The sequence below is a fragment of the Zingiber officinale genome, chromosome 5B (assembly GCF_018446385.1).
Source record: "Zingiber officinale cultivar Zhangliang chromosome 5B, Zo_v1.1, whole genome shotgun sequence".
Lineage (NCBI taxonomy): Eukaryota > Viridiplantae > Streptophyta > Magnoliopsida > Zingiberales > Zingiberaceae > Zingiber > Zingiber officinale.
In genome coordinates, this window is record NC_055995.1 from 12954972 (window position 1) to 13027060 (window position 72089).

At 41.5% G+C, this 72089-nt stretch overlaps 3 protein-coding genes across 5 annotated transcripts; 2 read left to right on the forward strand and 1 right to left on the reverse strand.

The window, feature by feature from the left end:
• The first annotated feature begins 8733 nt into the window (after positions 1–8733).
• Positions 8734–9644, forward strand: LOC121987250 (fasciclin-like arabinogalactan protein 12). The gene has a single exon (XM_042541137.1). It carries the CDS (start codon positions 8754–8756, stop codon positions 9522–9524), a length of 771 nt encoding a protein of 256 aa, XP_042397071.1. The 5' UTR covers positions 8734–8753; the 3' UTR covers positions 9525–9644.
• Positions 9645–10812: 1168 nt separating this feature from the next.
• Positions 10813–20835, reverse strand: LOC121984133 (peroxisomal membrane protein PEX14-like). Of its 3 annotated transcripts, none has more exons than XM_042536940.1 (12): positions 20653–20835; positions 19770–20014; positions 19614–19674; positions 17504–17682; positions 17194–17377; positions 16963–17118; positions 16424–16491; positions 16296–16338; positions 16127–16197; positions 13199–13243; positions 13044–13112; positions 10813–11412 (listed from the first exon to the last, which is right to left on the reverse strand). In XM_042536940.1, exons 1-12 carry the CDS (start codon positions 20675–20677, stop codon positions 10969–10971), a joined length of 1590 nt encoding a protein of 529 aa, XP_042392874.1. In that variant the 5' UTR covers positions 20678–20835; the 3' UTR covers positions 10813–10968. The 3 variants fall into 3 exon arrangements, with proteins under 3 accessions (XP_042392874.1, XP_042392873.1, XP_042392875.1); XM_042536939.1 differs by having other exon boundaries at positions 17194–17380; positions 20653–20833; XM_042536941.1 differs by lacking the exon at positions 16963–17118 and having other exon boundaries at positions 17194–17380; positions 20653–20834.
• Positions 20836–27219: 6384 nt separating this feature from the next.
• On the forward strand, positions 27220–27953 carry LOC121987251. The gene is made up of 3 exons (XM_042541138.1): positions 27220–27480; positions 27551–27597; positions 27680–27953. The coding sequence occupies exons 1-3, from the start codon at positions 27288–27290 to the stop codon at positions 27815–27817; spliced, it is 378 nt and encodes a 125-aa protein (XP_042397072.1). The 5' UTR covers positions 27220–27287; the 3' UTR covers positions 27818–27953.
• The last annotated feature ends 44136 nt before the right edge of the window (positions 27954–72089 follow it).

Sequence of the window (72089 nt, forward strand, 5' to 3'; positions counted from 1 at the left end):
TTACGTATCTTCACTTGAGGATTAAGGAGCTCATCACCAGACTATCGAATCTCGGAGAAAAGGTGTCACGCCCCGGAGGAGTCTCTGTCCGAAGAAATTTCGGCAGCATCTCCCCTGTACGGCGAACAATCTGAAACTTTACTACATCACCATATACCTCAGCCACATGCGGCTGGAATAATAACAATAATAATAAGCAAACAATAACACAGACATCCACGCAGTTTATATCAATTTCAGCCTTTAGCTGACACAACCACGCAATTTAATAGTAATAATAAGAAGATTCAAAATCCACCATACTCAACTACACCCATAAAGCTCAAAACATATTCCTACTCCACTACACTCGTAAAGCTCAAATCCGATGATAAGATCAACTTACCTCTTCTGCCGTCTAGGCAGGTATATAGTAAAACATATCGAATAAAAATCCATCGACAAGTACAATTCATACAAGCTCCAAATATCAAAACAAAACAAGTCTAAACATGGTCCAATAAAGAAGAAAAACCAAAAGATCAATAATGCCCTCGTGGTCTGCAGGGGACTAGCGATTGGAACTCTCTCCTGATAGCATCAACCTAAAATAACAACGGAGGAGGGTGTGAGTCCAACACTCAGCAGGTACAACTGATATGCAAAATAAGGAATATAACATCTAGCACTAATCATGCGTACAGTCTCCTGATACAAGAAAGATAAAATGCAACTGAGGAATGCAGGAGAAAAGCTGTATTAACCCGGACCAAGGTATAAGGGTAACAGGGTCCTCAGACCGAGGATGTCATAATCCTGTATGCATGTCAATCATATGCATCCATATAAATACAGCAAGTAAATGCAGCAAACACAAGCAATAAATGCATCATGCATATGATGCCAATGACATAGTCACCCCTGACGCCAGTCAGCCATCTCACACACAATGGTGAGTCCGAGTGGGTAGGGCTGTGACAACCGTGCACTCTGACATCACTGCCCCTGATGAGTGACCGAGTGGACGGGATGCTGTCGGAGTACACACATACTCCTACCCTAAATCATAAATGGGAGAGCGCAATGCTCTCACCTCCCGATACATGATGACGGGGAGGAATCTCTGCCGGCTACCACGCTGCGTCACACTACCCATGAGCGGACCAACAGAGCCAAACAAAGTCCAACTGCCTGCCGGCTACCACGCTGCTACACTAAACCAACAGAGCCAAACAGAGTGAAACTGTCTGCCGGCTACCATGCTGAGTCACCAGACCAACGGAGCCAAACAGCAGAACTGTCACACACCTATCTGATATACCACTAACCCATGAGTGGTGGTGTGTACAGATACATGTAGCTGGCGATGTGCTCGACAATAATGGAGCAGATAATCGCACAACATGCAATCATGCAAGATGATGCATGACACTAAACATGGAAATATCATGAACAACATAACAATAACCATATAAATAAATACAAAGTGTGTACCACATGACAATGTATCAAATGGAAGGTACACCGATCAGATAGGGTATCAAATAAACCCTAGGTCCTGAACATAATGTATAATATGGTTGTGTCACTACCTCTAAAGCATGTATGATCAGGTAAATAATAACATACAGTGCATAATAAGTAAACAAGCATCATGTAACAAATCATGTAGTGACCAACCGAAACAAATGGAGAACACAATCATTGCTATATGTTAAACACATTATTATGCATATCAAAAGACATAAGTCAAAGTACCCGCCTCCAATAAGAAAGGTCCAACCGATCTCAATCCGACGTCGAGATACTCGTCTCGCGTTAATATCCTGTGTCAAACGATATACTTTTATTTAGCTAAAATCCAACTGTATAGCTAAATAAAATCCTCAAAAATAATTTAGGGCTAGTTACCAAATCCCCAATCCACCATTAGATCAATAATTCAAACTTAATTCCATTACACATAATAATTATAAGATCCAAATCCAGATAACCAAATAAATCTACACAAACCTAATGATCAAATAATTATCAATTAATTATGTGTCAATTTATCCTTCACTCACACATATATTCAATCACCTAATCCTTACCTTGATACTGCTGGATCAAGGTTTGTGGCCGAAGTTGCTGCCGGATCCAGTGATTGCAGCAAGGTGGGGGTCAAAATCTCCACTCGAATACCCCTAACCAAATTGGCAGGTTACTCTCTGGTGAAGAGTGTCACTGTGGTAGGGTGCCATGCAAATAAGATCAACGACACTAGGATAACCAACTCAAGGGAAATCAGGGGAAAAGTACGATCAGTATAGCTCCTGATTGGAAACCGTGGCCTGCTCCAGTGAGTGGGGAAATCGACCGGAAACTAGGGCACAACCAAAATTAGGAAATTCGGTGCTTGGCTTCTAGCAAGTGATCACAGCCAAGAATGAACGGACAACGGCCGAATCGGATCTGGGTAGTCGGTGCCGGTGAAGAGAAGTCCTTGTGTCGGTGCCCCACGAGGCTGCGGAGCATAGGTCGCAGGGCGGTGGAGGCGGCGGCAGTGATTAAGGCATGGGAAAAATCAACGCAGTTTCCTCTCCAGGTGAGGGAACCGGAGGTGGGCGATGCCGGCTAGCTTGACCTCGTCTCGTTGCCGCGATCTCGACTTAAGCAGGGAGAGGGAGAGAAGACTTGAGCACACGACAGAGAAGATGGCTAGGACTCGCGGTGGTCGGCGCTAGGGCTGTGGAGTCGGCGTCGCTGGTGTGAAGAAGGAACAGCACAGTGAAGAATCGGGGAAGAAATAGGAGAAGAACTAGAAACCGTCGGGTGAGGGGTTCGGCGAGGGAAAGAAAAAAAATAAGAAAAAGGAAATGGGAAAAGAAATAAAACTTTTCCTCGTTCAGTGCGGTAGCCTAAACAGGCTTTTCCCGGGCCCCGTTTTTATCTCCGTTAACTCGTTCATACGAGCTCCGAAAAATTTTCAAAAAATTTAGAAAATTCCCTTATTATTATTCGCCTATTTTCGGTATTTTACAAAAGGTAAGTAATCGAGATTCACTAAGGTAGGTGCTAAATGCATTTCCTAGGAATTCGAAATGGGCTTCACTAGTAGATGCTTTTTATATCTCTAAGGACTTAGAAACTATTACTTCAGAAGAATTATTTTCTACGTTTGAAGTGTATGAATTGAGATGTGCAGGTACGAAGGAGCCGAAACACAACATTGCCCTCAAGGCAACGAGAGTCGAACATGAGTCAGAATCTTCTCTCGACGACGAGGAAATGGTAATGATAGTAAAGTGCTTTAAAAAGTTATTTAATTCAAGTAAAACTAACCATCCGCAAGGTAGAAAGAAAAGGACGATTAGGTGTTACCACTGCAACGAAGAAGGGCACGTCAAAGACAACTGCCCCAAGCTAAGGAACAAGAACAAGGACAAAGGAAAGAAGTCTGTCCAAACAAACAAGTTCAAGACACTAAAAGCGACGTGGGACGATACGTCGTCCGAATCGGAAGTCAAGACCTTCTCCAGACTTGCATTAATAAGAAGTCATCAAGACGAGGACTACAATTCAAGCTCGTCCAAAATGAGCATCGATGAAGGGGGAGCTACGTCAGAAGAAAGCAGCAGTTCAGGGGAGCCACGGATAACGAGATCGATAAAGTAAGTCAGTTACGATCTCTTCCTCTCGATACATTATTTAAATTTGTTAAACTATTAACTAAAGATTGTTGCAAATTAGAAAAAGAAATTAGAAATTTGAAAGTAATTCTAGCAAAATCTTGTCTATTAGAAGAATTTGACAAAATAAAAGTAGAAAATGAGATTTTGCAAAAAGAAATAAATAACTTAAAAAAGCATGCATGGTTATCTAATACAAGTTATAGAAAATTTAAAAGTCTAAATTGGTACTTTAGATATCACAAGGGACAAATTAGAAATATTTTAAAGAAATATGTCCCTAAGAAATACATAATTAATCCAGTTGGCTGGAACCTATATTGGGTTCTGAAGTCTTGTTTAACATGAATCTTAATTTAGATTTAGCGCTTTCAGCGAGAAAATTAAACGTTTAATTTCTATATGAGGTTTTATCTAGAAGTGGTTGATGATCCAATAACCAAGAAGGCCTAGTGCCTCGCCATAGCTTAGAAGCCAAAATATTGAAATAAAATATTTAATTGACTAACTGTTAAAGTATTAAATTGGAATTAGTTAATGCTTTAAAAAAAATTCAAATATTTTTCTTACTTGGAAATGTCTCAAAATTATTTGCAAAAATGTCTAACTTAGATTTCTTTTTGGGAAAATTTTCGACTGGAATTTTTTTTTTCTTAGAAATATTTTTTGCTTGCAAAAACTTAGTAAAATTTCTCAAAAAAAATATTTTTTGTTATTTAAATAGTTAGTCAAAAATATTTTTCTGTTTGAAATTTTTTACTTAGAAATTTTTACAAAATTTTCAGTATTATCAAAATTTTCAAGGTTTTCAAAGTTTGATAGAGTTATTTCAAAATTTTCTACCCTTAGATTTTTCTTGGAATCCCATTTTTATGTGATCAAAAGGGGAGAAGGAAAAGATTAAGTCTAGGGGGAGGTAGATTCAATTTTTTTATTTTTTGCACTTTATTGCAGAATTTATTATTTAAACTTTATGTCTCTTTACCCTAACTTAGCATGAGTTGCTTACATCAAAAAGGGGGAGATTGTTGGAATCCCAAGGTTATTTTGATGTGATCAACCAAGTTAAGTTAGGTCCTGTGGTGTTTTAATCTTGTGTCTAAGTGTGCAGGAGCTTAGAAACACAAGAAGTCGAGCAAAAGACGGAGCTAGCGAGAAGGATGACACGGGACAGAGCTGACGGGCTCAGTGCGTCCGAGGGACGAGGTGGTGCAGAAGAGTAGGCGGGTGGACGAGAAGGAAGCATGTGACGTTTCCAAGGGACGAGAAATCGAAACGGAAGGTTGTTCGATAAGGCCGAAATTGGGTTTGGGTGAGCCTTATTTCGGTTGGTCATAATCATCCAAGCGAGCGGAGCCGGAGTGGAAGACCTAGGTGAGCAACACCGAAGCAAAGGGCCCGGACCGGAAAAAGTCAACCATGTTGACTTTAGTGGTCCGAGCGCCCAGAACCCGACTTTGATCTGATCACATTTGACCATGATCCGTTGCGAAAGGAATAAAATTTTATCCCCTTTCAGGCGCCTAGAACCCTCCAAGTGCCCCGACCAAGGCTATAAATGCAACCTTCGTCCAAAAGCTTTTTAATTCAATAAACAATCTCTATAACAACACTTGTGCGCTTTCCTGTTTTGTTTAGTTTCCTTCTTTCTGTGCTTACACTGCTGTAAAAGAGGCTTCTCCACCTGAAGGAGAATTTAGTGCGGTCATCTTCCTTGGATTAACAACCTCCCCGGTTGTAACCAAGTAAACTTCGGTGTCTCTTTTCTTTTAAGTTCAGTCTTTAAATTATTTATGCAAGTGTTTCTTTAAGTTCGAGAAGGATATTTTTTTTATTTGTGTAGGGCTATTCAACCCCTCCGATAGCCGACCAACCAGGGTCCCAACAAAAGTCAAGGCAGTCAATGCGCATATAGCATGGGCCGGTCGAGCGACCATGCCCCGACCAGGGGGAGGAGGTCCCGGTCAAATCCTGACTTCAACACGGGGAGATGTCAAATGACCAACGCTCAATGAAGTAGGGGGCGTTGGATGGAGAAGGAGTCGATGTGCAGAAGCACAGAAGCTAAGTCGAGTGGCTACCCCGCTCGGCCAGGCAGTAGGACTTGGCATTGGCAGAGCGGAACTTCTGCCGAGCGGCTACCCTGTTCGGCCAGGCAGCAGGACTTGACATTGGCAGAGCAGAACTTCTGCTGAGCGGCTACCCCGTTCGGTCAGGCAGCAGGACGTGGCACAAACAGAGTGGAACTTTGACCGAGCGGATGCGACACAAACATAGTGGAGTTCCGGCCGAGAGGACGTGGCACAAGCACGGTTGAGTTCTGCTTGAGGGGATGAGATACAGGAACAGCGAAGTTTCGACCGAGCGGCCAGCCCGCTCAGCCTAGCAGCATACTCTCTCTGGTATCCATTGACATCCCTTTGGGAGTTAGTGCTGCCGACACTGGGCAGGGACAGCCAGAAGATCCTATGACGGAAGCTTCCACTGTCACTTCAGAGATATGCTCAGCCTGTTAAGGTACTATGTCAGGGACACATTACTAACAAGTATTTTTAGGGAAAATTTAGGGAAGCGTGCTCACCTTAGGGAGCATGGACGCGCGCTACAGGAGCTCTATATAAACGGGGGTCCAAGCATCGGCAGAGGTATGCAATACACCATAGACATTATGTTCTCTACTATTCATTCTTGCTCCACCTTCTACTTCATCGCCGGTGACTGACTTGAACGTCGGAGGGCTAACGCCAGAGACGCCTTCCCTGGCTTAGCACTGACATAATTTGTGTTGCAGGTCCAAGGGTAGTCTACAGGCGATCAACGGGAGCGCCACATCCCCAGCTTTCCATCTCATCGACTTTTGGACAGGACATATCGACTTTCGGACAAGATCAATAGCAATCCTTCGTATTGTGAGTTCCCGAGTGGTGATGGTACAAGACATAGGAGCCCATGGTCATGTCTCAGGGAAGCGTGCCCTCTCGACCTCAACATGTTGAACTATATGAAAGTGATGCAAAAAAACTATGCAAGAGTCCTTGAAGTAGCATATGGACTCAGTCGGAAGTCGGTTAAGCCACCTCTGCGATAAGTCGGACAGTGTCGTGAGAAAGATTCAGCACTTGACCCCGTCTATATATTGATGGAGGATAGCCACATTTTCAAATTTGAGCAAGTGGTCCTTCGGGTCAGTCGCCCTTCCGTATTCTCCGATCAAGAGTGGTCAAAAAAATGAGCTGATAGCTTATCATCCAGAATTTCTTGGGAGAACGACATGCTCACCCACTCGGGAGAACTACCGACCATCAGGGCCTTGCTTTTATGATAGTCGCGGGAGGGCGCATTTTCTGAAGATGAGCTTTAAGGCTTATCCGCTCGGCTCATGCCATCAAGGGGCATGCAGAACAACACCCAGTGATAAGCAATTGGTGATGGGGGCATAGGCGGCAAGTCGATCGACTGCAAAGGTACTTGCGGGAAGGCAGGCGGGGAGGGTGGATTGGTTGGAATCCAGTTGGGCCTTCCACTCATCTTCCACGCTTGGCTTACTGGCCAGTCGTAGATATAAAAGGATTGTTCGACAGGTGTCTCTCGATTGTTGCATGTTATTGTAGCACCATTCTGGCCTCTCGAGCAACAATCAATGTCGCTAACTCTTCTTGTGTTAAGGTTACCGTGGTGAGTCGTCCAGTCTTGTCCATCTTCACTCTTCAGATGTAGAAAAGGATTCTCATAGACAATGTTAAATATGATTCTATCCGAAAGCGAAAAAGATGGATAGCTAGGGAAGGTATCTCTAATGTTGACTAAATAAAAACTCCTCGCTATATCCAAATAACTCTCAAACGCTCCTGTGTGCAAGAAGATCGTTAGTGATTGGGCTAGGGAAGGGATCCTGATATTGGTCCTCTCACACTCAAGTTAGTGATCGACTTCTGGGAATGAATAGTGGAAAAAACAGTAACGATGGGTGTATCAAATGATGTAGCATCACATACCTGTGCTTGTAGATAGAGACCTCTTTTTATAGTATTATGTTGTGTCTGTGTACAAATCTCGAAGCATTTTTTTAAAAAGGGTAGACTATAAAGGGGCTCTGACAGCTTTTTCAAAATAGACCTACAATCTCTGCGATTGACAGAATGGAAGCTTCAAATGCGTAACTTACATATAGAATATTCTCTGTCCTCCATGACACAAGATGCCAAAAAGGAATATGAGGTTGTTGAACTGTGGGGCTTACCATAGCCTCACCCGGCAAGCCGACTGAGTCTTTAATATAGTCCGATCGACCATCACTCACAAGAGCTATCCGGTCAACTTCGATGAATGCAGTTGACGACTTGGCCTTCGCTCGGTTGGACCAAACATCCAGTATGTCCAATCGGGCCATATGTCTGGTCAGCTGGAACACTCGGTCGAGCTTGTTAGTGCTTAGCTTTATGGTTCATCAATGCTTAAGAATTCAAGGCTAGCTCGAGACCTAACCAACCAAAGGGTTCGATCGAACAGACTCTCAGTCTAAATGAGGATACATCTTAACTCAGAATATTGATTACCTCTTTGATTTTAACTGTCACACCAACTAACTTTTTAAACTTTGACTTTTGGAGAGGGTTCACCTTAACTACCATCTCAGTGGCGGATGGAAAACAAGATTACCTAAGAAAATTAAAATTCGAATCTACAATAATAATAATAAATGATAGACTAGTAGGTATATTTATAAAGTTGTGCTTGGTACTTGGTAAATAAAATTAGTCAAACGAAACCTAATATTTTTAAAAATATAATGAAATGAGAAGCATGCCACTAATAATTAAATCATACTATTAAACCAAATTAAAGGTACCATAGGCTTATTTAACAAAAGGTACTTGTATCTATAATTAAGTCATACTCTATTAAACCAAATTAAAGGTACCATGGGCTTATACAACAAAAGGTACTTGTATCTATATATTTAGAATATTACGTGCTGTGCATTCGGTTCAAACCAAATTAAATTAAATTAATTAAAATTTTCTAAATTAATATATATATACACACACATACACACAGCACAAACACCCTCTTCTATTCACCATGGCACCTTCTTCCTGCCTCATGTTCTTCTTCTTATCTGTTTCATCCTTCCTCCTCCTGACCGCCCCGCCGGTCCGGTCCCAAGCTCCCTCGCCCTCCTCCGGCGGCCCCCTCAACCTGACGGCCATCCTGGTCAAGGCCGGGCAGTACTCCTCCTTCGTCCGCCTCCTCCAGCAGACCCGCATCGACGTGCAGCTCAACAGCCAGCTCAACAACAGCTACAACGGCATCACGGTCTTCGCCCCCACCGACAACGCCTTCGCCGGCCTCGGCACCCTCAACAAGCTCTCCCAGCAGGAGCAGATCAATCTGGTCCTCTACCACGTCCTCCCCCGCTACTACAGCTTCGCCACCTTCCAGAGCGCCAGCAACCCCCTCCCCACTCAGGCCTCCGACCGGACCGGAGTCTTCACCCTCAACATCACCACCACCGCCGTCAATGCCAACCAGGCCAACATCTCCACCGGCGTCGTCAACACCACCTTCAGCAACGTGCTCTACGCCGACTTCCCTCTCGCCGCCTACTCCGTCGACAAGGTGCTGCTGCCTTACGCAATCTTCGGCCCCAAGCCACCCGCCTCAGCTCCCGCGCCGTCAGCCAGGAGTAATCATGCTACCACGAACTCCTCCGACGCCGGGATAGCTCCGCCACCGGGGAGCAGAAGCAGCAGCAATAACGACGCCGGAGGCGGCTCATCGTCGGCGGCCACCAGAAGGGCTAGAGAAGTGGGATATTGGAGCTTGATTGCAGGCGTTGGCTTTCTAGGCATGGCGGCCGGTAACATATTGTGATGATCGATTTACGTTAAGTTGTTCTGCATGGCATTGTGAGCACTGTGTGTGTGTTTGTTTTTTTGCTTTTCATTGGGTGTCAAGCATTTTCTGATTCGAGTTCAGTTGACTTCTTGATGAGTGGATCTGGTCAAAATCATGCATCGAGAAGAGTTGACTCCAACTCTTCTCGATGGTTTCTCCGAGCTACACTGCATGTGATCGCACGTGGTGGGAAAAAACTAATTCAATAAATGTAGCACACAACTCAAAGCCTTCATCTTTTTTTAAATGAACGAAGTCAAATAAGTAAGAACGGATGCGAATCACGAAAAATTGAATATGAATGGAACTTCTAAGAGTGCGTTGAATCGAGCTTAATATAATAAAATTTATAATATAGTATAATATACTTAATATTATATTATTATGTTTATAAAAGAATTATATATTATACATATAATTTTTTATTATAAAAGTGATAATATCATTATTTTTTTTTATATGTAATGTAATTTTTATGATTATAAAATGATAAAAATTTCTTATGATTTTTATCATTATAAAATGATAAAAATATCTTACGATTTTTATCATTGACGATTAGCGATCGACAGTGACAACCGACGGCTACGACGATCACAATTGACAGCCGATAGTGACTGACAACTGCCGACAGTAATGGACGACCAACAACGACCGGCGACGTCCAATGGCAGCCAACAATGGCTACCGATTGGTACAAAAAATTAACTAAGGGTATTTTTAACATATTAAATTTTGGGTTGAAATATAATCCAAATTACATACTATTAGTTGTGTAATTCAGATTATAAAAATTTATTATTCAGATTTAAAATTATATCAAATAAAATAATCATATAATCCGTATTACTCACCAAACACAGCCTAAACTTTATTCAGGTGTCTAGCTGCTCATGTTAATAAGACAGTGGATAGTTGGTAAAACTTGGCACCTATTTTTCATATCACAATGAACAATTTAGGTGAAAGTCTACTGTGGGTGTCGCCAAGACCTGAAAACATAGAATTATTGTGTAATCGCTGTTTGTGCAGGCTGAAACAAATTTTGAACTTACTCTAGCCATAACATTGTCCAAAATCCTGTCATCTTATTTCTACTATGATCAATCATGCTCCCTCAGCAGGTTCTGATTATTCAGAAGCATATATCAGTCTTTCCAGCAAACAGACAGAGACATTTTGGAGGCATCTGAGAGAAACATGACCAAGAAAAACCAAATTGTCACCCTAATGGAAACTGAAAGTTTGGGGGAAACAACAGATAGAACATTAGAAACTTTTTGGTTATAAAAAAAATAAGCAGGTTCTTTTAATTCAGACAGAATATAGCTATATTTGTTATCTATGCATATCTCCTGAATCAAGAAAAATATAGCACAAAATACTCTGAGATACTTTCAATTGTCTGCCATTTTAGTATTTACTTGATTTCTACACCTGCACCCCTTTCCTGATCTGTAGCTAAATTGAGATCTGTCAAAGTGCTACCAGAATTTTGGGGTTTGTCGGCGTGGATATTGCTAGAGGAGATCATCAAGCTATCGTCACCTGATTGCTGCCTCTGAGTGGATGATTTTGGCTGCCTAATAGCATCTGCAGCTTCTGGCATTAGAAATGCTGGTGGCTCTGTTGGAACCCATCCTCGTTTCATGGGGCTTCCAATGGATCTCACTGCATCGTAAAACTGCTCTTCTGGGTCAGATTCGATCTCAGAGATTTGAATTGATTGCTTACTCCGCCAAGGCTCTACTCCAGTTGAATGGCTCTCATTTAGTTGAGAGTTGTAAACTTCAGAATTCAACCTGAGGCCATTTGCTTTGGATTGAAGACCAAAAGTGGATCCTTGCTGACTGACTTCCCAAGGCTGTGTTAAGCAATTGTTGAAATCAGTGTAATAAGCTAAAAGGGATACATTGGGTTTCAAATAGTGTAAATTTAACAAAAATACAAAAACAAGGAATTGTAACTCCCAACAATTTGAAGTAGGTTTGATGATATATTTTTTTTCTGAGTGAACTATTAAGACCATAATTTTAGTAAATCTTTGAAGAAGAATTTTTTCCCTCTTAAGATCCTCATTTTTCCTCAGACCAATCTTAATTGATTCAATATATGAGTTTCTTTCAGAATGTCTATGTAGTTCATTCTCAAATTTTAATCAATTGAAGCTACAATTAATTGTTTCAAAATGGCAACATTTGGTTTCTGCAATAGTTACTTTAGTTTTTTCATAAATTTAACTCATTCAAAAAATTTTAAAAATTGAACATGCCCATTCTTAACTAATATTTATCATCTATTGGAATTAGAAATGATTGCTTTCAGATTTATTATTATTTTTATCCTTTCTATTAGATTCCTACGTTCATCATAATTCTCATCTCAGCTGCATTTACTTTTAATTTAAACAGGGACAACCTTTTGCATTTTAATTTTATCATCATACATACAGACTGTAGCATTATAAATTTAGAAAATTCAATTGACTTGTTTACATAATTATCAATGACCAAATTATTTTGGACAATAGAGTATGAAATACATAAGAGACAAGTCAACAGCTAACAACGACCATTCCAACAACAATCGTATGTGATGCGGTGATGAAGAGGGACCCCACTAAGATAGGCCAAAAGCAAGGAAGACCGCTGACGTGGAAGTCAAAGTTAAGGAAGGAGTCAAAGTCGGCCGAACAGGCGAGTTACGATCGAGTGGACAGCATGCCCGAGTGGATGAGCAGGGTCAAACGGATAACTCGAGGTTAAGAGACAAACAAGCAGTACATCCCCCAGCCGCCGTCCCTGCCAAGCAGGAGGCGTATCCGTCCAGATGAGAGGCAGCCCTCCGACAACGAGAAAGCTATGTGAAGGGAGACTACTTGGTGCAACATAGCCGAGTGGGCGTGTCCCGGCCAAGCGGCCACCTGTCGACCTATAGGAGACCCACCCGTATATTTCCTCATATTCTTTTGGAGGTTTATGTCACTAACAATAAAGGAGTAAATCGTACGGTAGAAGTTTACAGACTGTTATATCAGAGATATGCATGCTCGCTTAAGGAAAGGTGTTAGGGACATTTTTTGGCTTGTCTTTTTATAGGACACTTTTATAGGACACTTGGGAAAATGTGCGCACGCTTTGAGATGCATGCGCAAGCACTACAGTGGCACTATAAAAGGAGGTTCCCATCTACATGAAGAGGTATACGCAACTTCGTCTATACACCCTTTTTACTACAACATTCTTGCTACTTTCTACATCGCCGAAAACTAATTTGAGCGTCGGATGGCCAACGCCGGGAACCCCTTCCCGGCCTGGCACTGACGCTTTTGTGTTGCAAGACCACATGGAGTCTTCGCTTTGTCAACTTTCCAGTCACATCTCTAACTTGTCATCTTCTCTGCTTTCGGACAGGAACAAGTATGAAATAAAACCATTCACTTATGAACTCATAAATATAAAAGAATAAAATGGAAAGAATACTTGGAATGCAAACCTTGGGTCTAGGAGGTAGACAAGGTTTAGCTATTGGTTGGTTAGGATTGGGAGGACTGTCATCAATATCCTGGTCATGGTCAACCACAAACGAGTAAAATTTAGAAGTGACTACTATTAACATTCTAACATAGAAACAAGATGAAGAAATTGTACCTTGATGTTAGGAGGCCTTTCCCCCCTTTGTATCATTTCTATGATCTGCAAAATAGGTTAATCACTTAATATGATGCATTACTTAAAATAACAAACAACAAAAAATGTATAAAAGGAAAAAAATAACAATGGATTATTCATGTTCTATTTTTCTTAACTTGGTAGTTGAATGTTCATTTCTTTGCTCCTGTCTTCACTCTTTTAAGGCCCCCAAGTCTCCAAATGATAGACTAGATTAAATTATTTTAAGAATTTGTTTTAACCAGAATTTATCATCTCCTATATTTGTTAGAGGTGTAGAGTTTTAATCAACTATCAAGAGTATGTTAGAATTGGCCAATGAAATATTATCGAACTTGGTTTGTTCATCTAGTATAACAGTCTCTTGATCTCAAGCTTCTTGGAACATGCAATCGCAGCATCTGCAGTCAGTTGTGAAATTAGTATGCATCCTTACTTTTGGTCCCATAGAATTTAACTCTTGTTTTAAAAGGAAGCCTAGGTAGGTGCATATAAACATTTGTAGCAAGGGACTGCATTAGAAAGCATATGAGATCCATAAGGCTATACATGAGGGCAGTATATGGGCACATAAAAAAAAGTAAAATTGTAGTTCATTCAAACCTTAATTATTACTTACTCTAGTCCTTGACACTCAAAAGATAAGGACTCTCTTGATGTTTCTTCTTATGAGAGGATTAGTTCTTGCAATAATAAAGTAAATATAAGGTCAAGTTTTAGTGTGGGAATAATTCTAGTTAGAGCTGTCAATTTGGGTTAGGCCTGTCGGGTTGGCCCGCCCTGCCAAACAATTTAAGCGGGTTGGGTTGAAATTTTATCAACCCAAGTCCGCTGCGGGTCGACCCGCCTAGGCCCACGACCCGCGCGGGTCGGCCCGCGATGGGCTTGGGTTGGCCTGCGGATTGAGAAACACATTGTGTAATCAGTAGCAACTGCGAGAGTACCAAGGGTTAAATTGTAGCATTTCATTATCTTCTTCGTTAAGAGGAATACTAATTAGGAAAAGCCCATACTTGTGAAGTTGAGTGTGATAGACAAAAGTTACATAAATATATATGCACACAAAGTCGATTAATCTTTAAAGTAGATGACCTTCTTATTTGATTTGTTTATGGGATAAATCTGAAACATACATTATGCACAATGAAGAGCTTGGTGTGTGTACCTAAACAAGATGGTCTTCTTAAAAGTAGATGACCTTCTTATTTGATTCGTTTACACACGCACAGCCACGGTACCACTGATCTAAACTGCTCGACGCATAGCCAGGAGTCCTAATTACTATTCCCCTTCGTTGCACAATTTTATGTCAATTTATTATCTTTCTTTGTTATAATTTTAAAATAAAAATAGTACTTTTGATCCAACATAAGTACTTGTTTATTTCCATTTATATTTAAAATACTTGTTTATGAATACATTTGATTGATAAAATATTTTCGAAGTAAAACATTGAAGATATGAACTATTTTTTTTAATTTTTTTAAAAAATTTGATAGGCCCGCGGGTTGGCCCGCCAAACTCGCGACCCGCCTTGGATTAGGTTGGAAATTTTCCAACCCGCCAAGTTGACGGTCCGCCCCGCCCCGCCAAATGGTTGGCCCGCCACGGGCCGACCCGCCCCGCCCCGCCATGGGTTGACCCGTCTGACATCTCTAACTCTAGTAGACTATTATGACAAAAAATAGACTATTATGAATATCTTTAAAGATGACCAATAAAAAGGGCAGCCCGGTGCACGAAGCTCCCGCCATGTGGGGTCCCAGGAAAGGATCCATTGTATGCAGCCTTACCCTGCTTTTTGCAAGAGCTTGTTTTCAGGATTCGAACCTGTAACCTTTTTGGTCACATGGCAACAACTTTACCGTTGCGCCAAGGCTCCCCTTCTAAAGATGACTAATATATTCTATAATTAAAAAAGTTAAGTATCTTAAAGTGGAAGGTGTAAAAGATGGTGGAGGGTATAAGCTATTGAACTAAGGATATAGCCTTGCACATTGGTCAATGGAAGGCCAAGATTCAAGTAGTTGATCCCAAATAGTTTGAATAAATATGGCTTCATGACAATGACGATTACAAATTCAGTAGTATTAGGTTCAATTATTTTATGTTGCATATATGATATGCTTTATATGGTTAGTAATAATAAAACAAGATAAAATTTATTTAAGTATAGATGATGATATAGTAGGAGATAGAGCTCAATGGTATAAAAGGATCCATATAGCCGACCCCACCTAGTGGAATAATGCTTGGTTGTTATTTTTATATATGATATGCTCTATAGAGTGCTATATGCTATGTGGTTTAAGTTGCATGGTTACACATTTTTTATATAAATTATTGAAGGATAGTTCAGTAGCATACTTTATTATGCGTATGTAAGCATTTTCACTATTTTAAATAATTTTTAATGTTCTTTGACATGTACCGCATATGTGTCAACATACCACATGCATTTTGCTATGGTCATAATAAACTGCCTACCTACGTTTTAAAAGCTTGGACTATGTGATTTGAACTTTAAGGTACATTCGCATCTACTACAAAACATGAAACAACATTTGGAATTTGGCATCATGCACGAGTGAAATTGCATATTTGCATGAAACAAATTATCTTCTACATAAAATATACCCACTTTGAAGATTGAGATGCTCATCAGATACCAATTACCTAGCTCATATAATTATAACTAGTGTTTCTTTCTTTCTTTCTTTTTTTTTTTTTTTTTGGTTTTTTACTGAACTGTAGCCATAGGCCCATAGCTAGACAAGAAACCATTGAAAATTATAGATATCCACACAAACAAACCCCAGAAAGTTGATGCAATAATGCAACAACAATCCAAATTTTAACCACCAGATATGCAAAAATATTTTCACAAGAACAACCATAATTGCTTACCTCCATGTATGATTTGGGATGGGATGGTGGTGGTGTAGGTATTGTGGATGGAGGATTTGATAACGGCCTCACTATTAGAATTTTTTTTAAAAAAAAAGAGAGAGAAAGTGGGAACATAATTTTCAGATTAATTAATAGACAAAATAATAAATGTTCAAAGAATGGTTACCTGTTCCAAATTTCATATTCAGAGAACCATTTACTTTTTGATGCTGAAAAGAGTTCTTGAATTAGTTAACGAGAAGACTATTGTGAAAATTTTGGAAGCAAACCAAAATTGTCAGAAACCTAACTGACCTGTGCACCTAAAGTAGAAGAGCTTGAATGGTCAACTTGATCTGTTCCCCATGGATTGTTGATTATACCTGAGTATCGCAGAGAAAAAAAAAAATACTAAATCACTAAACATTGTTTAGTGGTATCCCTCAAGACATCAATAATGTCTCCTTGTTGAACAATTCCACAAATATCTAAAACTCTTACAAGTTAGAACGAGATTCTTGTTCATTCAACTTAAACTATCCTCCCTTTCTAGTGCTAAAACTACAATTCATATAAATTCAGTTTCAGTTTTAACTCAAAAACTTTACTTTCTAAAGTTTTTTCAATAATTTTTTGCTCCAAAATTCAAACTTAGTTTATTATGTCTAAACTCTCACCCATTAACACAATCTCATTCATTAATAACATATACAAGAGGTTTCAATATGCAAGATGGATGAATAAACAACTCTATCATGATAAGAATAATCACCATAACAGAGTCAAGCTTTGAGCAACATTGTGAAATAAAAGAAATTAAAACTATAAAGCTAAGCTTTACTCCATTAAATTACCCTTCGATATGTCTGATTGCCTGTTCGTGTGCAGATCATTATCATCAGTCAATTCTTTTCTTGAAACTTCTATTTTACGTATGACATTGCCAATGGACTTCATCTCCTCAAGTTGAACATCTAACAGTCTAGTAAATGTCTCAAAGTACTTCCTCTCTAGCAAGAAAAGGTAAGAGTAAACACATGTATTCCATTTAAAATCAATGGAAAAGAAAGTTCCTAAATGCCAACCTTCATGTTTGGCATTGACAAATTCTTGACTTGCTACAGCAACAACAGCTGCTGCAGAAGCAGCTGCTTTTGCAGCTTCTGCTGCTTCTTCAGCCACATTAGCTTTTGATCTGTTAATCAACTTGAAATCATTCTTTTCTGCAACCACCTTACGAACCCAAGCTTTCAACTTGGGAACAAACATCTTCTATAGAGAGAAGAGAGAATTTTAAGAATTGTTCCAAACTTCTGATTTATCTGTACTTCTAGGTTGTGAGTATTCAGCAACTAAAGCCCCAACAACACAACTCTTAGTCAAATGAATCAGTACCTTAAAAAGCACAGCCATTCCAGCTCCTGAAGCAGCAAGTAACCCAAGAACAAAAATAGCTTGGCTCCAATGAAACTTCAATTGATGAAAGCTAGTAGTTGGAGAAGGAATAGAAGGTGATTGTTTTGAAATCTGATATGGAACTTGTGGTTGCAATGTTACAGATGTTGGTTGGGTAACTACAGAAAAATAAATTAGTTGATATTGTTAAAAAATAATGGTCGAGGGCAATTGGTTCAATATGGAAATTAGTGCAGAAATCTGATAAAACAATATTATAAAAAATTCCATAATGTAGTTATGGGTATTTTAAGGATGTTGAAACTTTTTTGGCATTTTGAAAAAGAAGTAAAATTGTGGGGGTGAAATCAAATTTCATTAAATAAGCATACATTTAAGCATTCTTATTGCTAAATCTGTGCTAATAGTCAACAATAAGTCAGGGATTGGTTTTTTTGGAGCGTTAACCTCCAAAAAAACAGATCCTACATAAGATTATCTCAATTTTAGACTCCTAGATTAACATATTTAACATCCCTTCTATAAAAGTTAAAGCTATAAGTTTATACTATCTAGCATGCATGTACTAATCTGAATCCTGATCTCAAACTTTTAGTTGAATCCTGGACAGAGATTCTTCATACAGCTGAAAAATCTTCAAGAGTCTGATAAGTTCATTCTTAGTCCATGAATTAAAGGATCAAAGATCAGTATGATTTCAGTTGTCCAGAGAGTTTTTTATTTTAATTTTTTATTCACCAATTTTGGAAATAAATACCAAAAGGGCCAAAAGGAGAAATGAGACTTCAAGAGTCACTAATACAAACAATTATTTATGATGGAAACACTTGAGCTGGTAACTATTTATAGAACTTAAACAATCAAATAGTGCAAATGGAAAAGTACTTGTAACAAATTGAACCTAACTTAAATTATTGAAATGCATTACACTACAAGAAAAGTGAAAAGGCTATGTAATATAGATATTGACAAAAATAAAAATGAACATTTTTATGGTATATTTATAATTTAATCTAAGCACAATGTAGAACTAATCAATAAAATTTTACAAAGTAAATAAAAACCTATAATAGAGAAAAAAAATTACAATGATATGTGATGTTATAATTACCAAGGTATGAGTCGATGAGTAATACTTGGAAAGTTTTCAATTGATTTATTGAGAGGAAAATGAGAGATGAGATAATCATTTCTAAAAAATTCTTGGCTAGAAGATTCATTATAGAGGATATCTATTCGATAAGACAACTAATAAAGCTAACTTTTAGAAAATTGAAGATACAATTTTACTGGAATAGAAAGCAAAACGGAAGGAGGATTTTTGTTTTGGAAGTTTTGCTTAATATTTTTTTCCATGCTATTTACGTTTTCCAAACTTAACCGCAAGAAAATCTACAGTAATTTCCCTAACACCCTGTTTGGAAATAACTTAAGTCATGGAATTGAATTGAATTCCATTATGAATTGAATTCCATAAGGAGTTGAATTCAATTCTCATGTTTGGAATGAATTGCAACTTAAGTTATGGAATTCTTATGTTTTACCATTTTATCCTTCTCTCTTTTTTCTTTTCTTTTTTTTACAAAGAAGAGAGAATGAGGGCACAATGTACATAATATGGAGAATTGAATTCCCTATCTAAATCACACATAAAGAGGTGTGATTTACTTTTGCCTTGTTTGATGGAATTGGAATTGAATTCCATATCAATTCTTAGCTAAAAAATCATTCCAAAGCATGGATAAGGCATTGAGATTTTTTTGAGTAATGAGACATATTAATGAAGGGATAAAAATTATGCAGACATAAGGTATCAGTGATCAAAGGTTTAGATGAATACTAATGGTTCAAAAGTTGCTGACATGTCAACTTTAAGAACAAGTTCTCCCATACAAAAGATATTTCCAAATTATACACAATAAGCAATAAGATTCAAAGGAATAAACCATATTTTTTAGTCAATTATTCTTATGTGGAAATGAGGTGAAAGTACCAGTAACTTAAACATATCAAGATCCTCAAAATATTGCCAATTGTAAGTAACTACAACAGTCCATATAAAAAACATTAGGGGGCTTCAAGCACCAACTTGTTTTATTAGCTTGATCTGCAATGGGAGCTTCAACAGCTTCAGCATTCAATGAAGGATCCTAATATGACACAAAAAGTGCTTACTAGAATTCCAAAAAAAAAAAAATACAAGTGAGATTCAGTGAAAGAAAAATAAGATGAAAATAGATCTTACTGGTACACGACGAAAGGCTTCATCAATTTCCTCTTTTCTGAGGCCTTTCTTCTCTAAAAAAGCTCGCCTATATAGTACAGGAGAACCCCTCACTTTCGGATGTGACAAAAAATTGACAGCATTTTGCACTTGGTCCTCCCTAACTGGTTCTGGAATAGTAAAAACTGATTTTTCTAGAGATTCAATAGTAGCCTCGCCTTCAGAGACTTGTTGAGCACTGTCCATGGCTTTATCCACTCCCGATGCTGGAGAATGAATAAATAAGCAACATTTCAGTGGCGTCCATGATTACTTTGATTCCCATGAAGGATTGCCCATAAGAAATATGAAAATGACAAGAAATAGAAGATAAGCCAGTCAAAGTCCAGGAACATAGTCGTTGAAAATAAATCCATCTTATGATCAATAGTGACATTTCTGCAGCAAACCTTGTTTTTAGAATCAGGATTGCATCTTCTGAAGCGATTAGAATAATTAGTATCTGCCTATGAGTAGATCTGAGTATAACATACATCAAACTAAAAATAGAAATATTTGCAACCTTTCATAGAGGAAAGTTTTTCCATAAACATCTCAGAGTGGATGATGTAGTAAGACCATGGATAGAGCACAACCAAATTCGTCCACTTGACATACTTGAAAAAAATCAACTTTACTCCTAACTAGAATTAACAGAAAGCTCAATCAATTCTATATTTTGTTAGCCCAATCGTTCGACCTTAGGATTGTAATGGTTCAAGACGATCGACCAGAATGCCCACAGACACGACAGAAATGTTTCTTCTAAATCGATTAGATTCTGCTCCAAGGAGCGAGCTGTTAGCATCTGGAATGGTAAAAAAAATACAATTTCGATATCGGACGAAAGAGGCAAGAAAATCACCGGAGTTCTGCGAGCTATTAGCCATGCCCGCTTGAACGCTAGTCGCAGTCAGTACCCGATTGAATCAAATGAGCTCTACTGGAAAGATAAGATCGATAAACTAGCGCATGGCATTCCGCCCGTCCGAAAGGAAAGAGGGATCGAAGTCGAGGGCGTACTTTTTGGGGCGGAAGCCGGATCGTAACAAAAAACCACCACGCCCTTGGAAAAATTTCATCACTGTACAAGATTTACATGTTTTTCCAAAAATGTCCCTAATAATTTGAAAAAAGTTAACATGTTCCTTAAAATTTTTATTAGAAAGAACATTATTATAAACATAAAAACAAGGTTGCATTGCAGATCAGATCATCATCCGAAAGGTATTTTAGTACTTGATATTTTAACACGTAGTAGTTTATATATTATTAACATTTTAAAATAATTCAAAATATTTATCATTAATAAGGAGAACATTTATTAACTTTATAAAAATTTATTATATTTTTTATATCAACTTTTAAGGAATAATAACTAATTTAGATTAAAAAAATTATACTTATTTAATATTTCTATTTTTTATTCATCAATCTGATTCCATGTAAAATTTCCATTGACCATCAACAAGAAGCGAGATGAGCTACAAGGGTCGGGTGACCCAACACTATGATTAGTTCGAGCGTCACATGCATTTATTTGTATTGCGTAGGAATCAAATTCTCATTGTTTGAAAAATTCATCTATCCATATTACGCCCGGGATAGGGTCTATGCCTAGTGCACCATTTTTATTGAGACTATTATTTTTAGTATTTAATGTGATGATGATAATTAAATAAATGACTCCATTTCATGCTATGACAATACTACATTATCTATTCCCACCAAATGATAGATTTACTATATTATATATGGATCAATTTCTGACGAGTACATTTCCTTAAGAAAAAGACTCCTCTCATTTTTAGTCATCTAATGATAAGTTATAATTAAATTTGACCTTATAATTTATCTTTTTTCATATAATTTATAGACAGACTATGAAATATCCTAGGTGAATGTAATTATATTTACTACAATACTACATTGATAACTTTTTAACCCAAAAAAAAACTATATTGTCTCTTTATAAAGGTCTTCATATAAGATATACGGTCATTTTCAAAACCTTACACTTTCAATTTGGTACCTTAATTTTCAACCTTTTAAATTTATTTTTATTTAGAAATGTTCCATTTTAATATTAAATTATTTTTATTTTATTTATCGTAGATTTTTATAATTGTTATTTTAATGATATACTATAACACCTAGTCAACTCTTTCCTTTTAACTTTCTATTTGGATGGGATGAATAAAAGTTCATTAATAAAAGGAGAAAGAGGAAAAGGAAGGAAAAGAGAAGGAAAATATAATATTTATATTTTCCTTATTTCAGAGGGCAAAACATAAAATTATAAAATTATCTTCACGTTTTTGAAAATATCATTCGAGCTTACTTCAGATTATTTATTTATTCGAAGATTAGAAAAACAAATATCAACTGCATTGAGTCAATTCACGAACTAAAATCCACGACACTTACATTTCCTCGAATTATCTAAAAATTTTAATTTAGCAAGCAAACAATTATTCCTATAAAATGGAAATAAATTTAAAATATTATAAAAAGTTACTTTCCAAAAGCATTGGTACAGCATCATGGCATATGAAATTAATTAAATATGTATTAAATATGGAACAATATTGATAGGGGTGTAATCAAGTCAAGTAGAGTCGAATTCTTGAATGTTTAAGTTTAACTCATTTATAATCGAGCCGAACTCAATCTTTATTTAACGAATATATTTATGGCTCAAGAACTTATTCAAATTTTTATCAAACCTAAACGAGTTTAATAAATATAAATCATAAATTTAAATATTTATTAAAAACTAAATTATATATTTAGAGAAAATTATAATATTATTATTAAAATTTATAATTTTATTCTAATAAATAAATTTAATATATTTATCTATATTTTTCATAAGTAGAGTGTAAAATCTATAAATTAAATATTAAAACTATTTTTTTTATATTTAAAAGTTGTTTAATGAGCTTAACAAACGTGTTCACGAGCTAACGAGTCGAATATTGCGAAGGTTGAGCTTGGTTTGTTTATCTTAACGAGCCTCGTTAAACGAGCTCAAATGAGTTTTTATCAAATCGAGCTTCGAATAGCTCACGAACGGCTTGGTTCATTTACACCCTTAAATATTGGCACAACATCATAACATATGAAAGTAGTTGAATATGTATTAAATAATCTATCAGAAGCTTTGGCACGACATCTAAAATTAGTCCAAAAGCTTTATATGATTTGCTCATGGTGACAAAAGGTGAATACGCTCGCTTCCAGTGTCTCTGTCAATCCGTCTCAGGGTCAATACGGAGGAGGTAAATCACGGACGACTACTAGCTTTTGGAATAGTGACTAGCACATAAGGGATGCATTTATCTCGATTTTATCGAGATTCGAACCTCAGCTCTTATAGTGACAACACCTCATATACTAGGCACAATCAAATGGGTGATGTAATACAAATAAACAAAGTGTTGCGTTCAGATAGAAATATTAGAAAAGATTAGTCTTTCTTCCCAAAAATCATCCTTTCTTCCTAGGCATAACCTGAAGCACAAAAGCAATCACTACATCTTCATCTCAAATTTTAATGTTTCTTTTTTTTTTTTTTTCCTTGATGATCTTCTCTTTTGATCCTTTGCTCCCCCAAGTTCTTCTCCAATGCCCAAAATTATTTCTCTACTTTTTATCTGAGATCTCCAAAATGACATCTTTTGGATCCTTTTATGTTTTTCCTTTATCTTTCTTCTTGTTCTTTTCTTCTTCCCATGCAGGTTTTGGTTCTCTTTTTCGATCAAGATTGCTCATTTCCTTAATTTCGACCATCATTTTCTTCTTCTTCTTCCATGATTCTCATTCTCTGCTAACTTCACTGCAGCTTCGTAATGCTGGCCATTTCCACCAAATTTCTGGGGCTCGCCAAATTCTTCGCAGTCTCCGTGACATGTTCCGTTCCTCTCCTTTTTTTTTTTTGCTCCTCTCCATAGCTCTCATGTTCAGCTTCGAATCCTCTAAGATTTGCGTTCCCATTCTCCAAAGTTGGGGTTTTCTCAGGACTGTGCTTTGTAGGTCTTATCATTGCCGGCTTTAGCTTCAACTCTACTCCTTTTCCTTTTCTTCATCTTCTTCCGTTAGTCCTCTTCGGAGAGATACAGCGAGGGGCCGACGCCAAAGCCTTGGTGTGCGAGCTGTTGGAGTAAGAGAATACCTAAATCAATAAATTTTAAAATTAATACGATGAAAGGATAAAATTAAAATAAAATATTTTTTAATTTCTCTTAACCTTTCTTATATTAAAATCGAAGGGTAAAAAATTCTTTTATTTAATGATAAAGAAAATTCTTATCTTCTTTACCTTTGATTTTCATAACTCATTTTGTTCTAAATAGGATTTTAAATTTCCTTTTCCCTTGTTTATCCTTCCCTCCCTTTCTCTCATCTCCTCCTAAGTAGACCGTAAATATCTCTTAAAACTCCAGTCGTCAACGATCTCGTGACTATTTTCCCTTCACATCATTTTTCTTTCTCTTTAGTGATTTCGTATTGACAATATATTTTTTCTTGCTCGTTAGTGATACTTTCATAAGATGCTCTCCTCCCTCATAGAAAATTTTCTTCCTCGCTCTTTCTTCTTCTTTCTAGATAAGCACGAATTAGATTTTTTTTTTATCATCATAAAACACAAAGTAGAATACTAGTCTTTTTAAATATTTTTTTTTCTTTTTTCAATTCTCGGGAAGTTTTTAATTACAGTATTGGCATTGATTGCGTTGTCTTTCAGTGCTCTTTTGTAAATTTTCAATTTTACCCTAGCAGCCTTAAAGTTATAAATTTTGTATTTGCATCACATGGTCAATCTTATTATTTCATTTAGGTGGTATTTGATTTGCTCCTAACAATTGAAATGAGAATAGTATTATAGAATGAAAGTGAGTATGAATTTGTATTATTCTTAAAAATAATATTTGGTTAGTTAAATATTTTCAATCGGAATGAATTTAAAATTTTCTTTTTTATCCTTAGAGAAAAAATGAGATACGAGAGAAAGTTGAATGTGAGAAAAAAATATGAGGAGAAAAAAAAATTATGAGATAAAAATAAAGAGAGGGAAAGTGTGGTGAGAGAAAATGAGGAGAGAGAGCATGATAAGAGATATTGAGGAGAGAAAAAAAGTACGATGAGAGAGAAAGTGTACCGAGAGAGAAAGTGTGGTGAAAAAAATGAAGAGAGGGAAAGTGTGATGAGAGAAAATGAGGAGAGATTGAGGAGAGAGAAAGTATGATGAGAGAGAAAATGTGTTGAGAGAGAAAGTATGATGGGAAAAATGAAGAGAGGAAAAGTGTGATGAGAGAAAATGAGAAGAGACTGTGTGATAGAAGAGAATGAAGAGAGAGAAAGTGTGATGAGAGAAAATGAAGAAATAAAATATGATGACAAAAAGATGAATACCCCCAGCGCCCCCGCCAACACAAAGAAGGTAGAAAGTGTGATAAAAAATGATGAGAGAAAGTGTAATGGAAGAGAATGAAGAGAGAGAAAATAAGGAGAGAGAGTATGTGATGGGAGAGAATACAAGGAGAAAATGATAGAAAATATGTGACGAGAGAGAATGAGGAGAGAGAAAGTATATTGAGAAAGAAAGTATGGTGAGAGAGAATAAGGAAAGAGAGAGAGTGAAATGAAATAAAAAATTAAAGGTATTTTTGTCCCAAACTTAATTTTTATTCTCATTCCTATCAAAACCTAAGGGAAAAGGTGAGTCTCATCAATTTCCAAATTTTTAAGTTTTATTTCAAAATCTTAATTCTATTCCCATCAACTAAACATAAAATTTAAAAATAAATTTATTCCCTCATTCCTAAACCCTTAAACTAAATATTACCTTAGTCTTATAACCAGTATAGACTTTTCAGGCATCTTGATATATAGTAGTTCACAGTGACTATGAAGAATCTGTTATTGTACGTGACAATTCTTCGGCGGATTAAACAAAAAGTAGAAAACTAAATTTTATATAAAATTTTAAAAATAAATATTTTTTTTTTAAAAAAAAATAACCTACGGTTGTACAAGACGGCCCTGCCGGCAATAGCGTAGCAAAGTTTAAGGTTACCCGGGCTATAGCCTTCCGATCCCATTGAGAAATCCGAAGCTTGGCTTCCATCAACCATCATGCACAAGATTGGTATGGAAGAGTGCCGAACTAAGTAAATCAAGTATACATCCATCTTTCCTTACACCCTGTTTGGAATGATATGGAATTCAATTCCTTTTAGAATTGGAATTGAATTCCATGCTTTGAAATGATTTTTTAACTAAGAATTGATATGGAATTCAATTCCAATTCCATCAAACAAGGCAAAAGTAAATCACACCTCTTTAGGAGGTGTGATTTAGATAGGGAATTCAATTCTCCATATTATGTCCATTGTGCCCTTCTTCTCTCTTCTTTGTAAAAAAAGAAAAGAAAAAAGAGAGAAGGATAAAATTGTAAAACATAAGAATTCCATAACTTAAGTTGCAATCCATTCCAAACATGAGAATTGAATTCAATCCCTTATGAAATTCAATTCATAATAAAATTCAATTCAATTTCATGACTTAAGTTATTTCCAAACAGGGTGTTAGGCGATCCAAGTTGAGTGTCCATATGGAAATGGCAGCTGGAATACACTGAGATGGAAACGGAGCACCTAATCAATAATTTCCATATAAGCAAATAAATTAAATAAATACCCATTCTATTACATATATGTTCATGATCCTCTTCCTCGTTAGGGGGCCGCTGGGCGGCGGGACCCGCCTTTTGCAACATGATCCTCTTCCTCGTTTCCCTGCAGGATACTTAATTGGTTAGAGATTAATTCCTGATTAGTACATATCCTCCGAAAAAAAATTCTCCTCGCCCCTATTTAATTTGACGGTCAAGCTGTCCTGATTTATCTTCCTTCACGTACAGAGGACACGGGAATGAGTATAATCAGTTTGCTACGATGATACTCTCCCTCGTCCTTCCAAAACATCTCTCTCATGGAAGACGTGCATGTTTATAGCTGTCTGTTACTGTGGCGGCTTGGTGTTTGAAGACTGCTCAGAAACTGGCCATCATAGTGTCTTCCCAGCTATCTGAAGACTCAGCTCAAGAAGAATAATAGATCTGTAATAATGGTGAAGTACTGTAACTATAAAGTTCAAAGGGAAAGCTAAGGGCAATTCTTCGTCGCTATAGAGACTAAGACGGATGTCCATGAAGGTGGGAGACAAGTTGCCGCCCAAGGTCTGTCTGACCTGTTGGGATTGTCATAGCACTTTGTTAATGGATCCAACAACATTGATCTCGCTCATCCGAGGGAACTTAAAGACTAGCCTAACCTTGAACTCTATCTAGTCACACCATTAGATGCATGGACAATTTAGGCACTTCCAAACAACCTCATCCAAGGGAACTTAATCTGTGGTCTTCCTTGTGCATTCTAAATCTCAGCCTTAGCACCCTCCCCTCTATTGTTACTATCTTTTGGGGATTGCTCAGTGATGGCTCTAGCCAATGCATGCTTCTCTGTAATGAACAGACAGCCCTCTTCCTTGGAAGCAGGAACTTCTGTGCTGAGATCAGTTTCTACCTTCCTCGAATCAACCGGCATCGGAAGGAGGAGCACAATAGCCTTGCTTGCATCCACTGCCATAATTCCTGAAGTCACAGATTCAAGAAAGGCTCTTTTGCAAGGTATCATATCTGAAAAATCAACTGACTAGTTGCGTTTCTGTTTATGACTGATAGTTGTGTTTGGTGCTAGAGTATCTTAAGAGGTCCAAGGAGAACAAGGAAAAATATGACAAAGAGGTGAGGATTTAATGTGCCACTAGAACACTCTGGCCATCGTTTTGGCTGCGTTGGAATTTAATTTTGTCTCTGTTTTTTTCAGAGGCTAGATGACTTTTACAAGAGGAACTACAAGGAGTATTTTGAGTTTATTGAAGGATCAGTGAGAGACAAGAAAGAGGAGGCGTTGTCTGAGGCAGAGAAGGATATACTGAAATGGCTGAAGAAGAACAGGAAATGAGACCTTATAGATTCTTCAAGGGTTGGGCTGTAGCAGGATCAATAGCTAGGAACAATTGTGGAAACCAAATCTTGAACTTTTGTGGCAAATCACGATATGTCCACTGATTATATGCATGTCTTTGAATGTTCTGGTTTCTTGACGCTGTGTCCAAGATAGGGCCGTAAACTAACTAAACATCCGTGAGCAAGTCTGATAATTAATTGGGTAAGAGTTTATTTATATTTTTTAATTTATTTATTTTTACCTTGGGACAATAGTGTAATAATTAGCCCCTCCAATAGATAACCAAAGATCTCATATTTAAATCTCAGCTGCGACTCTGTAATAGATTTTTTCCTTTAATGAGAACATTGATCGTCTGAATTGGCCTCTATGAGCATATCTTGATTTATCTTAGTGACAGATAAAATTTTCGTGAGACTGAACTAGTAATAAAATTTATTTATCATTGATCCCGTCCGAAAGCTGAGTAGGACAGAGACTGACCGTGCTGTTGTTGACATTGACGAGGGTCATAGAGATGCAGGGCTGACGCTGCACCTCCGGCAAGGACTACCGCGGGAGGGTGATGGAAGATGATGACGAGGCTGACGAGGTGGGGATCTCCTGCGCATACTCAGATAAGCACCCAGGCCATTAGAGACCAAGAACCAGGGAAAAAGTCCCTGGGTCAGGCCCTCCGACGCTCAAATCAAGTGCTTTTTCTCCAGAAGCACAGTGAAAGGACGAAAAGTAAAAGATCAAATGTGAAAAGATGAGTGAGCGTACCTGCGTAGAGACAAAGCCTCCCTTTTTATATGACTGTGGGTACTTCTGGAGTCTGACGGGTGTCAGGGAATGTCGGGTATCAAGATTTGTCTGGCGGTGAATGACACATGGCATCTTCCTATAGGTCTAAGGAGGGATCAGTGGGCAATGAGGGACCGTTAGCATATTCCCTGACATGCGGTGATTATTCTCTGACGAGTTGTTACAATTCCCTGGATTGATTGTCGTGTAGTGTATGCTCGCCCCGGTCTGTTAACTTTAGACTTGGTCTTCGTACCTGTAAATCTTGACCTGTAGGCACAGACCTACATTCCCTAGTGCATTCCCTAGCTTGTGTTTGTTGTCCTGTGAATCCAGATTTGTACATCCTGAATTGTATGTCCCGACCCACATTTCCTGTTTTGCCTGTCTTGACCTGTAAATCCCGACCTGTAAGCCTTAGTCCGTATATATTGACCTGTGCGTCTTGGTCTGCGTATCCTGTTCTGCAAGTCTCATCCCGTAAGCCCGACTTGTAAGCCTTAATTCGCATATCCTGACCTATACGTCTTGGTCTGCGTATCCTATTATGCAAGTCTTATCCCGTAAGTCCGACCTGTAAGCCTTAGTCCGCATATCCTGACCTGTACGATCCGGTACGTATATCTTGACCTGTGCGTCCTAGTCCGTATATCCTATTCTACATGTCCGTAAGTCCTGACCTGTATCCCGTAAATCCTGAATCGTATGCCCCGACCTGTACGTCCTGGTCTGTATATTCTGTTCTGCATGTCCGTAAGTCCTTACCTGTAAGCTTTAGTCCGCATATCCGGACCTGTATCCCTTAGTCTGCATATCCCGACCTGTGCGCTTTGGTCCGTGTATCCTATTCTGCATGTCCATGAGTCCTGACCTGTATCCCGTAAGTCCTGAATCATATGTCCCGACCTGTACGTCCTAGTCCGTATGTCCCGACCTGTACGTCCTGGTCCATATATCCCGACCTGTACGCCTTGATCCGTATATTCCGACATGTACGCCTTGGTCCGTATATCCCAACTTGTATGCCTTGGTCTGTATATCCCAACTTGTACGCCTTGGTCCGTATATTCTGACCTGTAAGCCTTAGTATTCCTTCTTGCCATGTAGGCCTAATCCCAGAATGCCACTTAAGCCCGACCGAGACCATCCTGTAATCCGGATCTTTGACCACCACGTAGGCCAGACTTTTGACCCCCACGTAGGCTGGACCTTTGACCATTACGTAGGCTTGACTCTTGACCGCCACATGGGCTTGACTTCTGACCGCCTCATGAGCTTGACTTCTGATCGCCCTGTGAGCTTGACTTTCGACCACGTCAGCTATCCGACCCCCCTATCATGCACCATATCACAAGCCTCCCCCTCAAGTCTAGTCGAAAGAGGCTCCAGTCCGACTGATTAGACCCAAGCCTCGTTCTTACCTGACCTTGCCTTTGTGTCTCCTTAGCTGCTAGCCCTTTTCCCCATATCCCACTTAGAATTTATCACCTTCCATAAATGCTTGGTGGGATTTTACGGCGTGCTTGTCCATTTTCCAATTCTCAAGCATGCTTCTTTTCCATAAATGCCACACTATTTCCCAAACATCTTCGCATGCTCCAAGGTTCACTCTTCACCTTCCCTCCACGTTCCCTTCTTTAAAAAGGGGTCTCGCATACTGTCGCCTTCACTTTCCTCAGGCTACCTTCCTCTTTGCCCATGGAATCAGACGAGATATCTTCTCTGCGCCACCAGTTCAACTATTTGACCCAGTTATTAACTCATAAAGATGAGGCCCTGCTTGAGATAACTCAGAGTAGGGACCTTCAGTCCTCTCTCCATCGGGAAATAGAAGAGCTCTGGCTGGCGGCTAAATCCAGGACTCGAGCCGAGGTAGCTCTAAAGCATAAGGCTCATTCAGACCTGAGGAGTCAGACTCATTTTATTCCCTATCTGAAACTGAAGCACGAGGATACTATAACCCTCCTGCAAGAGGAAAGCCGAATAAAAGATGAAACCATTGCCCATCTACAAAGCCGCATCCAATGTATCAAGGAAGAACTGGCTCAAGCGCAAGCTCATCTAGCGAAGAGGAACCAGGCGTCTTGCTCTTGTAATAATGTGACCTCTTGAAAAATGTTCTTCAACTTTGTTTTAATAAACAATGTTCTACGCACTATCTGCCTATTAGGGTGTGGGTCTGTATTTCTTTATCTCTTCTATTATCATGTTCCATAGACGCATGGCCCCAAGAGAATTTGCTAGAAAGGATTTGCTAGAAAAGATAATTCAGAAAGGATATTTTACTTACCAAACATTTTTCTTACCATAAGGGTTGGGAAGTCGTGGCTCATACAGGCGCGCTTTCTTGAGGCTTAAATTTGAACTGCTAACTCAGACTTGAAGTAAAAATATGGCCCGCAGACTCGTTGAGCACGAAAGTATATCCCCCTGTGGCTCGCATTGAGGCGAGAATTGGGGACACCGACCTATAAGGTCGTTGGGCGTGAGAGCATGCTCACTTATAACTTGTACTGGGGCGAGAGTCTGGGACACCGACCTGGAAGGTCGTTGGGCGTGAGAGTATGCACACTTATAACTCGCACTGGGACGAGAGTGTAGGAGTGGGTAAGAAGCCATTTAAGAAAGTCCTCAGGGCTGGTCCAGGAAGTGAATTAATATTTGAGGGTTGGCCCGGGGGTCATCCCTGAAATTCCCGCTCTGGTGCCGCATTGTGGGTGTCCAGCCGATTGTGTGCTACTTGGGATATTTCCTGCAAATATCTCATACAAACTTTAATCAGTCAAGCTATTTGTTTATTGTAAATCTTATTGAGCGCCAAATTCAAATTCATGTTCCTCTTCATTTTCCTCCCTCTTTCCCGAGGTGGTCGCATAACCGTGACGTATGGCTTTCCTTTGCTTTTCCCAAGGTAACCGCATGACCGTCTTTCCCCCTGACGTATAGCTTTCCTGCGCCTGAATGCTGCCGTACAAAAATCTTCTTCCATGATTTCCTTGTCACGTTCATCATTAATACCTTTCATAGGGGAATGACACGTGTCCCACGAACCTTTCCCGCCACGGTGACTGATCAGCGCCTTTTGGCACGCGACCCTAGATCCGACGACTCAATTTATCATACCTCCCCTCTCCTTTCGATGCTTCCTAGGGGTTTGGCTTTATAAACCCTAAAGGTCGTCCGTCGTCATCTTCTCACCCTTGTGGTTGCTCTCGACTCTTCCATTTTTCCTCGGCTCTTCCCGTTAAGTCTTTCCTCTGCATTTGTTTCCTGTGGGCGCTTCTTATTTTTCTCTTCATCCTTCCCCGTGTCCTTATGGCTGAAGGTAAGGAGATGCTCTCGTGTTCATATTATATTTCAGACTTAGATGATAGCGACTTGGCCCAGATCCATGCTAGTCTGCACCTTACTGAAGACTATCAACTGCGAGCTCCCAGATCAAATGAACACACTTCTTCCCCTCCCTAAGGCTTTGTAACTTTTTTCAAGGATCAACTCTTGGGAGGTCTTCGCTTTCCTCTTCACCCAATTTTCTCTTCCTTGAGTCAATATTTTGGTATCCCACTTTCGCAGTTTGCTCCCAATGCTTTTCGTGCTATCTGTGGCATCGTTATCCTCTGTAGGGTATACCAAATCTCTTTAACCGTCCAAATTTTCCACCACTTCTATTCTCTCAAACGATTCGAGCCTGGCGTTTTCATGGTGCAATCTTAGGTCGGGTGTAAATTCTTCCCTGATATGCCTTCCTCCAACAAAGGTTGGAAATCTCGCTTCTTCTTTATCAGGCTGCCCGAGCCGGTGACATGACCAACCCAATGGCGCTCCAACCTTCCTTCACCCTTTGAACTGCCCGAACACAGGCATCAACCTATTTGCCCTACAGCTTCAGAGAAATTAAAGGGAGTTTGCCTTCTCCTATCCGTAATATTACAAGAAGGTTTTTTACATCTTTTTGGACTCAGCCCGATCACCGCGGCTATAGGTGCTCCATTTTGTAAGACTTTGCTTTTCCTTCCGCTCGTCTTCACTAACTGAGGTATTTTCTTCCTGCTTTGCAGAGGCTGTCATGTTTCGGGCCTACTCGGCCGAGTCAATCAAGATGCCCAGCCCCATTTTGAAGGCCATAGGCGAAGAGGTTGCAAAACGCCTCGCCTCTCCCTAGGCCACCTCCTCGCATGAAACAACGGAGGAACCAGTAGAGTCCTCCGCCAACTTCTTCTGGAAGCTGCCCTCCTTGAGGTTGGCTCTATGCCTCTGGAACCAATCGAGGAAGAGCAGACTCCTTCTCCGCCTCCCGATAAGCGCATGCGCCTCCAACGTAAGCGTAAAAGAGTCACACCATCAGTTCAATCCTCCCCTTCGCTTCCTTCTCTCGGGCAGGCTTCTTCCCAAGTGCTAAAGGTCTGGGTTAAAACAACTAAAACCCCTGTCCAAGAGTCTCCTCTCGTGATGGAAGCCCCTGCACCTACTCCCGTTCGGGCCTTAGCCCCCGCGCAGGTCGGCCCCTCTGCAGGAGACCAGCCCGGGAGTTCCGCGACCCCTTCCACAGCTCCTGTCACCTCCTCCCCTTCAGTTGCTCGCACCAGGGCATGGTCCAGCAGGAGTAAATGCGATTTCACGACTTCCTGGAGCCTGCTCTCTGCGACCTGGTCGGGTTCGATAGGGAGTTCAGCCAATGTGGGTGGCACTTCTCCCCTCCGTGGCCAAGGTCAACTTCATGGAGCCTTAGCCACCTCTTGGAGGTTGGCTAATGAGCAGTTTTGGGGAGGCTCCCAGTGGGAAGGGCTGGACCTGGCTTCTCAACATATTATATCGGCGAGTCTTCGTTTTCCTAGCCTGACTATCTGACATTATTTCTGACTTTCCTCTTTTTATCGAGCAGGCCTGCTCCACGAGCCTAAGCTTGACCCAGTTTGCCGCAGATCTACTGAGAGAGAACGAGTCACTGAAGGCTCGGGTTCGGGAATTGGAGTTGCCACTAACTCCTCGTGCTCCATTGGACCCTTCGACTTTGGATGACTCTTTGGATTCTTATCTTCACACGGTAGGGGAGTCTGCTCGGTCAGCTAGGAATCTGGCTCAGGTGTCATCCGAAAAGATAAAGTAACTACAAGCAGCCCTACAGACCAGTGAATCGAAACTGAACTCAAAAGGGCAACGTCGTCGCCAGCTTGTGACCGATTTGGATGAGAGAGAATCAGAGCTGGCCACTCTTTCTGCAGATCTGGAGGCCCTTTAGAAATCTTATGATGTCCTACAGAAAGAGTTGAAAGTTACCCAAATAGACCTGGCTATGAGCACCGATAGGGAAAAGGGTCTCAAGACCGAGTGGGACGTTGACCAAGCCACCATCAAGTCCCTCCAAGCAGATCTTTCCAAGGCCCAGGAGGATTCCTCCGCCCTTAAACAGTAGAAGGCTCTGGTTCTGGCCGATGCAGACAAGGTCAAGGTCGAGCTGGTGGAGTACCGGTCGGGCGAAACCGATCACCTCAGAGCCTATAGAATCTCATACGTTAAGTCTTCACTCTTCCAAAAGAAGATAGGCGATCTGATTAATTTAATGATCTGCTATGGGGGTGTAGGCGCCGTACGCCAGTTGTTTGAACAGGGGCTTCTTCGCTCTGCCCCCTTGGATGATTTCCTGGATAGGGCTCAGCTTGTGCAAGAACTTCCCGATGAAGCATTCTCTTCCTTCATTGCTGATGATGACTTCTCGGCTATTTCTGTGCCTCCCCAGAGCGCTGTACCTCCTCAACCTTGATGTAAAAAGTTCCATATGCAAACATTTCATAGCTACTTTTATCTGAAGTTACTTAAGTTTAGGAAATCTATCGGCAACTCTCTCTATCTTGAGAATTCTTTATTTTACTTGTTTTCCGACCTTGGATCTATTTTGATCAGAATGACATTCTGACTAGTGCCCCTGCCCTGGGCTTCTGATCGCTTAGTGTCCCGAGCTAGTTCCCTAACCGAGTTCGCCCTTCGAACTTAACAAGCAAAGGCGAAAGACGGAGAGATAGAGAAAGCATGCGAAGATCTCAAACGATTCGTTCTACAGTGGCGTTCTTTCCCGAGGCAATCCTGCCTCATGATAACCCTCGTACGTCGCGCCATTTACTTTCTCCAACCCACTTCCCCTAGTTTCATTTTCTGTGATGATCCTACGACCCCTTTTGCTTGGATATCCTAAACCACTTTTATTGTAAGTCGTTGGATGGTGGTTTGACCATAATACCCTCATGCATGAATATCGGCTATAAATAGGACACCTCCTCTATCCCATGGGACTTTTTCGCATGCTTATTCCTTCTGCTTTCACTTTCTGCTCGCTCCTTGCCCGTTCTGGCATTTCGCTTCCTCTTGCCTGCTGCTTCCTCCTCTTGCCCTCTGCCTTGTGCCTGAATTCGTCCTATGGCTTTCCCTACCATCGTTTACCCCCTTGGGGTTTCTTCTTTCGCTGGCGTGGATCTAGATGATCTTTGTTTCACCTACGAAATCTCGGAAGACATGCATATCATTATCCCTAACTTATTGTACCGGGCCTCCTCTCTTCCAGAAGGATATGTCACTTTTTATAAGGAGCAATTCGTCACGGGGCTTCGTTTTCCCCTTCACCCCTATTCTCTGACGTAAGCCGCTACTTCAGGATTTCTCTGGGCCAACTTACTCCCAATTCTATAAAGATCCTATGCGGATTCGTGGTCCTATGTGAAGTTTGTGGCATATCCTGGTCTGCTCGCTTGTTCCATTATTTCTTTACTCCTCGTCAACAAAGTGAAGGCTTGTTTCGTTTCCAGGACCGCACCCGCACTACTTTCTTTTGTCCCATTCCATCCTCCAAACCTAATTGGAAGGATAAATATTTTTTCCTTAAGTTTCCTTCCGCTATGGAATAACCCACTAGGTGGCAATGAGTGTTTCCTGTAGCACCTTATATGGGGGACTTCAGCACTGATCCCCTCTTTACAGAAGCTTTGGCTCAGCTGAGATGCTGGAGACTGGATTTAACGAGATTGGCAGACTGCTATCCGAGGACGTGTTGTCCTTCTTCCGGTTGAGCCGCATTTCCTCTGTTGAGCTGCCTCGCTCCTTGGGTGAGTCCTGCCTGCCCTTGAATAAATTACTTCAACATGGTATTTTGGTATTGTTACTACAACTCTAGTTTCTCCGTGCAGCCAACACGCTCCTCCGTGCATCAGACATCCAGCCTCTCCCCTTTAGCGACCAGGAAATAATGCGTAGAGGCAAAATCATATTGGAAAGGAGACCCCTCCCACATTCTGCCCCTACCCAGTTAGGAGCGCCCCCACTGCAATTCCTCGATCAGCTCCTCAACCAACTCCCCTGTCCGGCCCCCGAAGAACTCCCGAACCTACTTTCCGACTGGCTCCCAGACCACCTTTTAGGCCAGACATACCTCCTGCCACCTCTTCTCGTCGATCCCGACCTTCCCTTGTAGATTCAGATTCGGACGATCAACCATTGATACGCCGATTCCGACATAGAGTTATTGACCCTGTATCTACTGCTCCTCCTGCTGCTCAACCTTCCCCCTTATCTTCGACGACCGCCTCAAGATCGGGATTCCCGGGTATTTATGCGCCTCCTTCAGAAATCCCAGAGAGAACTTTTTGAGGGATGCCTCCAATTATCCCTGAGGAAGCCCAAGGCGAATCTCACCTGCCTCCCAGGGGTCTTGTTTCACCCCCAGCATCTCCTCCTACCTCTTCGACCTCTGCGCCCCATCATCCAGGAACCTCCACTGCAATTGAAGGACCTGCTACTTATGCCCCTACGGCTAGAGGTGAGGCCGGACCATCTGGATCACAACACCCAACAGCTGGAGGTGAAGCTGGAACATCTAGAGTACGACACCCCACCTACTCACACTTCAGGGCCACTCTGCCTTCAGAACGGCACCTGCAGCGCCACGAAGAGGCCCATACCAGCCGCATCACTCTGTGAGGACTATTGTCTAACAGCTAGCAAGAACACATGGAGCAAATATATTCTTTTCCAGTGCCAGACCAGCTGGACCTGATCGTGGAAGGAGCTATAGCCGTAAGCTTCCCCTATTATTTCCTTCCCTTATTCCTACTATCTCTTATACTTATCTTTCTGTAGAACCTCGCTGAATCCTTGACAATGAGTCACACACTGTCCGCTCTATATCAAGAGAATAATGCTATGAATGACAGGGTAGCTGAAGTGGAACTTCAATTGAATAACCCAGCGGAGGCCAATCAAATTCTGCGGGCTGAAATAGAGACTTTGAAGAGAGCCAACGCTCTTCATAGGCAATCCCTGAGGGAAGCAGATCAGGACATCAAGGGTCTTCAGGCTGAAAAGAGCCAGACCGGGATTCTTCATCAGCAGACCATGGATTAATTGAATAAGGAACTGCAATCCAAGGATGCATTATTACAGGAGCAGAGCAAAACTCTGGAATCTCAAGCAGTAGAATTGCGCACGATGCGGGCTGAATTAGCCCAAGCCCTCTCTGCTTCCTCTGGAGTCACTACAGCTTTGGAAATATACAGGGCGGGAGAAACTGAATGTTGCAGGTTGAGCCAAGAGGCCTACCTCCATTCCAGAGAGTTTGACGTCCAGCTCGGGGACTGCTTCGTGACCTCCATAGCTTATGGTGCGGCAAGGGCCTTGCGGCAACTATAGGAACAGGATACCTTAAGTCCGCTCCCCCCGAAGACTTCTTAGATCACCGTTGTATTTTGAAAGAAATACCTGACGAAGTCTTCTCTGCCTTTAAGTAATTTGTGTTTGTAAACTATGTAAAATGAACAATTCTACGCTTAGTGTTCCATTCCATTTCTTGCTATCCGCCTTCTGGGAATGAATTCAAAATAAGTCAGATGCTTTACAAGAGTAAGAACATAACAATCCTGACCGGGCAAACATTCTTACTGACTAGTCGGGCAAATATTCCCGACCTGAGGTACCCTACCTTCATTAGACCCACACTTATCGGGTTTAGACTTCATAAAAAATAAAGTTATCTATGTGCGATAAGGCCGTAAATAGTTAGTGCTCCAGGGTCGGTCTAGCTTCTTACCTTGACTGTCCTGAAGGTAATAGGCACCAGATGCCAACTTTTTAACAACTGTATAAGGCCCATCCCACTGGGTGCTAGTTTGGCTACATCCCCGACAGGCTTTGCTCATTTCCAGACTAGGTCCCCTTCTCCGAAGAAACAAGGAACCACCCCCTCTATCATAATTCTGCTTCATCCGTTGTTGGTAGGCCGCTAGCCTAACTACCGTCCGCTCACAAGTTTCACTAATAAAGTCCAACTCTGCCAGTCGTCGCTCGACATTCTCTTCATCATATAGCATTCTCCTAGTTGAGGGCACCCCGATCTCTATAGGTACTACTGCCTCATTGCCGTAGACTAGATGGAACGGGATAAGGCATGTGCTCTCCCGGGGTGTTGTATGGTAGGTCCAGAGAATACTTTGCAATTCTTCTACCCAATCTCCCCCAACGTGATCCAATTTAACCTTCAAACCCCGCACAATTTCTCGATTAATAACTTATGTCTGACCATTACTTTACGGGTATGCCACGGATGTGAAGGCTTGTATAATGCCGAACCCTTGACACCAGGTCTGGATCTTCCGACCTTGAAACTGTCTTCCGTTGTCCGATACTAGTTTATGGGGGATGCCGAATCTATACAGAATATTTGTCTACAAAAACTTAATAACTGCTCCCTCTGTGATTCTGGCCAGGGCTTCGGCTTCTACCCATTTGGAAAAGTAGTTCACTGCCACAAGCAGAAATCGCTTTTGACTGAGCGCCATAGGGAATGATCCTACAATATCCATACCTCACTGATCAAAGGGGCAAGAAACTATAGATGTTTTTAACATCAAAGTGGGCGTATACGTCAAATTCTGATGTTTATGGCAAGATAATCAAGTGTTCACCAACTGCTAAGCATCCTTCTGTAAGGTAGGCCAGAAATAGCCGACCAGCAACACCTTGCGAGCTAATGTTCTGCCTCTAGCGTGACTACTGCAATACCCTCGATGTATTTCTTGTAAGACATGCTCTGCCTCTTCCATGCTTAAACACTTGAGTAAAGGTCTGGAAAATGCCCGCTTATATAACTGATCTCCTATCATGGTGTAGGTGTGAGCCTTTTTCCTGACCAGTCGTGCTTCCTCCAGGTCGGTTGGTAGGATACTTTGTTGAAGATAACTAATTATTGGTGCTCTCCAATCAATAAGCTCCTCCACGTTATTCTGAAGATCTATCTGGGCTATGAGAAATGTCTGTGCTATCGACCTGTTCAAGACCCATGTGGTCAGAGAACTGGCCATTTTGGCTAACTCGTCAGCTCGACCATTCTCTGTTCTGGAATCTTGCTCATCGTGACCTCCTTGAACTCTTCTTTCATTTTCTCATAAGCTTCTCGGTATACCTGCAGCTTATCACTATTGACCTCAAAGTTGTCTGCTACATGCTGGGTTACTAATTGAGAATCCGAGAGATGATGACTCAGGCCGCTCCCACATGCCGAGCTGCCTGCAACCCTGCCAATAAACTCTCATACTCTGCCTCGTTGTTAGTGGCTCTGAAGTTCAACCGCACGGCTAGCTGCAAGATGTCTTCTTGAGGGGATATCAGAAGAACTCCGATGCCACTTCCTTGCTAGGTGGTCGATCCATCCACATATACCTTCCAAGTTTCTTCGGAATCAGTTTGATGAATCTCGGTCAAGAAATCAGCTAAGGCCTGCGCTTTAATAGCCGTGCGAGGTTGATAAACTATATTATACTCTCCCAATTCTGTCGCCCACTTGATAAGCCAGCCAGCAACCTCTACATTGGTAAGGGCTTTACTCATGGTGCTATTGGCCAAGACCATGATGGGATGTACCAGAAATAAGGCCTTAGATGTCGGGCCATGAGCACCAGTCCGTAAACTAACTTTTCCAGAGCTGTGTATCTAGACTCAACCCCCTTCAGTAGATGACTAAAAAAGTACACTGGTCGTTGTACGTTGTCCTGCTCTTTTACTAACATCGCCCCCACGGCCTCAGGGGTGGTTGACAGGTAGACCCAGAGTGACTCTCTTGTAATAGGCTTGAATAAAGAAAGTAAAGTTTCCAAATACTTTTTTATCTCTTCAAAAGCCCACGTGCATTCCTCGTCCCACTGGAATTTGGAAGCTTTTCTGAGCACTTTAAAGAGGGTGCCACTTTGTCTGCTGATCGGGAGATAAATCTGGATAAGGTTGTTATCCTGCCCACCAACTTCTGCGCCTCCTTCAGGTTTTGGGGAGCCTTCATGTCCCGAAGTGCTTGGACCTTCTCAGGGTTGGCTTTAATTCCCCGCTCCGTCACCAAGTATCCCAAGAATTTCCCTCCTTTGGCTCCGAACAGACACTTCAAGTGATTTAATTTTAACTCATACTGTCGGAGGGTGCCGTAGGTCTCCTCCACGTCGGCTATTAGGTTTGTGGCTGAAGGGGATTTGATGAGTATATCGTCTACATAGACTTCCACGTTACGCTCGGCCTGCTCCCGGAAAATTTTATCCATCATCCTTTAGTATGTAGCTCCAGCATTCTTGAGTCTGAAAGGCATGACAGTGTAGCAGAAAGTACCATCAGCCGTAATAAAACTGACCTTCTCTTGATCCTCTAGGGGGATATGATGGTACCCCTGATAAGCATCCAACATGCAAATCCTCTCACAACCGACGGTTGAATTTATTAGCTGGTCAATTCTGGGAAGAGCATAACAATCTTTGGGACTGGCACGATTGAGATCCCAGAAGTCTATGCAAACTCTCCACTTATTGTTGGGTTTCGCCACCAAGGCCACATTAGAGAGATAGGACGAGAATTGTACTTCTCTAACGTGACGTGCTTTCCTGAGCTGGTCCACTTTAGCTCGGATAATTTTATTTTGATCGGCCAAGAAATTTCGCTTCTTCTGCTTGACCAGCCGGGCGTTAGGCAAGAGATGTAATTTATGCTTTGCTATTTCGGGCCTAACCCTTGATAATTCTGCTACAGACCAAGCGAAGACATCCCAATTTTGGGTCAAGCATTGGATCAATTCTTCTTTAAGCTCAGGCGACAGGTCACCGGCTATACGAGTGAGACTCTCTGGGCGCTCAGGATATAGCTGGACTTCCTCCCAGGGGATGGGCTCTTCTGCCATAGGCATAGGTTCTTCTTAAATGGCATGCACGACCCCGTCTTGAGTCCTTTGCGCCTTGCGAGCCTCCACTTTGACCATGTCGATATAGCATAGCCGAGAAACCCGCTGCTCTCCTTTGACTTCCCCGACCTACTCTCCCAAGGGGAACTTAATTTTTTGGTGGAAGGTAGAGACAACAGCTCGGAATTCATGTAGAGCTGGTCGACCCAAAATAACATTGTAAGACGAGGGCGAATCTACCACTATGAAGGTACTCCTCCTGGTCCTCACTAATGGCTCGCTCCCCAAGGATATGGCCAGCTTGATCTGCCCCATGGGCTTTACCTCATTACCAGTGAACCCATATAAAGAGGTAGTCACTGGCTGGAGCTCGCTGGCGTCGATATGTATTTCTTCAAAAGCAGTCCTGAACAATACGTTGACAGAGCTCCCGGTGTCAACGAATACCCTGGCAACACGACTATTGGCTATGACGACTTTGATGATGAGGCATCATCATGAGGCAGCTCCAGTCCCTCCAGGTCTTGTGGTCCGAAGCTGATGACAAGGCCAGCAGTCTGCTCCTGGCTGTATCCAACAGCGTGAATCTCTAATCGGCATTCGTGGGATTTGCGCGCCCTTCCCGAATCTCCATCAGTAGGTCCTCCAAAGATCATGCCTATGTCCCTGATGGTAGCATTGCCCCTATTCTCCCCTTCGCGAGCTTCTCCTTGCTCCCCGGTACGTCCTTGTTGTTGTACGCCAGAGCCCCCCCTGATTTGCCCGGGGTCTTCTTGCCTGCCCTGCTGCATTACGCCACTCCTCCATCATTCTTTAGACCTGAGGAGCCAGCTCGGGTGGTGGCAAGCCCAGCACGGTAGCACGACGAGAATCGCGAGCGAATTGAAAACAATCGCTGGTGGCATGCGTGTGTGACCGATGATAAGTGCAATAGCATGGCCCCCAAGGCCCAGGTCGGGGGACATGGATTGCAGCTACACGCGGGATCAGCCAAACATCCTGACTGGGGTGGAAGGTAGGTCGGGCCTCCCGAGCGCGCGGGAGAGGTTGAGCAGGCGGTTGGGGTAATCTTCTCTTCGGCTTATTTGCAGAGGAGGGAGGCTTGTCTGCCTTCCTTCGAGCCGCCTGTGCTTCTTCCACATTTATGTAGCTAGCGACTTTCTCCAGCATTTCATCAAAATTCCTTACGAGATTTCTAATGAGGTCCCTAAAGAATTCTCCTTCTGTCAGACCATGAGAGAAGGCGCTCATAAGTATTTCTGATGTGGTTGCGGGGACGTCCTGGGCCACTTGGTTGAAGCGTTTGATGTAGCTTCTTAACGGCTCAGAGGGCCCCTGCTTGAAAGCGAACAGACATTGGTCAGTCTTTTGATATTTCCTGCTGCTGGCGAAGTGGCGCAGGAATGTAGTCTTGAAATCCAAGAAACAAGTGATGAACCCGTGCGGCAGCCCATCGAACCACTTCTGGGCAGAACCCGATAGAGTATTCAAGAATACTCGGCATTTAACGACATCGCTATATTGGTATAGCAAAGCCACGTTTCTAAACTTGCGGAGGTGATCTTTAGGATCTTTGCTGCCGTCATATTCCCCAATAGATGGGGGCCTGTATCCTTTTGGCAACTTTTCCTCCAATATTTTGGAGGAGAAGGACACTTTTTCTTCTGGCTCCACCCGACGTTCTTTGCGGAGGATGGTAGCCTTTCCCCTTTTCGAATCCTTAGGCAGGGAGCTTTCTGCCATAGAAACTTGCGGTTGCTCCTTGTGACTGTAGCATCCCGGCTTTGACTGATAATAACCTTGGCCGGGCTCCCTGTAGAAGGCCGGGGGAAATTCCATGAGCTGCTTCCTCTTAGAACCTCGATCCGAGGTATGGGCCGTCTTTTTGGAAGCTTCCGGCAACTTTCGCGGTCGGGAGGCGGTAGTTTGCTTTTTGGAGGCCACCCGCTTCTTGGCTTCTTTGAATAATTCGTATTCTCCCGTTGTCATGGTCACGTTGATTCGACCAGAGTCCTCCATCTTCACATTCTGGAATAGGTAGATGTGTTTTCCACAGACGACGCTAAATTTGATCCCGTCTGGAAGCTGAGTCGGACAAAGGCTGGCTGCGCTGTTGTTGGCGTTGACGAGGGTTGTCGAGATGCGGGGCTAACGCTGCACCTCCGGCAAGGACTACCGCGGGAGGGTGACGGAAGATGATGATGAGGCTGACGAGGTGGGGATCTCCTGCGCACACTCAGACAAGCACCCATGCCGTTAGAGACCAAGAACCAGGGAACAAGTCCTCAGGTCAGGCCCTCCGACGCTCAAGTCAAGTGCTTTTTCCCCAGAAGCACAGTGAAATGATGAAAAGTAAAAGACCAAATGTGAAAAGACCTGTGAGCGTACCTGAGTAGAGACAAAGCCTCCCTTTTTATATGGCTGTGGGTACTTCTGGAGTCTGACAGGTGTCAGGGAATGTCGAGTGTCAGGATTTGTCTGGTGGTGAATGACACATGACATCTTCCTATATGTCTAAGGAGGGATTAGTGGGCAAGGAGCCCTAGACCGTTAGCATATTCCCTGACATGTCGTATAGTGTATGCTCACCCCGGTCTTTTAACCTTAGACTGAGTCTTCGTACCTGTAAATCTTGACATGTAGGCACATACCTACATTCCCTGGCGCATTCCCTAGCTTGTGTTTGTTGTCCTATGAATCCAGATCTGTACGTCCTGAATCGTATGTCCCGACCCACATTTCCTGTTCTGCTTGTCTTGACCTGTAAATCCCGACCTGTAAGCCTTAGTCCGCATATCCTGACCTGTGTGTCTTGGTTTGCATATCCTGTTCTGCAAGTCTCATCCCGTAAGTCCGACCTGTATGCCTTAATCTGCATATTCTGACCTATACGTCTTGGTCTGCGTATCCTATTCTGCAAGTCTTATCCCGTAAGTCCGACCTGTAAGCCTTAGTCCGCATATCCTGACCTGTACAATCCGGTCCGTATATCCTGACCTGTGCGTCCTGGTCCGTATATCCTATTTTGCATGTCCGTAAGTCCTGACCTGTATCCCGTAAATCCTGAATCGTATGCCCCGACCTGTACGTCCTGGTCTGTATATCCTGTTCTGCATGTCCGTAAGTCCTTACCTGTAAGCTTTAGCCCGCATATCCCAACCTGTATCCCTTAGTTTGCATATCTTGACTTGTGTGCCTTGGTCCGTGTATCCTATTCTGCATGTCTGTGAGTCCTGACCTGTATCCCGTAAGTCCTAAATCGTATGTCCCAACCTGTACGTCCTGGTCTGTATGTCCCGACCTGTACGTCCTGGTCCGTATATCCCGACCTGTATGCCTTGATCCGTATATTCCGACCTATACGCCTTGGTCCGTATATCCCGATCTGCACGCCTTGGTCCGTATATCCCGACTTGTACGCCTTGGTCCGTATATTCTGACCTGTAAGCCTTAGTATTCCTTCTTGCCATGTAGGCCTAACCCTGGAATGCCACTTATGCCTGACCGGGACCATCCTATAATCCGGACATTTGACCATCATGTAGGCCAGACTTTTGACCCCCACGTAGGTTGGACTTTTGACTATTACGTAGGCTTGACTCCTGACCGCCACGTGAGCTTGACTTCTGATTGCCTCATGGGCTTGACTTCTGACCGCCCTGTGGGCTTGACTTCCGACCACGTCAGCTATCCGACCCCCCTATCAATCATCTTCAACAATAAACTTTTATTAACAAGGCAAATACGTTTTTAAAAAAATAAAAATAAACAAATAAAAATATAAAAATATAAAAATTTCAAATAATCACATAAGTTTAAACTTATAACATTTAACCAAACTAATCGTAAACCAAGCTCAAATTCATAAAAAAGAAATCAAAACCAAGTTTGAATAACTATTTCAATAGGTTGATTCCTCAATTTAATTTGGTTCATATATTTTATCAAACAAGCTTGAATAATATAAAACTTGATTCGACTTGACTTATTTATAGTCCTAGTTTGATAAGGTTAGAATGAAGAATAATGAAAAATTGTAAGGGTAGAAAATGATAGAAAAAGAAACATTTGAAAGAAAAAAAAAATATGAAACTAACTTTAAAGGCCGAGCCATTGAGGTTCTATTCAATTCAAGGAGTTATTCTAAAATATTGTAGTTCTTTATGGGTCAAAAGTGGGCACTACAGAAAAAAATGTTACTAGTATAGTGCTAAATTTTAGCGACGAAAAAACTTCATCGCAAATCAACAATGACATTTATGACAAAAACAACAATCGTTGCTAATTAGTAACGAAATTTGCGATGGAAATAAATTTGTCCTTAAATAGCAACATAATTATTTCATTGTAAAATTCGTTGTTAAGATTATATTTATTGCAAAATTCGTCACCAATTTAAATATTTTTTGGCAGCCTTAGAACTAGGTCGGGATCTCAAATTTGACGACGAATTCATGATTCGTTGCCAATTGGCGATGAATTCAACATTCGTCGCTAATTTTGGGACGAATTTAGGATTTATCGCCGATTGAGACGCTCAAGAAGTCACAGATCAACCCTTAATCGATTAAGCAGTCGATTGGTTGCCCAATTGATTCCGAGTCATTCTGTAATCCCATAGAATCCGAATAGACATACCAATCGATTATTGTAATCGATTGACCTTTTTGCGATGAATCTCGTATTCGTCCCAAAATTGCCAACGAATTCAGGATTCATCACCAATTTTGGAACAAATTCTAGATTCATCTCTAATTTTTGGACGAATTCGTGATTCATCGAAAATCGAGATGCTCAAGAAAGTTATAGATTAATCCCTAATCGATTAGACAATTGATTGATCTAAGCCATTTGATTGACCAATCAATTCCGGGGCATTATGTGATTCTATAGAATTTGAATAAGGCATACCTATCGATTGCACTAATTGATTGGCATTTTATGATGAATCTTGTATTAATCCCAAAATTGGTGATGAATTAAGGATTCATCACCAAATTGGCGATGAATGCTTGATTTGCTGCTAATTCTATGATGAATCCGGGATTCGTCGTCAAATTTGAGATCCCACCTATGATGATAATGTTTAAAATTTGGCAACGAATCCATGATTTGTCTTCAATTTGGCAATGAATCTTAAATTCGTCACCAAAATGGCAATGAATTTGGCAACGAATTGAAATTCATCGCCAAAAACCCTAATTTACCAATTTACCCAATCCCTCCCCAAATCTCCCCAATCCCTCTCCAACTCCCTTGATCCCCAAATCCCTTGATCTGGCGACGACGATGGCAATGATGATGGCGACGACGACGACGACGACGATGGCAATGACGACGATGATGGTGACTTTCATGAGCTCAGAGAAGTGTGGTTGTAAGCTTCCTCCCCTCTCCTTCACCTCCCTATCCTGTGCGACTGTGACAACGACATTAAGGCCTATCCCTGAGGCCGACCATTGAGGTTGACCGGGCATTGAGGTTGACCGAGCATTGAGGTTGGCTGCCCGCTAAGGCTGGTCGCTTGTTGAGGCTAGCTGGCTGCGTTGTGGCCAACCGTTGTGGCCGACCGCTGTGGACGTGGCCGGCAGATGTGGCTGGTTGGCCGCTTTTGTCGCTGGCCAGCCGCTGAGGCATTGAATTTCTTTTTTAATGAATAAGAATTGGAATAATTTATATAGCAATTTTGGACATCTATTCTTGTTGTCAGGCTTGCATAGATTATTTTTTTGTTTGTGCCCCATTATATTTGATTGTTGACTTCGTAATGTTCTTTGTGCATGTCTCATTTTAGAATGAGCTAAGTGTCTTCAGAGACCCTTTTTGTGCAAGTCTCACTTATTTTAGGTATATTTACACATTACTTTTTGTTCACATGTTGAAATCAAGTTTGTATCATTGTGTTTAAGATATATAGTTTTTTTCTAGAATGTTTTGTATCCTCTTGCTTCGCTAGGAGAAAATTTTTTACTGTATGGATTGTGTGATGAAAATAGAAAAAATGTAGAAAGAAAGGAGTTAGATGTATAAAAAAAAAACTTATCTTGACGTCAGAATTTAACTGATGAGTTTAAAGTTGGGTTGGAACAATCTTTCGATTTTGCTTGTAGTAATGTTGAGTATATGGATATATATAAGATAAGGTTTTCATGTATAAAGTGTCACAATGATAACTTTTTATAGCCTGACAAAGTTGGAGAACATTTTTATAGATTTGATTTCACCCCAAATTATTATAATTGGATATGTCATGGTGAACCGTTTATATCTGATGAGAATTATGGATAAAACATACAAGTCTCAGTTTGGGAATCAAAGTTATTAAAATCAATTAAATCCATATTAGAGGGTAATTAATGCAGCAGGTTAGAATTTCATTCCCAAACTGAGTGGTGCAAGTTCTAATTGTGCTCTAATAGTTGAACAAATATTTACTACTTATACATCACCGTTGGAGGAGATAGAAATTTCAGGTGTTGATTAAGCATATCTCTAATTTTAAGAAGTGTTGAGTGCTACAGATCAACCATTGTCGGTCGATTATGATTCTCACACTAAATTATCTCACACTGAATGTTATGGCAAAGCATAATGTCACGGTGGTCATGGCGAACTGAGTGACACCTGACTGCTATCACTAGGACACTCCGCCAAGCAAAAGTTGCATGACAGAGGAGGAGGGGAACAGAGGTGGAGAGCTACTGCTTCTTTTCTCTGTGTGTTGCTCAAGACCATGGTTCCCTTTATATAGGAGCACCATCCCTTCCCAGCATTGAATGGCGAGTAATGACCATTTAATACCCAAGGATTAATGATAGCCGGCAACCATCAATGGCCGACCATTACTATCCGAGAGGTTACGAAAACAATTAATGTTTTCGTTACCTTCTTGAGCACCAAAAAGAATCCATGTGGCAAAATGTTGATTGTTCCACTTGGGAAAATTTTGCCCCGACCGATCTGACATTCGGCGCACGCAGGTCGTGCTCCCACACAAGTCAATATGGTTCAATACAATTCAGGCCCTGGATTTACACCCCCCTGTGTACCCACGCATGAGAGAGAGCCTCTCCTCATTCATTTATTCACATCATCAATGCATGTGAATTAATATAAACTAACAAACATGCATTGAAACTCCCAATATGGGACTAAAGTCCCATTTACAATGGAGCTTCATGCCTCTTCCACCTCTTCTCCATTCACATATATCCAACAATCCCCCACATGAATGGAAATAAGGTATGTGATAGCATTCAACAGTTGAGTCCAGTATAGGATAGGTAGGTTTTACCCTTTGACCTTTCCCTTATGAAGATCTGTTTGTTTACTGGCTGATAATAAACGCGATGTCCTTGAACTATTCTTCCATCTATGCAATCATTGATATCTCTCACCCAAGACTCTCCTTGATACAACTCAGTTATCATGAGTGTGTTCGTTCTTGGCTATGAACACGCCTGGTTCTGTGAGAAGTTCTAAGAATTATGTCTCCAATTCTCTTTAAAGCGACCCCACTTCATTCTTACATAGGTAATCTCTTAAGAGTATTCCTCATTACTCTACTTAGATCATTAAAAGTGGTATGATCAACCTCCATCCTTCAATAATCCACTAGGTCGGTCCCCCATAGTGAGCAACTTTATCGGTACAATTAGGTTGTCCCTTTAAACCTAGTTCTTGGGATTTTCAGTCTATATAGGTTGGGTTGTTAGCACCCCAAGATAGTTTTAATGTTATCAACTAAGTCAGGTTAGGTCCTGTTGGTTTTTAACCCTTGTGTCTAAGTGTGCAAGAACTTAGTAGTACAAGAAGTCGAGAAAAAGACACAACTAGCGAGAAGGATGGCATGGTGGAGAGTCGTCGGGCTCGGTGTGTCTGAGGGACGAGGTGCTGTGGAAGAGTACACGGGCAGATGAGAAGGAGGCGCATAGCGTTTCTAAGGGACGAGAAGCCAGAGTGGAAGATTGCTCGAGAAGGTCGAAAGTTGGGTTCGGGTGAGCCTTATTTCGGATGGCCAAAATCACCTAAGGGAGCCGAGCCGGAATGGAAGAACTGGAGCGGAAGGTCTAGACCAAAAAGACAACTAGCGAGTTGACTTGGTCCGGGCACCAGGAACCCCTCCAGGCACCCGGAACAAAAGTTTTAGCCATTTGCGACGTGGCACATTCTGCTGTGTCGGGGATAAACTTTTTGTTGGGGCAATTTCCCTAGGTCATGTTTGACCAGTTTGACTAAACTTGAGTTGAGCCAAGCTTGAGTCAGGAATTGAGTTTTGATGTTTGACAATGTATGGAGATTGCTGGAGCAATTGTCCGATTGTGGAGATGGTTAAGGGATTGACCAGGTTGATGAAAAGACAAGTCAAGTGGGTTAGTGTTGACCGGAGACTTAACCGGGAAAGTCCTAACTAGAGGTTAGGCAAGAGAGAAGTCAAGTAGGTTAAGGTTGACAGGAGACTTGACTGGGAAAGCCCTAATTGGAGATTAGGCAAAGGTAAGTCCAACAGGAAGGTTGGCAAGGGTGAAAATCCAAGTAGGCCAGTGTTGACCAAACTTGGTGGTGAAAGTCCTGATAAATGAAATCAGGCAATTGGAAAGTCTTAGTATAGCTAGGCAAAGGGAAAGTCTTGGTGAGGAGCCAGACAACTAGAAAGTCCAAGTGTGATATTGGCAAAAGGAAAGTCCTGGCAAGGAGTCAGGCAATTAGAAAGTCCAAGTGTGATCTTGGCAAAAGGAAAGTCTTGGTGAGGAGCCAAGCAATTGGAAAGTCCAAGTGTGATCTTAGCAAAGGTTGTAAGTCCAAGCATGTGGTCTTGGCAAGGTAAGTCCTAGTGTGACTTGGCGAGGAGAACCCGACAACTAGGATAAGGCAGATAGAAGCTCCAGAAGGCAAGGCGTGAAGGATGAGGAGATATCCGAGGGATGCAAGGTTGATGGAGGAGGCTAGAAGGTTAGTTCGAGATTGGTCGAGAGTGGCCAAAGGCTAGGCATGGAGACCCAACAGGTCACGGTTGACCAGGAGTTGGGTTTGGGAGTTTAGACTTGAGTTTGAGTCAAGTCCAGGCTGGTTAATCGATCGAGCGATCGATTGAACTAGGGACCAATCGATCAGTGGATCGATTGGAGTGTGCTGCGAAGGAAGAAATGGCCCAATCGATTGGTCGATCGATTGAGACCATATTTTGTGAGCACATAGCCCTTCCCAATCGATCGGGCGATCGACTGGGGAGCTGCCAATCGATTGGTCGATCGATTGGGCATAGGTATTCTCGTGCGATCGCGAGAAGCACAGAATGCTTCTGGATCGATCCACCGATCGATCCAGATGTTCCCAATCGATTGGTCAATCGATTGGGATTCGATCGTTATGCAGGATGCAAGTGGTGGACGGCTGGGATTGTCCGGATGTGACGTGGTGATCAATTGGGGATGAATTCAATCGATTGGAGCTACTGTATAAAGCCCAGGCGGAGCTTTTTCTCAGCAGATCTCTTATGATCTTTTGCGCCGTTCTTCAGCGATTCACAGCGAGCTTCTCTGATATACTCACGCCAATTCTTGAAGGCACTTAGGGAGTTTCTCCAAGGTTCAAGAGGCGACGACAAGCACAAGTAAGCAAGAAGAGGAGTGTGTTGCATTGTATTTTTGTTTCCTCTTGTTGTATTTGTGATGTGTTGTGTGTGAGTGTTGTACGAGGCTTCTCTGCCTCCGGCTGCGACCGAGAAGGAGGTTTTCATAGTGGAGTAAGCGTGTCGTGTGGATCCTTAGATTAGTCACCTCATCTTGAGGTGGATACCAAGTAAACCTTAGGTGTTAGCATTGGTTGTTTTTGTCTTTGTATTTCGCTGCATATCATCAAGACGCAACCGACGAACACGCGACGAGACGCTATTCACCCCCCTCTAGCTGACACAAAGGTCCCAACAATTGGTATCAGAGCGAGGCTGATCTTCTACGGACTAACCGCCAAGAGAGCAAGAAGCTAGAGGAAGAAGAAGATAGTCTTGGGAGGTCCACTTGGATGGGACATCCGGATTCCTCCTCCATACGACAAGGAAGACTTCGCCTTTTGGAGGAATTGGTTGGAGACATGGTTCCAAATGGATTGGAACTAATGGGTTGTCTTGAGTGACCCATTTGAAGCTCCTATGGACAAGAAGGGTAAACTCCTCCGACCTTGGCATTGGACCGAAGAGCAACAAGAGCAATCGGAGGCGGACAAAGAGGTAACAAGAATTTTGCATAATTTATTACCTTATAATATTTTGTTGAGTGTAGGTGAAACCACAAATGCAAGTGATCTTTGGAAAAAGATCATTGTCTATCATGAAGACCCTACACAAGTCCAAGGAGTGGAAGAACCCAAGGAGAAGGGTTCATTGGTCCAATAAGAGAAAAACCAATCCGATGTTAGCACGAGGTCAACATCCAAAGAAGAGGAAGAAGAAAAGATGCAATCTGATGTTGATGAGAGGTCAACATTCGAGGAGGAAGAGAAAGAGAAGGAAGACGTGGAAGAGGAGAGATCTTCCACATCCTCAAGAAATGAAGAAGTGGAAGAGTCCACATCCTCAAGTGAAGAGGAAGAAATAGAAGATGATGCCATCTCTACATTGCAAGAAAAATCAAATGGAGGATCAAGCATCAACCCTACAAGTAAAGGTATAAAGATTTCAATTATTAAAGATAAAAATCATATCATTTGCTTTGAGTGTAGGGAGCATGAGCACTACAAGAGCAAATGCCCCAAATTGGCCAAGAAGAAGGGCCAAGTAGTAACAAAGGGCAAAGAAAAGCTCAAGGAGACAACCCCCACAACAAAAAGAAGCAAGGAACACATTGTGTGTTTCTTGTGCAACTAAAATGGACATTATCGAAGTCAATGTCCAAAGGGGAAGAAGTCAGTTAAAGTCAAAGGAGGAAACACAAATCAAGGGAGAGCTTCTAAGAGCAAACCCAAGATAACTTTTAATAGTGCAATTCCTTTGAATCATGATAAAATGCATGTTAGAAATAAGTCTTATCACCTCAATGCTAATTATCATGAAAATAGAATGCATGATAAACCTAAGGATAAATACATTCCTCCTCATGCTAGAACTACCACACCTAAGCTTAGGAAGGTAGATAGTATCTTAGGCAATAATTCTAAGGATTATAAATATATGCCTAAGAATAGAAATGCTCAAGGATTCAATGAAAAACCAAAATCTAAGAATTTATGGAGTGAGAATCAAGTCTTGAGGACAAGACTTAATAGTTTAGAAGGGACCTTAGCAAGAATGGAAAACATGCTTAGGGTTCAAAATGAGCATCACCTAGGGAGAACTAGACAAGAGCCATCCAATGGCTATAGAGGTTTGGGATACAAACCTAAAGCCAAGAAGGATGTGACTTCCTTTCATAGGGTTCCATATAGCTATGGAACCAAACCTAGGACTAGTGGTCAAGTTAAAAGTACAAGGGAAGTTGTTCCTAAGAGTACTTTTGCAAAGACCAATGTGACTAAGACTTCTAAGGAGTCTAATAATGTCACAAAGAAGGTCACAAGGGAGGTCATCCCTAGAGTTGACCTAGTTAAGGTGACTAAGGCTCTAAAAAGGCCAAACAAAGTCACAAATAAGGTTACAAGGGGAGTTAACCCTAGAAGTGACCTAGTGGAAGTGACCAAGGCTTCTAAGAAGTCTAGAAAGGTCCTTAGGAAGGTATCTAGGGAAGTCATCCCTAGTGAGTACCTAGAGCATCCAAGGAGCACCAATAGGTTTTGGGTTCCTAGGAGCATATTCTCTACACCCTAAATGAGTTTAGAGAGTGTCAACTCTATTTGGAAGGGTAGTTAACCCAACCTTGTTAAGGTTGACACTTGAGAGCATTTTCAAGGTTATTGCTAACCTTTGAAAATGACAAGGATTATTGTGTTACTCTTTGAAAGAGTAAAATGTGTCAAAGTTTGAGGAGTTAAATCTAATTTAAATTGACACACTTGAGAGAAGGAAAAGTAATACCAAATTTGGAATTCAACATTCTCTTATGGAATTAAGAGAAATGTAAACCTTAATCCAAATTGTCACTCTTTGAAAGAGAAACATGTGCCAAATTTTAAGGAATTATGTTTGAATTAAATTGGCACAATTGGGAAAACATAAGAAATACCAAATTGGGGTTTTGGTATTTTCTTAGGGTAATTAAAGGAAAATCTAGGTCCAAATGCAAGATGTTTACTCTTTGGAAGAGTAAAATGTGTCAAACTTTGATGTTTTGAACTTAATTTAAATTGACACATTTAGAAAAGGATAAGAAATATCAAGTTGGGGTTTTGGCATCTTCTTAGAAGGTTAAAGGCAAATCTAAACCTTAGGTTGATTTCATTTACTCTTGAAAGAGTAAAATGTACCAAGTCTTGAGGAATTGGACTTAAATTTAAATTGACACAAATGCAAAAAGAAATACCAAGTTGGAAATTTGGTATTCTATTGACGGGTTAAGGAAAAATTTAAACCTTAATAAAATTAATTACTCCTTGGAAGAGTAAGTTGTGTCAAACTTTGAGGAATCACACTTTATGTAAGTTGGTACACTTGGAAAAGGGATACGAAATGGCTAGTTGAGATCTTAGTATGCTCTTAAGGAACTAAGAGCAAATCTAAATCTTAAGTCTCAACGTGTAATCCTTAAGAGGAGTAATTTGTGTCAAACAAAAATTTGAGGATTGAATTCTTAATCTCAATTGGCACAAACAAAAAGGGTAGAAGAAATGCCAAATTGGGTTTGGTACTTTCTTGATGAAATTGGGCAATCTAGGATTTAATTTTAAGGTTTAGCTAAGGTTTAAGGATACTTAGATAGATTATCTAGGTATATTTTGTTTATGCTAAAATGCCATGATTGTTTGCCCATAATATGTCATGACATCATATTTATTTTTACATTCATGATTATTATGAAAAACACAAAAACACCATGTTATGTCATACATACATCATGTAGTTATAGGAAATTCTCTGTTGAAAATTCTTTCTTTTTGATGTATGTCATAATATATCATGCACTATGTTAATTTCCTTGTAATTAAGGACAAAAAGGCATTCACTAAGAATGGTAAATATCCCAACAAGTGGGATTATACCAAATGATATCCTAGATGGATGATCATGATTTTTACAATGCCTAGATAGAGATGCATAATCCCTTAGTTTAGGGCAAAAACAAATATACATCTCACAAAAAATCATAGGGTGACTTGTATGTGTTTTAGTACACATTAGATACAAGTGAGATGTTAGGATGGTGAACAAAACTCAAGATATTGATTTAGTGCATCTTGTTGAGTTTTAGGTTCATCAAAACACATAGTTATGTGTTTTCCAATCATTGGGAAAGCTAATGTACAAGTTATGTGCATTGATCCCAAAGAACATAGTTGGATATTGGTTTTGAAAATGATTTTAAATGTACTTTGGAAAAACTTGATGAAGGCTATCTTTTGATAGTAATCATCATTGAATAGTTGAGCACAAACTTGGAAGAAAACACTAGAGTTTTTACAAGTTTCAAAGTTTGTGTCAATCTTTGAAAATAGGATGTATTTTCATAGAAAACTATTTTTCCTTGATAGTATATACCCTAAGTAGTGTCTACATGAATTTTAGATTTTTGTAGAATTTTTGAGAAGTTTCTGAAGTTCACTGAAATTAAATTTCAGGAAATAAGAAACCCAATCGATCAGCCGATCGATTGGATTGGGTTCAATCGATCAGCCGATCGATTGGGAAGCCAATTCTCGCGACCAGAGGGTAATTGAATCGATCAGCTGATTGATTGACCCAGTCTGGATCGATCAGTCGATCGATTCAGAGGAAATTTCTGCGAGCAGTAGCTTGTGGAATCGATCAATGGATCGATTGAAGTGATTTCAATCGATTGAATCCCAACTTCAATCGATTAGGAAGTCTGATTTTGGCTGGAAAAGCTTGATTTCAGCACTTCAAGTCATTTCGAGTCCCGTTAGCCATTCCAAACCCTTTGGAATACATTTGTATACCTTTAGGGGGAGTTTTTATGTGAAAACAAGTATGGATTGGTTAAGAAATACCAAAGTGAAGTTTAGGATAAGGTTTAGTTTCAATTCTGAATTTTAAACCTTAAAACTTCAAGTTTTGGTTTCCAAGGGTCATTAACTATTCCTAACCATTTGGAATATATTTGTATACACTTAGAGGGAGTTTTCATGATGAAAATAAACATGGTTTGGTTAATGTCAACTTAGGTGAAGTTTAGGTTGAGGGTAGTTTCATTATTGAATTTTGAACCTCAAAACTTCGAGTTTTGATTTTTCTAATTATTTAGGAACCCAAAGTCATTGTTGGTGCAATGATAGAAGTTTGACCATATTTTTAGGGGGAGTTACTCTTTGAAAATATAAAAATATTTTCAAAGACCTTGGAAGGTGGGTTAAACCTTCGTGATGAATTAATACTCAGGGTCGAATATTGGAGAGCAATGGAAGATTGGTTATCTTCATTACTAGGATGATAAATACTCTCGGACGAGTATTGTGGAGTAGATTACTATAAAATACCGAAAATAGGCAAATATTAATAAGGGAATTTTCCGAAATTTTTGGAAATTTTTCGGGAATTTTTCGGAGCTCGTATGGACGAGTTCACGGGGATAAAAACAGGGCCCGAGAAAGCCTGTTTAGGCTACCCTATTTTAATGAGGAAAAGATTTATTTTCTTTTCCTTTTTCTTTTCTTCTTCTCTTATTCTTTCCCCGCGAGCCGTGCGTGCCCTATTTCCCCGACCCCGAACGGTTCCCCTTCTTCCTCTCTTCTCACTCGGCGCCGATCTCTTCTCAGCCCCGACCTTCTTCTCCTCTGCCGTAGCCCTTGCCGTGGAGTTCCTAGCGCCGGCCACTGGTGCCCTAGCCACAGCCGACGCCGCTTGGAGAAGTGCCGACGGTCTTCTTCCCCCTGCTGCCGAAGCCCTAGCTTCTCCGCCATCCACCGTCGTCGAACGGAGAGTGCCAGCCACCCTTCCTCTGCCCTCGAGCCCGAGCCACATTGCTGAGTTCTCTTTTCCCTCCGTGCCGTCTGCTCTAGTCGCCTTACACCGTCACCACAACCTCTCTGCCGACGCTGACCCACCTTCACCGGCCACCAGGTTCTGCCGAGCCCTAGTCTTGATCTTCTTCTTGATTCCTTTGATTCCAGCACTGAGGGTTTGTTCTACCAGGATTTTGTGCTGTGGAGTACCTGATTTCCAGGCGCTAATCCTCTCCGGTAGTAAATTGCCTTGGCTGTGATTGAAGGTGAGGTGCACTGATTGATCTAGAATTATGTTATCATTAGTGTGATGATTTCTTAAGCTCTATTTTGATATAGACAGTGAACCGCAGGTTATTGCTTGGGTTCCAGCAACTACCACTGTTTCGGCAGCAACGTTACCGGTTGAGGCTTCAGAATTAGGTAAGTGGAGGAGGTAATTTTGAATACGAACTAGATTTAATTCTAGCTATGAAAAGGATAGGGTTATTTGGGCGATAAGAAATGATTAGGGTTAAGGAACTAACCCTAGTTGACCAATTGATTTTATTTAATTAAGGTTCGTTAATTGTGTTGGGTGGATTAGTTGGATCCAATTTATAACTTCTTAAATTGGATTAGAATTTAATTTGGCTAATTTTGGTATGATAGAATTAGCTAAACTAGACCTTATGTTTAATACACAGGAATTTGACGCGAGACGAGTATCTCGACGTCGGATTTGGACCGATTGGACTTTTCCTATTGGAGGCGGGTACTTTTGACTTATGTCATCTGATATACATAGTAGTGAATATAACAAATTGCATTAATTATGTTTCTCATTCTGTTTTGGTTAATCACTACCTAAAACTTGATACATGCTTGATTGATTGATTGGTTGCATCTCATGTATACTTTACCTGTTTATACATGCTTGTAGGGGTAGTGATATACCATGCTTCACCATGTTCAAGACCTAGGTTTTATACCTTCTGTGTACCTTTGATTTGATTTGACTCGTTGACCTATGATGCACTTTTATATATATATGGATTAGGTCAGGATATTTTGTGGTTAGTGCCATGCACCATTTGCATGATTGCATGCTGTGCGATAGTTCGCTCCATTATTGTTGAGCACATCGCCAGTTACATGGATCTGCACACACCACCACTCATGGGTTAGTGGTCGATTCAGGCAGAGTGTGTTGCAGCAGGGACTCTGTTAGGCACCGTTGGTCCGCTCATGGGTAGTGTGGCAGGGATTCCTCCCCGTCATCGTGTACCGGGAGTTGAGAGCATTGCGCTCCCCCATTTATGATTTGGGGTAGGAGGATAGGTGTACTCCGACAGCATCCCGTCCACTCGGTCACTCATCAGGAGTAGTGACGACAGAGTGCACGGTTGTCACAGCCTTACCCACTCGGCCTCACTATTGTGTGAGATGATCGACTGGCATCAGGGGTGACCAGGACGCATCATTGGCATCATCTGCATGATGCATTTATTGCTTGTGTTTGTGTTTGCTGCATTTATATGCTGCATATTGTTTGGATACCTATGTTTGACATGCATACAGGATTTCCATATCACTCAGACTGTTTGTCCTTATATCCAGGTCCTGGTTAGTACAGTTTCTCTCCTATTTACTTCAGATGCATTTTTTTTATCCTTCTTATATCAGGAGACTGTACGCATGATTAGTGCTAGGTGTTATTTCCTTACTTTATATATCAGTTGTACCTACTGAGTGTTGGACTCACCCCGCCTCCATTGTTATTATTTTTCAGGTTGATGCTGTCAGGAGAGAGTTCTAGTTGCTAGTCCCCTGCAGACCACAAGCTGTTTTTATCTTTTGGTTTGTTATTTAGAGTGTGTTAGACTTATTCTGTTTGTGGATTTAGATATTGTATGGATTCTTATGATCGATGGATTTTCGTATGGTTTAGATTTGTTCTACTACATGCCTGCCTGGACGGCAGAAGAGGTAAGTTTGTCGGATTTGTGTTTTACGAGTGTAGTTGAGTAGGGTGGTTTTCGAGTCAGAGTATTACTGCTTTGTTTGATTATATATAACTGCGTGGATGTTTGTGTGGTTGTGTTATATTTACTGTTATTATTCCAGCCGCATGTGGCTGAGGTATATGGATATGTAGAAAGTTTCAGATTGTCCGCCGTACAGAGGAGATGCTGTCGAAATTTCTTCGGACAGGGACTCCTCCGGGGCGTGACAATTTATTTGGTATCAGAGCCAGGTTTGCGAGTCAAACTGGGCATTTATTTTGGATTTATATGGATTCCTGTTGTGGTTATGTTTTGGATTTCCGTTTCGGATTTATATGGATTTCCGACGATTTTCTCGTACAGAATTTTGAGGTCAAATTGGGGACTGGACAGCGACGGAACATTTCCAGACAGCAAATAGGTATGATGTTTATTTTTATGATTGTTATACTGGTAGTAATATCTGTAATATAACTTAACAGATATGAGGAGGTCTACGCGTATTGCGGCGAGACGTGGTGCTGGACGACCACGTGCGAGGACCACGGGATCTCTGGATATGCCAGAGATGCCTACTGTTGATGAGCCTGTCAGTCAGGGACATACTCAGCATATTGCGGGCACGTCGGGCTCTCAGACCTCGACGACTCCTATAGAGGTACCTACCTCGGTTATGCCGAGTGTACCTATCCCTATTGTAGTTCCGGTACCATCAGGGGTACCATTGGCGTACCCGACATCTGCTCCAGAGCAGCCTACGGCGTATTCAGTACCACCGCCACCTGGACCTACAGTGTACCCGACACCAGTGATATCTGTGCCCCCAGTGCCTACAGTAGCAGCAGCTGCTCCACCTCCGGTATCACTACCTACTGTACCTCCAGTCGCAGCCACTTTTGTTCACCCGGCAGTACCACCGACGGCTTATGCTCCATTTTATTCAGCAACACCGGGAGTACCTCCTCCTGTTTATTCCGCGGTACCACTTGTAGCACCAGTTCCAGTGGTTCCGCCAGTTCCTGCTGCCGTCCCGACACAGCTCACTGATATTGTCGCAGCACGAGCTAGGATTCCAGCATTGGCTGAGTCGATGAAGACTCAATTCACTCTCTTCCGAGGAGACCTCAATCCGGGTATGGCCCTATCATGGATAGAGACTATGGAGCAGACTTTCTTCTACATGGCTTGCTCCGAGTGGGAGAAAGAAGAGCTGGCCGCTTTCCATTTACGGGATGAGGCTAACGCCTGGTGGATTACTCAGCGTTCTATTATCGGCGAGCGGAACGTCACTTGGAGCAGGTTCAGAGAGGCTTTTGAGAGCCGTTTCTTTCCACTATCATATTAGATGGCTCGCCGACAGGATTTCATGAGTCTGCGACAGAACAATCGCTCAGTGACAGAATATAATACTGAATTCAACCGGTTGGCTAAGTTTTGTCCAGAGTTAGTTGCGGAGGACAGATCTTGTATGATGCAGTTTATACAGGGACTAGATGGTTATCTGCAAGTAAGGCTTGCCGGTTTAGGGATCGTGTCTTACTCAGGTGCACTGGATTGAGCTTTGATGATAGAGTTAGCTCAGCAGAGAGAATATCCGGACAGGAAGAGGAAGCATACGGGTCAGGCATCCGGACAGATCCAGCAGACACCGGCGACAGGACAGCAGCAGAGTAGTCGCAGTCGGTCAGGTCAAGGTACTTCTGGGGTATCTCGTAGGCCACAGAAGTCAGGGCGGTCTTCTTCAGGACGTTTCCGATTTTCTCAGCAGAACCGGCAAGCACCTTCCAGCGATACTCACTGTTTCCGATGTGGATCCAGAGATCACCTTACCCTAGCTTGCTCTCTGGGACAGCCAGTTTGCTATTATTGCAAACTGCCTGGGCACCAGAGTCGAGATTGTCACCAAGGCTCAGACACCTGAGGGTCAGTCGAGGGACAGCCTAGTCACTGGGCATATCGAGGAGGCGAAAGCCCGCTTCACATCGCCGCAGGGACAGCCACAGCAGCAAAGATTTGGCATGCTTGGACAGAGTACCCTGCTTCCATAGCACCCCGTAGTTCGCTCTGTGACCTTACTATCCGACGCAGGGCGATTGATGCGCCTCACCTTTAGGCCAAGCATGCACTCCCCGCCATCGACAAGACGCCACCTTCCTCACGCCTCTCGCACATTATCCAAGACCGCCTCGGTGGCAGAATTACCGGGCAAATACCTCCTCCTCCGCCAGAGACTGGACGTGTTCATGCGATTACCAGAGAGGATGCGCATCGAGCCGACGGATCCGTTTTCCGCGGTATGATTTCCATTTATGCATTTTCCGCTGATATATTGATTGATACTGGTAGCTCGCATTCTTTTATATCCCGTACCTTTATGCGGGAGATTGGTAGATTACCTACTTTTAAACTGCAGCGATTGACCGTCTCCCTACCGTCCGATGATACTTTAGACGTCACCCAGGAGATCAGAGGTTGCCCGTTAGACTTTGGCAACATGATACTTACGGTGGATCTTTTAGTATTGGAAATGGTTGAGTTTGATATCATACTTGGCATGGATTGGCTGTCAGTATATCATGCTACCGTTGATTGCCAGACGAGGGTGGTCACTTTCCAGCCTCCGAACCAACCCTCGTGGAGTTTCACTGGCATCAGAGACGACGACATCTCGATTATTTCGGTGATTCAGGCGCAGAAGCTGCTGTCTCACGGCTGTCATGGTTTTCTATTATCTCTGATTAGTACTGAGGACAACAGTAGTTCGCAGCTCTCCGACGTTCCTGTAGTCCGGGAGTATCCAGATGTATTTCCAGAGGAGCTGCCTAGTTTGCCTCCCAGAAGGCAAGTGGAGTTCGCTATTGAGCTGATTCCGGGGACCGCATCGGCATCGAAAGCTCCTTATCGTATGACACCAAAAGAGTTGAACGAGCTGAAGGTTCAACTCTAGGAGCTTTTGGATAGGGGATTTATTCGCCCTAGTGTTTCTCCATGGGGTTCTCCGGTATTATTTGTCAAGAAAAAGGATGGCACTATGAGCTTATGTATTGACTACAGACAGCTGAATGCAGTGACCGTCAGAAATAAATATCCTTTACCACGGATCGAGGATTTGTTTGATCAGCTCAGAGGTACATCAGCGTAATCTAAGATTGATCTGCGATCCGGATATCATCAGCTGAGAGTCAGAGACTCAGATATTCAGAAGACAGCTTTCCGTACCAGATACGTTCATTATGAGTTTTTGGTAATGTCATTTGGCCTTACCAATGCTCCAGCGGTGTTTATGGACTTGATGAACCGCATTTTTCTGGAGTATCTGGATCAGTTTATTATCGTTTTCATTGATGACATATTGGTCTACTCGCATTCTGAGGAAGAGCACGCACAGCATCTTCGCACAGTTTTGGAGATTCTTCGACGACATCAGCTGTACGCGAAGTTCAGCAAGTGTGCGTTCTGGCTATTCTCAGTCAGTTTTCTGGGACATGTGGTCTCGAGCAGAGGTATTTCAGTTGATCCTCAGAAGATCGAGGCTGTCACCAGTTGGGAGCAACCGAAGTCAGTTCAGGAGATTCGCAGTTGTCACGCCCCCAAAGGAGTCTCTGCCAGACAAAAAAATCCGGCAACATCTCCCCTGTACCGGTGACAATCTGAAGCATCAATACAATCAAAATACATCAGCCACATGCGGCTGGAATATTTATATACACAACCACGCAATTATAATAACAGCCCACTCGGCTTGAATGAAACAATCACAACCACGCAGTTATATATAAAACAGCCCACACGGCTGTACTAAAACACAGCGAAAAAACGAAGGAAAACCCACACAACACAAATAAATACAATGCATGCCGGCACGGCTTAAACAAAAATACAACACCAAAACCATAAGATAGCCACCTGACTATACACAAATACAATGCCAAAACTAAGAAAAGAATATACAAAAGAAAATAATCACGATCTTCAGATGTGACGTAGGACCCAGCAGACAGGATACTCCGAGCGACACCAACCACCTACAGGCTACCTGAAAACATAAATGTATACATGCGGTGGTGAGTATAGGTAACTCAGCGGGTAATAGAAAAGATAGTGCATGGTCCATAAATAAAATCATGGAGATCACAAGTATACAGTCTCAGTAGGGAATAAAGAACATGATCATACTATCATAATCAATGCACCTAAACATATCTGACATAATAACCTGACATATAAACTGTACAAACCACAACTAACATAATGACAGATACATACCCAATCTGGAATCGACACATGGTACAATGATCAGTAAACTCACCGGATCTGCAACAGATATACCCGTGACACCTGTGCAATATAAGTACGACTGCATATACATGTAAAATAAATGACATGTATGCAGTATGGTAACCAAATGCAACAACCATATCTCAATCAAGTGCAACAACGACAATCACATGCAACTAGTATCTACTAGGCATGTATGCAAATGCAGATGCACCGCACATCAAATGCAAGAATAATAACTGCGTATGCATGCTCCATGGTCACCCCCGCCACCTCTCCAGACACCACGACCCCTGTATGGCAGAGAGGCTTGGGTCTGTGACGACTGTACTACCCTCCAGCCCACTATATAGTGGTCGAGGCGGGCAGTCCACTAGTAACTATCTAGCTACATAGTATCAGGGTCCCTGACTGCTCACAACGCCGGATCTCACTAAACCTCGTAACTGGGTGGCACGACAGGACGAGCGGCAACTGCTCCAGCTACCACTACCCATGAGTGGCCGAGTGTGCGGCACTAAACCAAACCGATGACTCTCTCAACCACAAGGGAGACAATAGTCATCAGATGCAATGAATGATGAACATGATATATATATATATAATCATCATCCATGCAACACCCCAAACCTCATAAATACCTCCAACAAGAGTATAATCGTCATGATACATCCACATATCCCACCAAACATATGTACACACTACACATGTATAATCAACCAAAAATCTCCAATAATCCCACCAGACACATGTACACAAAAATATAAGTACAATCAACATGTATCCTCTAGTAAAAACACAACAGACAGGTGTATATACCCCAAACATACAATCAACACCACTCCTCCAAAAGTACATGACAAATACGTGTGTACATACAACATGCAAATGCACGGTCAACAAGATGACTCCTATAACACATCCCCACCTATGTACAGTCAACATCATATACCCAATCAGCATGGTAATACCAACAACCCGACAATCCCTACAAGACACACTCTACACGTGAAATCACAACAGAGTAGATATCAAGAGTAGAGACTGTATATGAATTAAATAGATCATCACAAGGGTCAAGCATAAGTATCATGCAGGAAAAATAGCAACCGATCATGATATAAGATAAAACAGCCTAATTCATCCAATAATAACCATGCACTAAGTACAAGAAAATCTACATAGAGGTCAAGGAAGAAATACCCGCCTTTATCTGTAGATTGTGTACAAAATAAACCTCATGTAGTGATAATCGTCCCATATCAAGGTCCTGCATCAATCAATATATATATATTTTATTTAGCCAAATTCACATGAATTAAAATAGCTAAATAAAATCCCCACCCAATCAGGATAACTCCACTCAAATATGATATCTGATTAATCCTCCAAACAATCCTTAATCACACTCCTTCTAGATCCCAACATAATCCACACTCTCTTAATCCATCCAATGATCCTAAGAATGATCACATAACAATCTACATCAACCAATCACCACAACCACAACAAATTAACCAATTCATCATCAAAATGCAACCTAATCTCCAAAATACATAAATGAATCAAATCCACATAGTTCATCCACCTCAATTAATCCAACCACAATAATTCATCCAATCTATATCACACTACTCATAAATCTAAGCAGAATAAAGCCCCACAACCCATTAGAAACCTAATTTAGCCCATACAAATGAGGATAACAGGTGTACCTCTCTAGAACACTTACCGTGAGATTTTGACAGCAAATTCAGCAGCTCACAGCACTTATGATCCCCTGTCCGGAAACTACAAGAGCACATACACACACTTATCTCTCCAAGAATCAATCTAGAAAATCCATTATACAGCAAAGGATTGCTGAAGCCATAATCCACAATACAAAACTCACCTTAACAGCCCCTTACCTCAATCTGGATTCTGCAACAACTTCCCTTAATCAAATACTAATACAACAATGGAAAAACAATTACTGTTTGTTACCTCCACACCACGGCACAAAGCTTCGTTTTGTCCAGCTACCCTCACCACCACCAGGTTCACCAACCTTCAGTTGTAGCCACTGAAATCCAGAGCAAAACGATCCGGTGGCCATGGCTACAAACAATCAGAAATGTGGAGTCTGGAGCCAAGCGAAGCCACTGCCTACCGAACAACAACCCTAAATCAACACTACATCAAGATCAAATGCCCAAATTTAATGTTAGGATTAACCAATTACCTTCAAGAATCAATCCAGTTCCATAAACTCCTCTTGGATGAACGTTGTTACTGTGATCATGAGCAAAGGCAGAAGGTAGGGTGACACCGGCCATATAGAGCAACGCTGTGTTAACCCAAGCTAGGGCAATGGATCTCCTTAATCCAAGATCCCGTGGTGAGGAGGCAGCTAGGGCTCAAGTTCTGTAGCCGACTGTAACTCGATCGCAAGAAAGGTAAGGGAGAAGAAAGGCTCCACGCTGCCAGAGAGGGAGAGAAAGAAAGGGGGCTCAGCCGGCAGTAGGTTAAGCTGCATCGACGCGATCAGGATGCCCACATAGCGCCCGATGTCGCTGGGAGAGAAATCGCCGGAAAAGGGAAGTTAGGGTAGAGGCGAGAGGAGGGGGAGGCTCAGCCAAGACACGCTGGAGAAAGAGATTGTTGCCGGCGGTGGGCTCGCGGCGGCCGGCGATCAGGCGAGGAGAAATCGCCGGAGAATTAATGGGGAATTCGACGTCGGGGAAGAGAGGAAGAAAGGCTCGGGTTGGGTGGATCGGCGTTTGGGGGAGAGAGGAAAAATAAAGGAAAAGAATTTATAATTTAAAACTTTTCCTCACTTAAATGGGTATCCCAAACAGGCTTCCACCTAACCTACCGAATCATCCCCTCAAAACGAGTCATACGGACTCCGTTTAAATCCCGAAAAATTTCTAAAAATTCTAGAAAAATCCAATAAATTTTTCGGTCCAATAATATTTATTATTTAATTTTCTGATATCTTACATTCTCCCCCACTAATAAAAATTTGGTCCCCAAATTTACTGGTCAACTCAGGGATCCACACTCAAGAGTATCATCCAAGTAAAATGAACAAAACTCCCACCATGATGATCCGCCTCCAAGTGAATAGCGATGAATCTGTGAGCTATGAACTCACCCTACTCTCGCTACTTCCACACTATTTCCTAACCAACTATGGGCGAACCAACTACCTCTGAAATCCAAAATCCACTATCATAAGATCCTCCAACATCTGTATAGGGCGCTCAAACTATCCATCAGTCTGAGATGAAAATCTATACTAAAGTGAAACTCCTAATCCAAAGTCTGCTGTAACCATAATCAAAACCATGACATGAAATCACTGATCTCTATCCAAAACCATACTCAGAGATACATCATCCAGTCCGGTAATCCCTCTAGAGTATAATCCTACTACTCAATCCAAAAGAATCTATCCTACAAATCAATAGCTAGGAAGCAAGTCATCACCCAACCATGATTACCCAAACCATCATATCCCCTCCGAGTCTTGGGTAATCCCACAACAAGATCCATCATAACATACTCCCACTCCACTCCAGTATCCAAATCAACGGAGGCAATCCTACTAATCTCTGATGTTCCGCCTCCACTTACTGACATAATAGACATCAAGCTACAAAATCCGCGATGTCTTTCTTCATATCGTTCCACCAATAAGAGTGCTCCAATGTCTCCACACATCAGGTGTCACTCTAATGTATCGCAAATCCAGATCAAGGTGTTTCCTGCAGTAACTCCTCCCGGATAAGAAGTGACTCGAAAACACACACAATCTCCCATAGAGATATATGAATCTCATTCCCATCACACGATAATTCGATATACTGGCATGAGATTGCTCCGCTCATACTATATCGGAACTGCACCAAACTCCAAGTACAATACATCTGTGTAGGGTGCAAATCCGTCTACACTAGAAAGCATAACTAAGACAGGTGCAGCTATCTAAACTGATCTCGCAGGCATCTATCCAGGAAAATCTCATACCCTTCCTAGACAGTCCGGTCAACTGTATAATGCCGGAGAAACCCTCAATCAAACTCTGGAAATATCCAGTAAAACTAAAGGAATAGCGAGTCTCCGTATAAACTACGACTACTCCCAACTGATAACAGCCTCTATCTCCTGTGGATCCACCGATATCCTCTACTAAACACAACGTGTCCCAAAAACTCGTAAAAGACAATCACAATACGTACTACTAACTTCACATATAGATGTTCCCGTCGAAACATCTCTAGAATTATGCAAAGATAGTGTACGTAATCCACCTCGGACCGAAAATAGATCATAACATCGTCAATGGAGACAATGAAAACTGATCTAAACACCCTAATAATACCTAATACATCGAGTCCATAAAAACATCTAGGGCACGATATGCCTAAATGGTAATACCAAGGACTCATTATATCCATACAACAGACACTCTCAACTATAAGATCCCCAACAAATCTGTGATCTGATCACCAACTATAAATCACCAAATCCATAAATATCACATAAGTGCTACTCCTCACGTCTATCAACATCAAATACTAAACAATAGATCATCAAATCAAATATCCACTAATAGATCATCAAAAGATAACATATCACCACACCAGATCTCACAATATCCACCAAACTCCAATCATCTTCAACATCAATCAATCATACTACATAGTCTCCTAAACAATGATAGAGAAAAACGAAAGCATCCAACCCTCAACACATACTGCCAACAAACTAAATGTATCCAAAAAGTCTGTCAAATCTCATCATCTCATCTTTTTAGATACTCATATATCCATAGCAAAAGAAGATCAATCCAAAGTCAAAGGGTCACACAACCTTTTGACTAAGAGTCTACCCATCTAGAAAGTATCTCCACAACTCTCATAATCATCCCATAAATGTCCCTCGATAAATATCGATAAAAGGTCCAACCCTCTAATCTGAGATATAGACTACCAGATCTGGTAAAATGATCACGTGGTCAAGGTCTTGAGCCACCTGATAGAGACAATGTTAGCTGAGTCGTCTAACCATTGTCTTGTACCCCATCATACTGTGATTGCTCCATCTGAGGTTCAGTAACCTCCAGTATCAAGCAGTGAACACAAAAATAGAGGAGCACTATAACTAACTAGCTGATCAAAATATCCGTCAATCAACGCTCTACCCTTCGAAGATCATCATCTGAAATTATACCTAGTTACGATCAGACCTCCTAGGTAGTACTCAACTAATACCACTTCCTCCGCACCATTGCGGGGTATATATCACTAAGTACATCATGGATATCTAATCATATCCAATAGTTCCATGAGTCAGGATCTCCCATGGAACAACGATAGGCGAGTCTACTAGTCATCGCCTTATAAATCACCATGCTACCGAAAGAGGTAAAGAACTACTCTCTCTCCAAAACATCTCAAGGAAATCACTAAGTGATGACCTGATCTCCAAAAACATTCTCTCCTTCTTCCTTCACATGGTACCGGGTCACGTAAAGGTTAAGCAGCCAACTTCAACTCTCTCATGTCAATACAAATCATATATCCAAATGTACTCTCCAACTCGTATGCCCTAATAACGGTTATATCTCATAAGTGTTAAGCAAGTAGCTTTACACTGTTCCACATCAGTGGAGGTATCCTATCCGAATGTACCTTCTAAGTCAATCAACCAAGTACAGACAATCCATAGTCAAAGTCCCCATGGAATAGGATACATCGATCCTCTATAGACTGACTAAGCCGATAATGGTATACGACCAATTCAGTCCTTTCTACCCCGGTACGAGTCAAAATATCTAACCAAGTATGAAACATCCCAAAGATAGGAATATATAAAAATAGAGTAAGTCAGTCCCCTACTGGTCGGACCAACAAAATAAATCGGTCAACAATTGTCTAATCCAACAAGAGTAAAACAGTATGCCACTGACAAAACCAACTAAGTCAATCCTCAACAGGAGTAAACCGATACTCTACTAACTGAGTCAACATGGGTATACAGATATCATTCACTACACAACTAATGATAACCGAGACTGGTATACGACTCCAACTCTCAACCAACTAGTAGTAATAGACACTAAACTACTGGTAGTATGATATGATGAATCCCCTGAGACTGTAATCCTTGATCTCCATTAGGTCAACCGTGATCAGTGATTGACCCAACACATGCAATGCATGCTACAAACAAATAGGCAAGTACTAACAAGAGAACACTAACACACATCGTAACTATATGGGCAACAATACATACACCAACAGAAATGTATGATAACAATATGCAAACATACCTCCTATAGTCTGGAGATGTCCTGCTGCTGCCTGGTCCCAAACCCCAAAAAGTCACATCAAGAAAACCGAATCACGAAATTCAAAACACGAATTACAGGCATCGAACCTGCTCTGATACCAAAAATTGGTATCAGATAAATCTCGAAAAACCAGAACACATAGAAGACAGGTATCGTACCCGATCTGATACCACTAAATTGTCACGCCCCCAAAGGAGTCTCTTCCAGACAAAAAAATCCGGCAGCATCTCCCCTGTACCGGTGATAATCTGAAACATCAATACAAGCAAAATACATCAGTCACATGCGGCTGGAATATTTATATACACAACCACGCAGTTATAATAACAGCCCACTCAGCTTGAATGAAACAATCACAACCACGCAGTTATATATAAAACAACCCACACGGCTGTACTAAAACACAGCGGAAAAACGAAGGAAAGCCCACACAACACAAATAAATACAATGCATGCCGGCACGACTTAAACAAAAATACAACACCAAAACCATAAGATAGCCACATGGCTATACACAAATACAATGCCAAAAATAAGAAAAGAATATACAAAAGAAAACAATCACGATCTTCGGATGTGACGTAGGACCCAGTAGACAGGATACTCTGAGCGACACCAACCACCTACAGGCTACCTGAAAACATAAATGTATACATGCGGTGGTGAATATAGGTAACTCAGCGGGTAATAGAAAAGATAGTGCATGGTCCATAAATAAAATCATGGAGATCACAAGTATACAGTCTCAGTAGGGAATAAAGAACATGATCATACTATCATAATCAATGCACCTAAACATATCTGACATAATAACCTGACATATAAACTGTACAAACCACAACTAACATAATGACAGATACATACCCAATCTGGAATCGACACATGGTACAATGATCAGTAAACTCACCGGATCTGCAACAGATATACCCGTGACACCTGTGCAATATAAGTACGACTGCATATACATGTAAAATAAATGACATGTATGCAGTATGGCAACCAAATGCAACAACCATATCTCAATCAAGTGCAACAACGACAATCACATGCAACTAGTATCTACTAGGCATGTATGCAAATGCAGATGCACCGCGCATCAAATGCAAGAATAATAACTGCGTATGCATGCTCCATGGTCACCCCCGCCACCTCTCCAGACACCACGACCCCTGTATGGCCAAGAGGCTTGGGTCTGTGACGACTGTACTACCCTCCAGCCCACTATATAGTGGTCGAGGCGGACAGTCCACTAGTAACTATCTAGCTACATAGTATCAGGGTCCATGACTGCTCACAACGCCGGATCTCACTAAACCTCGTGACCGGGTGGCACGACAGGACGAGCGGCAACTGCTCCAGCTACCACTACCCATGAGTGGCCGAGTGTGCGGCACTAAACCAAACCGATGACTCTCTCAACCACATGGGAGACAATAGTCATCAGATGCAATGAATGATGAACATGATATATATATATATATATATATATATATATATATATATATATATATATATATATATATATATATATATATAATCATCATCCATGCAACACCCCAAACCTCATAAATACCTCCAACAAGAGTATAATCGTCATGATACATCCACATATCCCACCAAACATATGTACACACTACACATGTATAATCAACCAAAAATCTCCAATAATCCCACCAGACACATGTACACAAAAATATAAGTACAATCAACATGTATCCTCTAGTAAAAACACAACAGACAGGTGTATATACCCCAAACATACAATCAACACCACTCCTCCAAAAGTACATGACAAATACGTGTGTACATACAACATGCAAATGCACGGTCAACAAGATGACTCCTATAACACATCCCCACCTATGTACAGTCAACATCATATACCCAATCAGCATGGTAATACCAACAACCCGACAATCCCTACAAGACACACTCTACACGTGAAATCATAACAGAGTAGATATCAAGAGTAGAGACTGTATATGAATTAAATAGATCATCACAAGGGTCAAGCATAAGTATCATGCAGGAAAAATAGCAACCGATCATGATATAAGATAAAACAGCCTAATTCATCCAATAATAACCATGCACTAAGTACAAGAAAATCTACATAGAGGTCAAGGAAGAAATACCCGCCTTTATCTGTAGATTGTGTACAAAATAAACCTCATGTAGTGATAATCGTCCCATATCAAGGTCCTGCATCAATCAATATATATATATTTTATTTAGCCAAATTCATATGAATTAAAATAGCTAAATAAAATCCCCACCCAATCAGGATAACTCCACTCAAATATGATATCTGATTAATCCTTCAAACAATCCTTAATCACACTCCTTCTAGATCCCAACATAATCCACACTCTCTTAATCCATCCAATGATCCTAAGAATGATCACATAACAATCTACATCAACCAATCACCACAACCACAACAAATTAACCAATTCATCATCAAAATGCAACCTAATCTCCAAAATACATAAATGAATCAAATCCACATAGTTCATCCACCTCAATTAATCCAACCACAATAATTCATCCAATCTATATCACACTACTCATAAATCTAAGCAGAATAAAGCCCCACAACCCATTAGAAACCTAATTTAGCCCATACAAATGAGGATAATAGGTGTACCTCTCTGGAACACTTACCGTGAGATTTTGACAGCAAATTCAGCAGCTCACAGCACTTATGATCCCCTGTCCGGAAACTACAAGAGCACATACACACACTTATCTCTCCAAGAATCAATCTAGAAAATCCATTATACAGCAAAGGATTGCTGAAGCCATAATCCACAATACAAAACTCACCTTAACAGCCCCTTACCTCAATCTGGATTCTGCAACAACTTCCCTTAATCAAATACTAATACAACAATGGAAAAACAATTACTGTTTGTTACCTCCACACCACGGCACAAAGCTTCGTTTTGTCCAGCTACCCTCACCACCACCAGGTTCACCAACCTTCAGTTGTAGCCACTGAAATCCAGAGCAAAACGATCCGGTGGCCATGGCTACAAACAATCAGAAATGTGGAGTCTGGAGCCAAGCGAAGCCACTGCCTACCGAACAACAACCCTAAATCAACACTACATCAAGATCAAATGCCCAAATTTAATGTTAGGATTAACCAATTACCTTCAAGAATCAATCCAGTTCCATAAACTCCTCTTGGATGAACGTTGTTGCTGTGATCATGAGCAAAGGCAGAAGGTAGGGTGACACCGGCCATATAGAGCAACGCTGTGTTAACCCAAGCTAGGGCAATGGATCTCCTTAATCCAAGATCCCGTGGTGAGGAGGCAGCTAGGGCTCAAGTTCGGCAACCGGCTGTAACTCGATCGCAAGAAAGGTAAGGGAGAAGAAAGGCTCCACGCTGCCAGAGAGGGAGAGAAAGAAAGGGGGCTCGGCCGGCAGTTGGTTAAGCTGCATCGACGCGATCAGGATGCCCATAAAGCGCCCGATGTCGCTGGGAGAGAAATCACCGGAGAAGGGAAGTTAGGGCAGAGGCGAGAGGAGGGGGAGGCTCAGCCAAGACACGATGGAGAAAGAGATTGTTGCCGGCGGTGGGCTCGCGGCGGCCGGCGATCAGGCGAGGAGAAATCGCCGGAGAATTAAGGG

Excerpts from the sequence above, each read along its gene's own strand:
- LOC121984133 (XM_042536939.1), bottom strand. The coding sequence starts at position 20,677 with ATGGCTAATAGCTCGCAGAACTCCG. Across the intron at positions 16,492-16,962 it reads GCAATCAGACATATCGAAGG|GTATAATCAACAATCCATGG; the intron begins GTAATTTAATGG and ends TGCGATACTCAG. Across the intron at positions 13,113-13,198 it reads AAAGGCCTCCTAACATCAAG|GATATTGATGACAGTCCTCC; the intron begins GTACAATTTCTT and ends GACCATGACCAG.
- LOC121987250 (XM_042541137.1), top strand. The coding sequence starts at position 8,754 with ATGTTCTTCTTCTTATCTGTTTCATCCTTCCTCCTCCTGACCGCCCCG.
- LOC121987251 (XM_042541138.1), top strand. The coding sequence starts at position 27,288 with ATGGCTCTAGCCAATGCATGCTTCTCTGTAATGAACAGACAGCCCTCT. Across the intron at positions 27,481-27,550 it reads AAGAAAGGCTCTTTTGCAAG|AGTATCTTAAGAGGTCCAAG; the intron begins GTATCATATCTG and ends GTTTGGTGCTAG. Across the intron at positions 27,598-27,679 it reads AGGAAAAATATGACAAAGAG|AGGCTAGATGACTTTTACAA; the intron begins GTGAGGATTTAA and ends TGTTTTTTTCAG.